Source organism: Dendropsophus ebraccatus, chromosome 1 (assembly GCF_027789765.1).
Source record: "Dendropsophus ebraccatus isolate aDenEbr1 chromosome 1, aDenEbr1.pat, whole genome shotgun sequence".
NCBI classification, from domain to species: domain Eukaryota; kingdom Metazoa; phylum Chordata; class Amphibia; order Anura; family Hylidae; genus Dendropsophus; species Dendropsophus ebraccatus.
Genome location: NC_091454.1, coordinates 35,419,304 through 35,491,392, shown reverse-complemented (window position 1 = coordinate 35,491,392; position 72,089 = coordinate 35,419,304). Strand labels below are relative to the sequence as shown.

The 72,089-nt window shown below is 39.0% G+C and overlaps 1 protein-coding gene across 1 annotated transcript; it reads left to right on the top strand.

The window, feature by feature from the left end:
• The first annotated feature begins 33,510 nt into the window (after positions 1-33,510).
• Positions 33,511-42,973, top strand: PITX1 (paired like homeodomain 1). Its single transcript, XM_069954097.1, has 3 exons — positions 33,511-33,882; positions 35,874-36,079; positions 41,260-42,973. Exons 1-3 carry the CDS (start codon positions 33,705-33,707, stop codon positions 41,806-41,808), a joined length of 933 nt encoding a protein of 310 aa, XP_069810198.1. The 5' UTR covers positions 33,511-33,704; the 3' UTR covers positions 41,809-42,973.
• Positions 42,974-72,089: the final 29,116 nt, after the last annotated feature.

Genomic DNA, 72,089 nt, shown 5'->3' with positions numbered 1-72,089 from the left:
TTACTGCATTATTTCAGGGCTTACCCTCTCACTACCTGATCACAATACACAGTACAGAAAGCTTGACAATTTTTTTTTTCTTTCTCTTCCAACAATTGACATTGTAAACATTCAGATAATATTTGAACCTATTTGCTTTCCAATCTTTACAGGTAAGAAATTAGTTGGTGTTTTCCTCTAGGTAGACAAACAGTAAGATGGAATTATAGAGTAGTGATGCTTTCTTATACAGAATGTCACTAGGAATATACTTTTTGTCCTGCTGCACAAGAGCCTCAATGAAGTTTTTTTTTACTAAGGTCTAACAGTCTGCTTTGTCAATGTTTATTAGAAGGCTCCCCCTATAAGTATCTTGTAGATTGGAGCTAAAGCTTTGGCTGTCCAAGTGCAGTGGGAGTTGTAGTATTGCACCAGCTGGAGAGCCAAGGTTTCCTACCCCTGCTATAGAACTTCATGTTGTAGAGGCCCCTAGAACTAGGCAGCAAGTTTTCACTTCCCCTGCAATACTACTGCAGAGGAAACCAGGCACTGTACCATAACCTGAAATCAATTCCTATTTATGTAATGTATGGATGTACTCTTTTGGATTTGAAATAATTAAGCCCCTATTACACGGGGCAATCTATGGGAGCAAGGGGGCACCTCATTCCTACTCGCTGCTGACGCTTTTACACGCACCGACAGCAAGCAGGTAAGTGCCGGGGGGGGGCGGGGAGCCCATAGGAGATATTCGGAGCGACGGCAGCAGATCATTGCTATACTAATCGTTTGTGTTTTAACATGTTGAAAGACAACAAATGTTGCCTTTTATTACACATTACACGTTTATCGGCCATTTTGGTCGTTAATCAGCCAATAATCGCTTCGTGTAATAGGGCCTTTACTTTCCTGCCCTAATCTGGTTGCCAAACATTTCCATCACCCTTCACTTCCCAACACAGATTTTGCCAATGCTGCCTCAAATTCATTTCTTTCAGTGATGTTCTGATTTTCTCACTTACATTCACACTTAAAACCTATAACTCTGCCCTTCACTTTCATAACCAAGCCTTTTTTCCCTCTTTTCATACTACCAGGGCAGTGACTCCTCTTTTCTGCCTTGTAATTGAACGCCGGAAGTCACGCGCTTCCATAGAGAATACATGGAAGCATGTGAGATCCAGCGTATAATCACAGGACAGAGAAGAGGGCTCACAACAGAGGCGGATATGAGCGCTCGCCTTATTTGAACGGGGCCGCGGGAGCGGAACGAAGCTGCGCTGCGGGACACCGATCAGCTGTGGTGAGTATATGTGCCAGTGGCTACCCAGGGGGGGGGGGGGGGGGCGAAAAAAGTTTTTTGTGAACTGCTTCTTTAAGTGCTGAGGCTTATCATGGACCTCTGTCCTGAAGACCTAACCACTTATTAAAATGTAAAAGAGGAAAAGATCCAGCATGTTATCTTTAGGCTTCTCTCTTCTTCTGACTCTGCCACTTGCATTAGTTATCCTATTACTTCCCACCTTGTCTAATCTCTTTTCCTGCTCTCCTGATTATAATATCTAACCAATCTCTTTCTTCTCTCAAAAAGTAAGTTTCCTGTGGTTCCACCACCTACCATCCAAGACTGAAACTTTCATTTTAATATGATACTACCATAACAGCATGTTCCCTGTTCCCCTTTTTTGTTTTTATACTTATGTTTGTTAGTTTTTTTTACTGTAAAACCCTATTAATCTCTTTTCCCCTTTCCAAATACTGCAATCTCTCCTGGATGCTTTGTAAGGTTCAACTTTCCATCCAACCCTACATGAGCATTTATTTAAATGTAAAGCGCACAGAAAATAGGGGCAGTCTGCGGCAGTCTTGCATGGGGCGACTGCAGCAGATCATTGCTATCATGGTCATTTGTCTTTAAACATGTTGAAGGACATTGAAAGACAACGATAAGTTAACATCGTGTAAACACAGCCGATAATTGCTTAGTGTAATAGGGCCTTAAGAGTAAGATCCCTTGCAGTGACCCTCATTCTGCATATCCCTGCAGAATTTGTGAATTAATTATCGGGCATTCGTCTCTATTGCCGACACATATTAATTGCATTTTATTATATTGCACTCAATATGCTGTTCATGTGTAATGCTGCGTTTACACGTACCGATAATTCGCCCAATTGAACGATTACCAATTTCAAATTAACAATGTGTTTTTTATAACAATCAGCGTTAAGAAGGAACGATATAACGTTTGGAAAAATTGTTATTACGATTGTTTTAAGATCGCTTAAGCCTATCTCACACATAGGGTGAATTGGTGAAAGACTGTTTACACGAAGCGATCTGAGAATTATTAGCGAACGACCAACGGCGATTTGAGAACATGTCGAAAGATCAAAAATGAACGATTTCTAGCTCGTCGCTTGATCATTTGCTGTGTTTACACAAGCCGATTATCGCTCAAATGCGATCATTATTGCGAAAATTCCAACGATAATCGTTTCGTGTAAACGCAGCATAAGTATGCTATTACTTGCACCTGGCACAAGCTGTGATTGAGGGACCCCATTCACATACTGTACTTTGACTTGTGGCCTAACAATGGGAACATTGTAGACAGCGAAGGCCAGAAATGGCCTACGATAACGCTTAAAGGAATAGCAACTTTACTTTGCAAGTTATTTTAGGCCATCTTTGACTGTAAAACAGTCCAAAACTGCCATATATTTAGTTTGCTCCTTGTTCCCCGCTTGCTGCTGCTTTTACACGAGGCGGCGGGTGAGAGCTGGGGGAGGGCAGAGAGGTGCGGTGATTGCTAGATCGTCCAGGCAGCCCATAGCAGAACATTTCCACATTTCCTTCTCTTTGTTTTAATGCATATTTATTTCTGGCCGGCCCCTGCTTCCTTTAGACAGCATCTTCTGGCGTGCATGCGTCGACTTCACCTGGAGAGGAGCATCGCAGCCATGCTGAGTGTATCAGCTGAGGGCTTTGACTTCAGGCCCTTAGCGCGCCTGCATCGCTCCTCCACACATAAAGAGTATGTGCGATTTCCGAGCCGGTAGCGCGCGAACCCGACTGATCCACGGCGCAGGCGCAAACTGTGAAGTCAGCGCCCTTGGCAGCAACGGCACATGCGCACCAGAAGATGATGTCAGAAGGAAGCAGAGGACTGGCCAGAAATAAATATGCACAAAAATAAGGAGGAGGAAGTAGAAGTGAAGCGTGCCAAAGTGAGGCACAAACGCCTCACCACGTCTCCTCGGCAAGATTGTGACGCATCTACAGCACTGTTGGCAAAAACAAAGGTAACAGACACAACAGGGGACACACACCAACACAACATTGCCAGAACCTCAGGGCCAGAGCAGGTGCTGACAGATTCCCTTTAAGGGTGGACTGGAAATAGAACACAAACATGAAAATCGATACACATTCATCCGCTGTTATTTAAAAAGTGACAAATAGTCTAGTGCTGAAAGGTCCACAAACTAATACGTTATGAAAAGGAAAAACAAATGTCAGATCACTATAAATTGCAGGAATGCAATATCTTCCAGTGACTATGTACTATAATTCCTATGCAATTGCTATTTTAGCCCCCTGGTCATCAATTGTTAGCCTTTTACTGATCTTTCCTTGCAACAGTTCTTGCAAGGGACAAACGTATCAATATGTTGTTGTTTTATTTTGCTAATACTAAGTTTTTGCGAACAGTAGTGGGAATCTATTTTTACCCATTTTTGCTATAAGTTCTATTTATGAACTAGTATTTCTGAGTTTTCACCCAAAAGTTCACATAATCCAGGATAAGCGCCCAATCTATCATTTGTTACTTTTTTAAAAAATAAAGTTGCACAAACAGGCTGGTCAGTACCAGGTGAAATTTCTGTTTTTTGCAACTTTTTACTTAGATGCATTCACTATAATAATACTCCTTTTATTTGTATAGTGCACACAGATTCCACAGCACTTCACATAGTTTTTTGCCACCTGTCCCCATTAGGGCTCACAATCTAAATTCACCTATCTGTATGTTTTTGGGTGTGGGAGGAAACTAGAGTACCCAGAGGAAACCCATGCAAACACAGAGCTCTTGGTGGGATTTGAACCCAGGACTCCAGCACCGCAAGGCTACAGTGCTAAGCACTGAGCCACCATGCTGTCCACTATGGCAGTGCTACATTTTAATAAATAAGTCACAAGATACTGGAACAAAATACACACCAATCCTCATTAGAAGAGTCACACACACCTTAGTAAATGTCTCCCGTGTTTTTTGTTTGTTTGTTGTTGTTTTTTGTGCAACATTTATCCAGGCCAATTAGGTAGATTTCTATAGTCTACTCTTTAGATACCAAGGCACAAGTGCAACTGCTGTCACTGCACTCACTATATCTATGCTCCTAATAGAATACAATGTTTGTTTTTGTTCTTTTTCTTTTCAAATGGAAAAAAATAAAGGAAAAAATCTGAAGCATACACAGGTATAATATGACTCCACTGCAAATTTGATTTGATTCCAAGAAATTAATTAAAAAATAACTTGCTTTAATCTACATTTCCCTCATTTTTTCTACTGTAGTAGCGCATAATGTGCTTTTACGTTTTTAAGTATACACTATAAAAATAAAAGAATGATGTATTTTATTTAACTCATAAATTCACACATTTGATCATTTGACTGGCAGTCAAATTGCTATAACATCCAGTTGTTTCTTCCAATATTTCTCAACCATGACAGAAGAACAAGGGGTCAAGCATTAGTCACAGCATGTGGTATTATTGTGTAATTATACCACTTACAGAGGGGAGACTGGAAGGCCAAGTGACTTCTGGCACAAGACATTTGGTTTAGACTTCTCTTTGGCTCTAATATACTTTTAGATTGGAGATTATTACTCATCAAAAATAAGTTCAATACAGCGAGCTAAGGTGTCATAAAATCTGACATGAGTATATACAAAAATCCACTTGTGGAAAGTTGTAACATCTAACACTTCACCAAGATGAACACAACACAATTGACCCTAGTTACAAAGGGTGAGCACTCTGCCCAGTTTCAGATGTCACTGGATTAAATGGACAGTTACTTTTTGCCACTCGATAGGGATGAAACTGGTTTCCAATTCTATATATGTGTTCGGAAGGCTTCGACAAACACCATTGCAACCACCCTTTTAAATCCCCCCCCCCCCCCAGTAGCCCACATGATGTTTCCAGGATTATTGGCATCATGTCATGGATACTGGGGGAGAACTGGGGGGTGTTGTGGTTTCCACTGTGCTTGGAACACATTCCGAATGTATATGCCCAGCCTGATATGTTAAGAGTTAAACCATATTAATTTTGCCCAGGATTTCACAAAAATTCAGCGTTGTCCAAATATATATATATTTTTTTCATTTCAGTCGAGTTTATTATATGATTTAAGAGAGGAGTCAAAGTTAGGAGTCCCGGCTTCTGTACAACATACAATACTCGAATTAGAGCTAGGTTTACACATGCTTTAGAAATTAGCACTGTTGTGTCAACCACCTTGGCAGCCGATACACTGCAGTGATACCCATAGATCAAGGAGTCTGTCACCACTGCTCACTTCTCAACAGTGTGACTACGCTCCTCATTAAGAAATGACCAGTTTTTACCTCCCAAATAACGGACTAGGACCTAGTCAGTAGATGGGCACCATAAATAACCAGCAGGATAATGAGATGGGGAGGGGCCTTTAAAAACAAATATGGACAGTGGAGCACTGACTTCAAGTGGATGCTGAAAGCTGGAATTTTTAGTGGAGGTTAGGGTTTTTTGTGTGTGTATGTTGTTGTTTTTTTTTTTTGGGGGGGGGGGGGGATTCATTATTCTGTCACTTATTCAAAGTCCGAAATAAAAAAAAAATAATACATTGAATGAGAATTTAGAAAGTGCTAGTCTGGCTTCAAAGAATCATATACGTAGAAAAATAAACCTAATATAACACGCACATACATATTATATATATAGTTCATTTTTCTATATATATTCTCATTTAATTATTATCCAATGAACTGCATATTAGCTGAAAATCTATAACATTGTAATATCTACCTTCTCTGCAAGGTTTTGAGGTACAATTTGTCTTTTGATTCCCCCTGGATTATGAAATATAATATTTATCTAGGCAGCTCTGTTATTCAGCATTAGAGATAAGCAATTTAGCATTTTGTCACTGACTCATCACATTAGATGGCTCATCTTTCTGCACATCTATATAGAAATCTGTAGCAACTGCTTTTGTAATCTGTAATGCTTAGTATCAGGCATAGCATTAATTACTGTTTCAGTACAGCACCTTTGTATTATTTTGGTATTATTTTAGACTTTAAATAAGTGACAGCTAATATAATTAAATGGGGCCAAGCTAAAATATTAAAAGTTTGTTCAGCCATGACATATCACAGCTAGAGAGCTCTATCTCTCCCTAACAAAAGGGGCCATCACTGACATTATCTGTTCGTTGGGAGAGCCTACACACCTTATACTGATAAATATTATATATATATATATATATCTGTATATTACAGGATAATTAGCTGATAAAAAGTGGCATCCCATGCCACTAATGACAGTAATGATACACATTTGATAAAGTCTGCTAGATATGTGCAGTACATCTACAGTAAATGGTTCATTTAGTACTATAAAGTCTAATGTAAAACAACTAACATTTAGTGGAACCCTGGTGTTTCTTGGAACTTTAGCACAAACTGATTTCAATTGGGTCATGATACTTCAGATAGGGTCGTGAAAGTCAACAACTCTTGTAATTACTGTTGACATGTCCTATTGAGGTTTAAGGACACATTTTGTAAGAGTAGTTCCCACTTTGGCAGATCATGGCTGTATGAAATTAGAAAAACAGATCTTTATTGATTAAAATTGTACCACTTTTGTCCATTGGCTATGTTAAGGTCCCCACCTTATGGCTTTGTCAGCCGTACCTACCTCCTGCCGTGGATACGGCTATCAGTATAAGGTGTGTGGGCTCTCCCAACCAACAGATGATGTCGATATAGATAGGGGGTCGGGCATGATGGAAAATCCCCACCTGGCCCCCTTGTTCTCCAAGAGATAGCTCTAGCTGCACCAGATAAGAGAGAGGGATAACTGATGGCTGAACAAACATTTAATATTGCACTTTAGTCCCATTCAATTAAGGCTGATGACGTCATTACTGAAGCTACAGCTCTGGAGAGAAGTACCAGATTGCAGGGACCTAGTGGTACATTTACTAAACATGCACTCCTGGTGTTACCATGGAGAATTCGCAGATTTTGGTGTTCTCCATGGTGTACGCCTGCTGTAACCACCACTCCCTTAAGGCCTGGGAAGGGGTGCAGCGGCAAGGCAGTGCCTCTTTTATCTAGGCAGAAATATACACGTGCCCCGTAGCAGGTGTAAATTTTTGTGCAATTCCTGCGCCAAGAAAAAATGACATCCATCATTTCACCGTTTGGCCGCCCGTCAATGCCGGCTGTTGGTACATTGTTCTAGTTTGGGTGGACTAATTGGCCTTTGGGTCTTTAATTAAAAAGTCCATTAAATTTAAGTAAAAACGGTGAAAGGGTGATGAAAAAAGAAAAACTGTGTGTGAACAACTAAAAATAACGTCCACAGTTTGCAAAGGCTGTCTAAAAAAAATTGTCATGATCATTATTTTGACGTCCACGCAGACGTCCCTAATTTTAAAACACTGTATTGCATTGAAGTCAATTAAATCGCTGCAATAACGGACGCCTTTTTAAAAATAACAAAAGCAGGCGCCTTTTCTGTTTCTTAAACGCGAGAAATAAGCGAGGAGACAGCACATCCAAAAGAAGTGGGTGGTTTAATATCACACTAGTGCGCAATGTTTCGGCATATGTCAGCCTCTTTCAAGCACTGTTTGAAAAAGGTTGACATATGCCGAAACGTTGCGCACTGGTGTGATATTAAACCACCCACTTCTTTTAGAAGTGCTGTCTCCTCGCTTATTTCTTGGATTGTACTGCCAACCTTGGGCTAGGTTTGGTGAGACAGGCACCCACCCTCATACTATACTCTTTGAAGTCTGTGCTGTTATATGTATACATTTTGAATTAAACGTAAAGTGAACGAAGCCCATGTTCACTAAGAGGCGTGTGTGAGTGGCGAATGGGGGCACAGGTACACCAGTTTGATAAATATCCCCCATAGTGTTTTGATTTGTGTATTATTAGATATAAAATCAGGAACATGACTAAAATTTATAGGGTCACAAAGCAAAATAAGACTACACCCTTTAATGAAAGGCAACTAAAAGAGAAGCATGCGTACCTTAATATAGATATATTGATTGATAGATAGATAGCACAGAAGAAAGCCGCACATCCAAAAACAAAGGAGTGGGTGCTAGCAAAGAAAGTCTCTTGGCTGGGGATCCCAAACACAGTCCGCAAAAATCCGCAGCACTCCAACATATGGTAAGAAGATTTATTCCATCAACACAGGTACAGAAAATTAGCAACGTTTCAACTCTCTCCCATTCTCATTCTCAAGCCTTGATACATAGATAGATAGATGGATAGATAGATAACCTACACGGTAGTAATATATAACATAATTCCACCATTTTATTACCTACAAAAAGGTACAAAGTTCTCGCATCTAAGTGTGCCCCCTCAACCTTTGGGCCTCATAGCAGCTGCCATGGATACTACAGCTATAGTAATGCCTAAGTGGCTTACATAATATGTGTCATTTACGAAAGAATACCAGCCCAGGAGACTGTAGTTCCTCTCTAAAGTAGTCCAAACAGTGTCACGTTGATTGAAAACACATTTATTCTCAATAAATTATATTTTTAACTATCTGCTTATAAATATGATCCATATTTGGGATTTATATCGGAAGTACTGAGTGGAGTTTAGGGCTTTGCCAAATTCCAGGCCATTTGGGTGTCCTAGTATTCCCATGTATTTAATTTCAAATTATAGTAGCCCTGCTCTTCTGGTACTTTGTGCCTTCAAAGTAAGTGTATGTAATAAGTTGATATGACCCTATTTAAACAGTTCTAAAGTTCCAATTAAGAAATGTCTTCCTGCGTGTTTACTTTACCTCCATTAGAATCAATGTACAATTTTCCAAAGCAGAAAGAAAAACAGCAAGCAGTATTTTCCTAGATAAATCTCTAGTTTAGTTTGGAAAATTTATAGCAGCTCATGCAGTAATTTCAGTCTGAAGAAGTTACTCTAAACACATAAAATACCCACCCTTGGCCTAAGTTCCTTATAGAAGTTAGAATTCATCACTCAAGAAAAAAAAAACACCTTCTTGGCTTTTCAGAGTCTAAATTTGTGAAATTCGACGTATACCGTTCAGAAGAATCAAAACCATTCAGCTTTCGTGCCTCAGTCTTCAATAGCATAGTATGTAAAATGAAGGCATTATAGCTAACCTTAAAAAAATGCCTAACTGCATAGTTAATTCAGAAATTGAGAACAAGTCCCTTTCAAGATATAAGTGTTTTTATCTGATTGCTACATAAATCAGCATTCATAGCTCCAAGCAGACATTGGCTGTAAAACGCGTTGCAGTTGCTGTGCTGTGTTAGCAAATTACTTTTCTTTCCCCCATTCCACTGGCGTGAGCTGCTTAATGGCTGCAGCTACATAGCACCTTTTTACTTGATCTCTCAGGTCTGCAACGCTAAACAGGAAATATCCTTCCCCAGGTTGTTATGTATTTGCTAAAGACATCAATATAGAGTGTTTCACCTGGATAAAATACATGTTTGGTTTGCATTTATGCATGATTCCTTATACACTGAGGATACATTTATGGCCACTTCAATCTAAAGAAATTATTTCAGGCATATTTAAATTACACCCAGAGTGGAATAAATGAGGTCACCTGGTGCCCACATTACAAAAAACGCTCTTTACTGCTGCAAATTCATAAAGAAAACCTTAGTCTGTTTTGATGGTGCATGTGTTTAAGTAAAAAATGTGCAAGGCAGGTTCCCTCATTATATTGGCATGTGCATCATATGTTTTCTACATTCACCAATCACTCACATTCTTCTGGAAATGATCACTTGTGAATGAATAGAGTTAGGAACGAGTCTGGGCTTGCTTCATGTTACGTAAGATAAAAATTATTCTCTATTCCTTTATTGAGTAGCAAACCATTTTATTCATCTAAATGTATCCATTTATAGTATTCTTTAGGAAGAATATGTATTATTTTTATTGTAATACTAAAAAGCGCTATGTTGTGCTAAAGTTACATTGACGACTACATTTTTATCTTATTACTAAAAGGGTCAAAGAGAGCCATCTAAAATTCTTTAGTTTATCTAATAGATTAAAAGTATATAACAGCTATAACCCTCTTTCATATTCAAATATTAGTTCTGCCCTATAGAATTGTATTGCATTGCTTGTTATACTTATCAGACATTACTGCCTAGCTGGGTAGACAAAAGGATGAGAAGGTGGATGTGATGTTACTATAGACAATTGCTAGCCGGACACTATCGGGCAACCGAATTATAAACATAAAATGTTATTCCCTAATATAAGTCCCTCTCTCCACGCAGCACATGATTACAAGTGAACCTATAAGCCGTGAAGGGACTGCATTTGGTTTTTTGTAAAACTTCCATGCCTGATGAAAAATCTACAGGGAAACGGTAGAGAACTGGTAATGTTTCGCAGACTTTAATGTTATACTTAGGATTCACATAGTAAGGAGCATATCTGACAATATTGTTATAGGTGGTATTTGTATTCATATATTTCCCCACATAATTGTTTGAAATAGATCTTAATTAACTCATTGATCTGGTTAAAAGAAAAAAAAAATGAAGAATGAATATGAGCTTACTTTGGTTAAAGAGAAATCTGTGCAAAACCAGAGAGATCAAGCCAAGGTCATTGTTTTAACTATTCAAATCCATGGTAGGAAAAAAAACTGATTCCTCTATAGACACCCAAAATGGTATCCTAACTAGGAGGTCCTCTGTGTGCCTCTGTAGAATGTCCAACAAAGGTCACATAGATTTAGTTATTGTACAGGTTGAGTATCAAAATTCTATGTTAAAATCTATCTAGGGTAGGCACACATTTAAAAAGGCAACAGGGGATGTGTTTGCAAGCAGTTTTGTAATCTACACTCTTTACTTTTTTGAAATATTTTCTGTTTAAATCAATGTTATACATACGGCCAAATTGTGGTCCATGCTCCCTCTGTGCCAGTCGTTTGCGCACTGAAGTCCCAGTCCTTTGCGCACTCACATAAGGAAAGACACCTGTTCATCATGCAGGCTGTATATCAACTGACGGCAATAAATTAAGATAATTATACAATTAACTTTTGCTAACTATATTATCAACTATGCATGCTTACCAGGAGACAATGCTCTTTGTTATATAACAATTCAGTCAGTATATAATCACCGTGTGGTTACAGAGGTTTTGGTGCTGTGGGACAGGAGAGCTGACCATACAATGCGAGTGCCCTCACAATTCTCTGCCACTGAAGGTGGAAGTGTTGCAGCTGTACACACGTGCAGTAAAGACTTGTACTAAGCCATGTCTGGAGGACTGGGACATCTTATGTTTGGTCTTTTTTTTTTTCAACAGAAAAAAAAACAAATATCGCCACAGAAGCAGCATGGACTGCAGTTTGACAGGAAGGGAGACACCTAGTGGCCATATGTATAATATCGGTTTGATAACTAGAATTATATTAATTAATAATTATAACTATAACTACAATTTAATTGTTGAATGCTTTCATGTAAAGTTTAAAAAATATCTCCCCTATGAAGAACTTAATATCTCCCCTATGAAGTACGGCATAGACAATAAAGGATTTGGAGTCCTTGTGGGTGTTGCTATGTATTCCAGATCTGTTTAAAGTACAGTATATCAGGTTAACGGGAGCAATATACCTAATCATCATATGGAAATCGATTATGTATGCTTCTGCATGTAATACTCAGCTGTATATGCATTTATAAACCTAACAGAGTGTTTTTTTTTTTTAATTTCAACTAGTTCTCAAACCATTTCGGACTACTTGACATTTTCATAGGATGTATCCATTTTTTTGTTTTATTTACTAAAACAGATTGAAATCTTCCAGTTCCAGGAGGCCCCCGAGATTATCCGGGATATAACCAATTCCAAATATTCACCCTTGGAAAGGATTTCAAGACGACAAGATGAAACATCCTCTATAATAACATTCATGAATCTATTGCTTTAATTAAAGGCTTTTTACATTTCATCGGCTCACCAGACAGAAAATAACCCAGCAAACACATAAACAGAGATGCTGTAAAATAAACAAGCTTCAAATATTGATGGCGTTATTTGTTTTGCCTGCAAGTCTTAGGCTTTACCAAAAGTGTGAAATAAAAGGCTGTTTCTAAGAGGCTCTAACTAATACGGTGACCAAGCTGAATCTGCATAGAACATTGAACAAAAAATGTGTATAACATGAAATGATATATTGGAGGAATTTGGATCATAGTCTTCACTTAAGCAACATTTTCATTAATACTAAAATCCTCTTGATCCTCTTTTTTGGCAGAGTACCTCCACTTATACATATATTATTTTCTCAGAAATTCAAAGTGCTTTGCCATACGAATACGTCATTAATACTACTGTTTTGTTTTATTTTTATGGAAACGGTTGCAAACCCTTTAATGCATTTAGTTCAGCTCAGCAAGGATTTCCCGTGGACTTTACATTGGAGGATCTCTTGTGCCCTGAGAGGGGAATAATAACACGAAAAAAAAGATTGGAAATGCAAGTTGATATATACAAAACATTTGACGGCGAGCGTCGTGTTGCAATAAGTAGCGTAAATGTTTAAGGCAGGGGTAGGGAACCTTGGCTCTTTGGCTGTTGCAAAACTATAACTCCTATCATGATGGGAGTTGTAGTTTTGCAACAGCCGGAGGGCCAAGGTTCCCTACCCCTGGTTTAAAGTACTTTGCCGAACTAAAAAAAAACTCTTAGATGAATGCAAAGTAATCTGCAAATGGCACAGAACATAAGAATTGACCACCTTCAACTGCTTTGTGGTCCTTGTCCCATGAGGATGATAAAATACAGCCTTTATTTTGAATGGATTTTGTCAAATTAGATTTAAAAAAAAAAACTTTTCCCAGATTCGGTTATAGACGGTTGGGTGTGTTGCACTGCTGCCGTATGGCACTGGGATCCCGGGTTAGGATCCAACCCATGTATGCATATATAGATATATGTGGATGTGGAAGTACTCTAGCACTAACACTGTATGTAAATTGATTTCCTATAAAACTCACCCTAGTGCAATTGCTTGAGATAGGAGACTTATTTTTTAGAAATGTTGTTATTGTTTTAGTTACTGTAGCTATTTTATGCCATTTTGATGAATCACAATTCCTTTCTGTACGGTCAGTATAGACCGTACAGTAGTATGTGTGCTTTAAGCCAGCTGCAATGAATGGAAATGAGATGAGAAAGGAATATCATAGACTAGCGCAGTCTCCAGGAAGTAATGGAGTACAGCCCTCTCCCCTAGAGAGTGAAAGCAGACCTTCACTTAGAGCCTTTGTCTAATTTCCCATCTGTGTTGGAGGTTCTATTCAGAGCCTCTGTTGCATTTTTCTCCAGAAATGTGTGCAGAGTGCTGTGCTAGTTTGTCTATTACAATGCCAGGCACCATGAAAGCAATCCGATGGACCCCATTAAAGTCTATGGGCTCCATTGGGCGCCACTGGTGTCTGGCATATAGTGGATCTGGCCACTCTAGATTTTTCAGTTGTTCTGTTCCTAAGACAAAGCAGAACAGTGGGAAAACATAAACAGCTTTATATATATGTACAGTGTAGTATTCTACCTTAGCTATACCTCCATGATTACAATACAGTACTCATTACATCCCTCACCTTCTGCACATCTTGTCTCAGTCTACACACCAGAATGAGAAACAAAGCTGCAGAGAACAGGACATGTCAGTTCATGTGCTGTAATGGTCTGTAAGAAAACTGGAATATTTCAAGACTTTTGTTTTCTATGGGTAGTTAAAGGTGTTGTCCGGCAAAGAGAGGATGGCTGAAGCCAGTGCTCACTTTCTGAAATTTCTTCTCTCGGAAGTTAGCCCTCCAAGATGTGGGGGAGGATAAGTCGCAATCATCGCATTCAGATGAAATACCCTGGATCAAGATGTTCAATAGCTGTACAGTGTCTCAGATTTTGAGGAGACTCTGTGTAGCTATTTGATATCGTCCGCATGTGATGATCACGACTTAGCCCCGATCCTTACATCTCAAAGGGGGGGGGGGGGGGGGTTCTCAGCGCCAGCAAGGTGTTAGCTGTTTTGTGTTCGCTGGACAACCTGTTTATAGATTGTACCAGAATTCTGGTGTAAGGTGTGTGACTCACATGGTTGGTTCCACGTTAATTATGACTTTTAGACATTTTGTAGACACTTTAAATGACACTGGAAGATTTCCCGGCTGATAATGTTGGTGAAACTAAAGGTCCAGCATAACGGATTTTTACTGCCCGATCCGACTGTTTTTGGACAGTTATTGAAGGTGTATAGGCACCTTAAGTTTACACAGTCTTAGGCTATGTTCCCACAACGTCTTTTAAGGATGCGTTCACAAGTACAGGATCCGCAGCAGATCTGACGGCTCAAATTTGCTTTGCTATATAATAATGCTTTTATTTGTATAGCGCACACAGATTCCGCAGCACTTTACATAGTTTCGGCAATTATTGGTCCCTGTCCCCATTAGGGCTCACAATATAAATTCACCTATCTGTATGTTTTGGGTGTGGGAGGAACCCAGAGTACTCGGAGGAAACATGGAGAGAACATACAAACACTCTGCAGATGTTGCCCTTGGTGGGATTTGAACCCAGGACCAAGCGCTGCAAGGCTACAGTACTAACCACTGAGCCACCATGCTTTGCTTTAAATCTGCAACTTCAAATATGCTCCACCAAATCTGCTGCAGATCTGCTGCGGATTCTGTATGTCTGAATGCGCCCTTAAGCGAAATAATGGCCGTTGTTTCTTAATTAGATGACCGTATAAAATGATCACAACCATTTTTTAAGGCCGGTATTTTACCTACAAAGATGTCGTGGGAACATAGCCTAGGAATTAGTCCGTTTTAGTTGATCTGACCTAATTCCTGTACAGCATTGCTGAATTTTTTAGTGCTATAAGCAAGGAGAAATAAATAGAATGTTTTATGATATATTTTGACATATCACATATCATCTGAGAATTTAGCCATTCACCTGAAAAAACTTGTGCAAGGAAATGTTATGCCGACATGGCAACATATAATATAAAAACCTATAATAAAATTGTAATTCATTAAGAGGCTAGAAATATTGAAATACTGTTCCATTCTGTTAATTGCACTACATATGGCGTAATAAAACATACCATATTACATAAACTTCCTCTACAGACCACTAATGTTAACAGGAAGGGCATATTTTTGTATTTCTATACATGGACGTACTGAGCTTTCCACTCACGTTAACAGTTTTTAGTTGCTTTTTTTCATTTTTGCTTCATGATGTGATCAGAGCAAGAATTGTCCTTTTTGTTACAATTGTCCTTTTAGCTGGTGGACACAAGAAATGTTGCTGCCCTCACTGTTTGCCATTTTGCAGCATTTTCTGGACTGTCAAATCCTGAAAGAGCCTTGTAAAAATACACATGGGTTAGGGTGCTATTAGACGAAGCGAGGTTTTGTTTCCAGGATGAACCATAAACTATTGCAAACGAGCACTTTTGGGAACAATCTGAAATCATAGTCGTTAGTTGCGATAGTCGTTAGTTGCGATGGCAATTACGATCTTTCATATACTCTAGTATATGAACGATTGTAATTATGAACAATTAATGATGATTTTATGGTCAGCTCTGAAGATCCAATTGTTGACATATGAACAAATTTTTGTTAGTTTTTGATGGCTGCCTGCATACACACAAAAGTATTATCGCTTAAATTCAAACCATATAACGATTTTTCACATGGTAATCGTTCTGTGTAATGGTGCATTTACACGTAACGATTATCGTGCGAATTTGCACGATAACGATCGAATTCGAACGATAATCGTACATGTAAACGCAGCGAACGATCAAACGGCGAACGAGAAATCGTTCATTTTGATCTTACAACATGTTCTCAAATCGTCGTTCGCAAAAAATTCGCAGATCGTGTCGGTCGTTTGCCAATTTAACCAATGTGTGAGATAGGCTTAAGCGATCGCAAAACGATTTTCCGTACGATATAATGTACCATCTAAACGCTGATCGTTATGAAAAAAAAATTGTTACTCCGACATCGTTAATTGTACGATCAGGCCAATTATCGTTTCATGTAAACGCAGCATAACAGGGCCCATATTCTCTTGCTGATCTGTTCCATCTTTGGCTAGGGGCCGACAGAAGTGATGGGGCTTAAACATGAAGGTTGGGTTTAACTACCTTTTTTTCCTACTGCAGAGTTGCCAGTTGTCTTGGAGCCAGATACAGGACAGTGAGGAGGAGGATGACGGGGGACATGGCTCATCTCCTGGGATACATAAAAGTAGTGTGATTCTTACTTTAAATGGTATAGGAAACAAAGTAGGATGAAAGTAAAGGAGGAAATGAAACAGAACCTGTGGCCAGCTTGATAAAAAAATCCACTTACCAACATCATTTTGTAGTCTCGGGTGTCCAGACTCCAATGGTCTTTTTATTTTTTTTTCCTACACCCACAGACACACAAACACACACACATTCCCGAAATAGTGAAGAGTATCAGGGTCTCCAGACATTTCCCCAACAGATGATGTTGGTGGAGAAAAGGATCAGGCATGGTGGAATTTCACTGCCTGACCCCTGCCTGACCCCTTGTTCTCGAAGAGATATGCCACTGCCAGACCTGTGTAAAGCATACCCATACTATAGAAAACACAGGAATGTTCGACGGTGCCAAATGTTGGTGTGTTTGGGCAGAATGGGAGAGATAACAATCGCTTGGCTGCCCTGATGCTAATGGTGCATAAATCTCAGAAGATTCTGAAAACAGAGAACTGGAAAAATTGTGTAAATAGATACAAGACGTTTCAAAAGGGTAAGGGGATTTTCCCTTTATCTCCATTTGAATGCAGGGGTGTGGAAAGGGGAGCTAGGGGGGTACAAGGGAAATAATTTTAAATGTAGATTTATTAAACAATAAATAGACTGGGTCCCACCAATCAAGGAGTACCACAACATTTTTTTCAATGTTTACAAGTGCTTGTACCTGCATCACCATACATTTTAGTTGTAGAGGTTCAAAGTACTGCCAACATTGAAGAGGCTTCAAACAGCTGATAGATGAGGGTGGCAGAGGATAAGGGATAAGACATCAATCTTAAAAGGGTTCTTCGGTGCACTTTTTTTTTTTTTTCTTACTTCTACTTAAAAAACTCAGTACTTATCAGATGCTGTATGGCCAGCAGGAAGTGGTGTATTCTGCCTGGTCTGACACAGTGCTCTCTGTGTCAGACCAGACAGTTCTTGTCACCTTTGTCCGTGACAAGAACTGTCCAGTAGCAAATCCCTGACAAGAACTGTCCAGTAGCAAAAAAAAAAAAACCTCTCCTGCTCTGGACAGTTCCTGTCACGGATAGAAGTAGCAGCAGAGAGCACTGTATCAGACTGGAAAGAATACACAACTTCCTGTAGGACATACGCTTAAAGTACTGAAAGACTTGAGATTTTTAAATAGAAATAAATAACAAATCTAACTTTCTGTGTGTGAACATAGCCTAAAGATATATGCAAACCATTGTCTAAAATCTTCTTAGTTTGTAGCATTGTAATATATATCAGAATATAGACCTACACACACACACAGAAATATTGAGGGAGGTTACGGCTAAGACCATTATTCCTCTTCAAACAAAAGTTATATAATGACACAGGAAGATACAGAATTCTCTTTTTCTGAACAGAAGGTGAAGTACTCTGACCCCAGAGAACATATTTGCTCATGATCTATTATGCTTTACATCAATGCTTTTGTAACTAATAGACCAAAGTGATGTCTCGAACCGAGAGACCAAGAGGTGCCTGGGCCTCACAATCTGTGGTTGCAAAAGTCAATGCAAAAATTAAAAATATTGCTCAGTCTACCACAGTCTTCATTTGTCTCCTCTAAAGGCTAGGCTCCCACTATATAAAAATGACGGCCTTCTTTCATGACAATGGCCGTCATTGTGCAAATAACGTCTTCTATTTTTAAATATTTGCACAATGACGACCATTGTTATGAAAGACGGACGTCATTTTTACATAGTGTGAACTTAGTCAACTCTGTATAACTGTCAGGAATGTGCAGTAGCCTGGTGTGAACTGGGCCTGTTTTTACTCTTGTGTGACACACTCGCTTGCTTTTCAGCTTCCGGCAATGCAGGAATTACACTGAACTCTGCTAGACTTGATTGCTACAGCTGAGCAAGTCTTTTGATTTACATATTACTCAGCCTGTCCGGAACCTTGAGGATCAGAGCACTGGTCCAATGGGAATCCGGACCGGGCTCTTTATCCTCATAAAAGAAAGCTGAGTCAGTCCTTATCTGCTGGCTATTAAGGTTTATGCCCTGATCCCAGCTACCCCTGTCTATTCCTGCGATCCCCGTTCTGAATTCCTCTGCTTGCTCGATCTGTTACCTGACTTCCCATCTGACCTTTGACTACCCGATTGCTTACTGATTCTGTACTGAGTTGCCCGTTTGGTTTTGACTTTGGCATGTTGACTCTCCTTTTTTGTTTGTTTGTCTGTCTCGTTCTGTGTTACACTTATACAAGAGCAGGGACCGCCTTCGTGGTTGTCCGCGGCTGCCTAGGGACGTTTGAGGCAAGTAGGTAGGGATAGTGTGCGGGTTCAGGCTTAGGGATCACTGTCGTGTTTCATCCCTACCTCCCCATCCTGACAATAACATTAAAATAAGCACAAAAAATTTAAAAAAGAGGTTAAACATGCAATCATTACAGCGGGGGAAAGAATTTTTTTGGCGAAGAAAAGAATGAGGTAGCTGCATTTCTACACCTGCAATCTTTTTGTTCTCAGGGGAGATCACCAGAGCTGTCTGGCAGTGGCTCGCCCCTTCTCAATAATTAAAGTCATGCATGCTCAGCTAAGTCGGGTGTGCAGGTGTGTGGGGGAATCAGGAGCGATAGCATTCACCCATCAGCTGTCTAATGTTTATGGCCAGCTTCTGATTACAATTAACATTAGTAGTACTTTTAGTTTATTACTATTACTATTACAAAAGTTGCCCTTCTATGTCATGTAAAATCACAGCACAGGGGGGGGGGGGGGTTCTCCTGCCCTGGTCACTGTAAGGGGCACTGTATGATTTCATGCAGGGCATACAGCAGCTGATGCACACTGTAAGGCTTGACTTTTCTTAAGTAGACTTTTTTGTGCCCCAAAAAATAAATCACTAAACATATTGTACACAATTTGCTGAAGATCATTGATGATCTAAGGGATTCAGTCGGCAGCTTCAGTAATTTTTTAATGCATTTGTATAATCCTTTGGCCATGATTGACATGCCGACTATATAGCTATCAGACAGTCAATGTAGCCACTGCTGTATATTGTACCTATATATTCTGTGTGTTTGTGTGTGTGTGTGTGTGTGTGTGTGTGTTAAACACAGCATATGCTGCATCATAAAATAATAATTTCAATGCAATTATGTTGTTGCTCTTGAGAATACACACTTTTAAGCCACCTGTCAGACACTCTCATTCTATGCAACCCAGACAGGAAACTTATACAGCTGTTAACATAAGAACAGTAGAATAGAATAAATGAGTCTTTGCTCTACCACCCGACCCTTTTGTGCATAAAAATAAGTTAACTCTTTCTCTTACAAACTATTACCGAAGATATATAATTTGATTTTAACAGAATTTTTGTTGAAACAAAAAAAAATTGATGTCCCCAAAATTTTTAATTAATAAAACTTTTCAAAATATTTACTTTAAAAAATCCACACTGAATTGTTTCTATCCTCTGATGCATCCCTGTTGGCATCTCTGGATGATGAAGGGACATGCTTTACACCGGTGAGCCAGTCAGTAACAGACACAGCAGTGATGTCACTAGTGATGTGACTGGGCTGGCCTAGGACTGACTGATCTTCTAACATGACAATCACACAGATCCATACAATGGCAGCAAGGGGCCAATGAGAAATCCTATTACTTATGGGAAAAGTTAAAAAAAAATGTATCCTAAGGAAAAACATATAACAATAGATCATCCTGGGGAAGAGTTAAATTCAGCCCAGAATCGATGGAGTAAATAGGGAGGAATTCCTTTTTCCTCTTTTCTTCTGTCATTGTGTTATCTGCTTGATATTTTCCATATTTTATTTGAGTTATGACAGGGGAAACTGGTGGTTTAGTTAAGTGCATTAAACTGTTGGGAATAATCTTTTGCAGATCACCATTAAATCCTTTGCTTGAGGTCTTCCATCTCTTTAAGTGTCTTTAAGGAAGAGTTTAGGAGACAAGTAGTAGCTCATGGATGCCAATAAACAGCCTTGTACCCTGGCTGCTTTCATCACAATCATCCTAAGCAGACGTGTGGGGAATCCACACTGCAGATGTGGAATCCTTCACCCTAGGCACACATGCTGCAGGATACTACTTGTAAAGGCCACAAGGATATTCTAATATTTTTTTTTACTTGTTAAGTGAACCAGTTGAGGGGGGAAATTAGAAAAACAGCAAACAAGGATCAATGATTCATAGGTGGGGCAGGGTGGTGAGGGAGGGATAACAGATAGATAGTGGAGGATTTATTAATTGATTGATTGATTGATTGCAAAATGATTGGTAGGTAGATAGATACATATCGATTGTAGATAGACGATAGATACATAGATTGTAGATAGACGATAGATTATTATAAATGTAGACAGACGATAGATAGATAGATAGATAGATAGATAGATAGAGATAGATAGACATATTATTACATAGAATGTAAATAGACAATATATATATATAGTAGATAGAGATAGATAGATAGATAGACAGACAGATCCGATATCTAGATAGATAACTAGATAGATTACTACAAAGAATGTAGATAGACAGACAGATACATAGATCTAATAGATAGCCCACAGCACTCACAATCAGTATAAAAGTAATGCAGTGTTTATTCCATTATAATATGAAACAAGCATGCAGCACAGCCATCTACCATGATGCAACGTTTCTGCAATATCTCACCACCATTTTCAATCATTGAAAATTTCATGTGGTGTGACACCGCAGAAATGTTGCACACCGGTAGACTGCTATGCTGGATGCTTTTCTGATTTTTTGATGGAATAAACACTGTGTTACTTTTCCACATCTTGTGAGTGTGTGTGTGGGTTATCTACTGGATTTATATACATTGGTCTATGGTCAAGACTGCACCTGCTGACGCCACGACTTAGTACTAGAGATGAGCGTACCGGGTTCGGGTTCGAGTCCATCCGAACCGGAACAATCGGCATCTGATTAGCGGGGACTGCTGATCTTGGATAAAGCTCTAAGGTTGTCTGGAAAACATGGATACAGCCAATGACTATATCCATGTTTTCCACATAGCCTTAGGGCTTTATCCAACTTCAGCAGCCCCCGCTTATCAAATGCCGAACGTTCGGGTTCGGATCGACTCGTTTTGCTCATCTCTACTTAGTACTCATTGTTCTGCTGCTTGTTTTCAACGATAAATAGAAGATAGATAAATAATAGATAGATAGATAGATAGAAGATCTTGAAGAACATTATAGTAGACTAGCTAGAACATATATATATATCTCATAAAGAGCTTTGTAGACATTATCCCCATTGACTTTTGGCCCCATTATGTCCCACATAGACTTGATAGTGATGACCTCCCTGTTGCCCTCCTATAGGATTTCCAGGTCCACATAAATTCCTTCAATGCCGGCTAACTCCTCTAAATATTCCATGCCTATTAGACCTTAATTTGCAGTCTCTCCCTGTATCCTGCTATTTAGTGATTTAATAAAAGGTATGGCTAGCTTTACAAACATGGATATTAAGCCAGAGAACACAAAGAAATCCCCCAGGTAAGACCTTGTTATTGGCTTCCAACATCACATTATCTATCCCCCCCCCCCCCCCCAGAAAAATGCCATGTGTCTATTATTAAGATCACTTTCCTACTGAGAACAATACAGATAGATTAAGTTATGTGTGTCCCAAAGGCTCGGTCATTAGTCGTGGTAGTGACCATGAGGAACCTTAACAGGATGGCCTTTCAGGGACGCATTTAGAATAATTTTTTAATAGAAACTGCAATATTATTGCTTCAAATATAATTACATATGGCACTAATATAATGATAAAACTTGTCACTTGTGTAAAAGGGAGAAAATATACTTGCAAATTAAGGTATCTGTATAAAATCTCCAAAGCAAGCTTAAATACAATAAAAATAGATATAACAGATTTTACAAATATTGGCGTACTATACAATGCAGTATATTTGGAAACATGACAAAAAGGGAAAGTGACTCGTCTACAACAGAGATATATGAGATATATGCAGATGTTGGATTTCCCTAGTTATTCCCCAGTTATTTATTAAACAGGAAATGTGTTTTCCTCCATTAGTCAGACATTATGTTCTAGTCTAGGATGTGTCAGCTGTACATATTGTATATATATCTGACTACACAAGATGGTGATGTGATCCAGTACCTGCTTATAACTGCAAAGGAAACAATGAAATTACCTACAAGTGTGGCAAGTTTCATCAGACTGCTGGGATTACTCTCTTGTCTCTCTGTTCTCACACACACACATACATACACACAGCCTTTTTCTCTTCAGTGCACACAGACACACACAACTGCAGTGACGTCATCCAGATCTTTACAGATCTCCTTGAGAGGACCCAAAAGAGCTGGAAGTGTCTCCCAGATCTGCTCACTCCACTCACTGCTAGGAATCACTAGGGATCTAGCAGGGAGAATATTGCACTATCCCAGCTGCAGAGATCACTTTACTGGTAAGTCACCCTGGCTTTCCTCCTCTCCTCTTTCTCTATATTGAAGAAGTTTGTTTTCTTTTAAGAATATGTATTCAGTGCTAAGCTTAAATCCTTTGACTACAATGCTGAATAAGACTAAAAATAATTAATTCAACTTCATCATCTACCCTTAGGTTACACTGTGCAAGAAGTATAAATACAGCAGAGTCATTTCTATAGTAAAATTATTTGCTAGGAGTTATTTTAAAATTGGAGCCATGTTTTTTATTATACTTATTAGTATTGTTCTTTGATATTTACATATGTTTCAATAATATGTATTACTATTATTGTTGCTATTATTTTTTTTTTAATTATTATTATTATTATTATCATCATCATCAATGTCTTGTTTACTGTTTTGCTTTGTGTTTTTCTTTCATTAGAAAACATTGTATTTTGTATAATTATTTTTGTCACCATAAATTATTTTTATTAGATCTTCCCCTGCAAACATCTGTTGGCACATTACTGTTTCCTGGTTGCTTCCCCCCTTTCTACCCTCTGATTAGCCCCCAATTTACAGAGGCCCCTTTGCTTCCAACCTTCTCCTCTTGTGCACAGTTGACAGCTAAAATTGCTCAGGTTATCCTTAACCACTTAAAATGTGTGTCATTATTTGGATAGTCATCCGGATTAAATGTGACCTCCTAATACAGATGCCCATTTCAATATGCTCAATTCCTATTCTATATTTATACCGTCAAGCCTCTAATAATATCTTGATTTGTTCATTACATTTCTTAAAGCTTCCTAAAATAAGGGGGTTAAAAGAAGCAGACATTTCTTAATGAAGGCAGGAAAATTGGTCCATGGGATAGATAAACAGATATCTATGAATATTGATCATGGAGCAGCAAACCTCTATAAGTACACATTTTCTAGACAAGGTCTTCTCTTTTTTTTTTTTTTTTTGAGGGCTGATTTCTTAGCACAGCCTTGAAGTCAAGTCCTTGACATCTTTATACCTTGTATAAATTCTTTAGTGCCCCTGCACTTCGTCAAACCTGACAAATATGTTAGAAAATATAATTCCAATGGGGCTTTAGCTCACTTCACAAATTTAAGGATTTAAGCAAAAAAACAGTTTGTTCTTCGACTGGATCTCACCATATAGGTAGCCTTGCAGTATTTATGGATGTTATTATTATTATACAATATCAAGACTTCCTCACAAAATTCAATGCCATGCAAAACACGAGTGATCTGACAAGACACACATTTTATAATGCCTAATAAATGTAATACTTACAAGGGGCAAAAAAGATTTTTCCTCATAAGACGCCTTATGTTTAGTTTAATAATGTTCCCCTATTACTATGGCAGTCAAAAAAAAGCTGACGGTTTGGTAAGGAAAATCTCAGCACTTAGACCATCCTAATAAAGAAGGAAACTTAGTTTCTACTAATAGGGATTGTTTAGAGGCGATGGAGAGGCTAGATTAGAACAGATCAGTATCTCTTAGAGGGGGAAACCACAAAATAACTATACCAGCTCCTTCATTATTTTCTGCTGATAATTATAAATAGGGGTGAAGCAAATGTTATGATCTGTCAGTATTATGTATCCAAATTAGAGAATTAGCCATAAAGAATTATACTGCCCACCCTCCCCCATCTTCCTCCTTAACACTCCCCTAAAAAAAAAAAAAAAAAAAAAGGGAAATCTATGGAACAATGTTATGTATGCACAGGAACTTCATGCAAATGAATCCAGGCTACTGTACAATTAGTGCCCGATTAAAGCCTCATCTGTGTAACTCTAGAGGTTAGGTAGAATTATGGTTTTACAATGTGTTACTATTTTCCCCCGTTTTTATTGTTTTAATTAAGAAAAAATAAGTGTACTCTTATACTGCCCAATTATTACATGAATACAGGGAGGGAGACCGCATGTTATATTACACTTTATGAAATTAAAAATAAATGAAGGACAAGTTGGTGGTTGGATTGTGGATTAAATCGAATAGCATCTAAAACTATTAGAAGAAGGGCAAGAATTAATACACAATGCTTTAAATCCACGTTTGTTACATTGACGTTTCAGGGGTAAAAGACCATAACGAAAAATACTAACATTTGTCATGTATTTTATTGACAGAGATACAGCTATGGAGCTTAGCCTTTCTAAGAATGCCCCCTCCTATGTTGACTTAGGTAAGTAGTGCTCATTGTTTATTTTTCATTTAAGTTTCACCCATTCGCTAACACTTAAAAACAAAACAACCACAAAATATTAATAGTTACTGATAATAACCATAAATAATAACAATAATTGACTATTATATTAGTATAACAAACAATAAATATAAATACATAAAATATAAATGCCCTAAAATAGTTTTAATATCAATTTAGTTTTGAAAAAAAATTATTTACTTTGTGCACTAAAACATATAGGTCCTTAGATAGATAGATAGATAGATAGATAGATAGATAGATAGATAGATAGATAGATAGATAATAGATAGGAGATAGATAGATAGATAGATAGATAGATAGATAGATAGATAGATAGATAGATAGATAATGGATTGTATATGTAAAATGTGCATTTAGATCCCCTGATCACTTTGGTTTTTTTTATTATTATTTTGTTTTACTAACTAATATACAGATTCCGAAATTGGAGCATATAGTGGTTGGGATTATACAAAATAGGAGTCCCCTGCAAACAGGTGCAAACTGATGATACACATGTATTTTTTGTACCAGTATGCATCAACTCCACAAATAAAAATAATGTAGGAACTTTGTAAAATAAAAAATATATGTAGAAACACAATTTTATATGTGTGTATATAGACAGATGTATAGATAGATAGATAGATAGAACTTTTAGTGCAAACCCATTCAATACTAGTTGCTTTTGTAAAAGAAAAAAAAAAATACAAAATACTGTATAGCACTAACAGGAAAATATTTATGTCGTAACAAGTGAAATGTATGCAATATCAGAAAACTCAATGCGCAATGAATACAAGTTCTTTGAGAACTTGATATAATTCCCATATAGAGGTTACAGCGTCCTTTCTGCAGTGATATAGGAGCTTTAGCCAGACACAAAGACCTTCTATAATGCAAGCTTTAGGCTCAGCCTAGGATTATTGTTCATTTTGGTTATTAGGGATTGGTCATGTCATCAATTGGTTATTTTATGGGTTTGGTAGGTCATGGAAATGTCCTTATTGTATATCTTGTGTATGTTTGGCAGCAAAATCAGTTGATGATATCATTAACCCAGTACATGAAATTAACACAGATGAGGGTGACTACTGGCCAAGCAGCAGCAAAATGTCAGCAGCTTATTAGAGATAGATGATACATAAATAGCTACAGGAGAGATAGATGCATAATATGGATATTAGATATATAAGGGAGAGAGATTCTTGCCATCTATTGCCCTAATAGCATATTATTTAATAGACTAGTAATACTCTGTTTGAAATCTGTTTTAGAAATCTACTTGTGACTCAATGCTTTCATCAACTAACATCAATTGGGTTGTTTAGTCTACAAGTTCCCTTTATTGAATATTGTAAAGTAGGAGCTACAGCTGAAATTTAATGCAAAGCACCCATGGGTTTTACTCAAATCTGAGACATTCCTGTTTTTATTTCGCCCTACTCCTTTCTATATAGCACATATGGACACATGGATGATAGATAGATAGATAGATAGATAGATAGATAGATAGATAGATAGATAGATAATAGATGGATATCAATAGATAGATGCATAGATAGAATGATGTAGATACATAGATATAATAGATAGATAGATAGATAGATAGATAGATAGATAGATAATAGATGGATATCAATAGATAGATGCATAGATAGAATGATATAGATAGATAGATAGATAGATAGATAGATAGATAGATAGATAGATAGAGTTAGAACATCTATAAATAGGCATCAGTTCTGCATGTCTGGAAGCTAGTGTTTACTTTGTTATGTACTTAAGTTATTGTACTGTATCTACCAAATAGATTCTATTGGTTATAATAACAGCGCTCCAGAGCTTCTTCTCCATGTATACACACTTTGTGTTGTTATTAATATCATCAACATTGTCTGAGAATAGAACAACTACCATTACAATTGAACCAGATGTAAACTACAGCAAACATTAAGATTTAAAGGAGATCAAATAGAATTTAGCACCATCATCTATTTTTAAAATATGTAATCTAAAAATACCTGTGTGTGTATGTGTGTGTGTGTGTGTGTGTGTGTGTATGTATGTATATATATATATATATATATATATATATATATATATATATATAGTATCTTTGTAAAAAAATATATATATAGAAAAAGGGTACATTTTAATGGAGAATTATTATAATTTCACAGATTTATATTTTTAGTAATCTTAGCATTACTACCTTTACTTTGATTCTTATTAGTCTTAGTCTATTAGTCTATTTAATTGCTAAACAGCAATAATCTTATAATAATATATATACACAACACACACATTACCTTTGTATATTTGATTCTACCTATATCTTTCTACATATTCATTTACAGATAAACACAATCTATCTATCTATTGTGAACATTGAGATATATATATATAGATATATAGATATATATATATATATATATTCCATTATTTTAGTTACAACCACTAGTATAGTCAGATTTTTTGTATTTTCAGTACAATCGGATTTTTTGTTGAAGGGGTTGTAAAGGAAAGCATTGTTGTAGATAAAACCCTTCAATCTAATTCTGATTGTTTCCAGAACATCCACGCCAATCTATGAGTTATAAAGCTGCCATGTTTATTTTATATATTTATGTCTTTTAACATTTTTAAGAAGTTGGTGTGTTTCATATAATAAATATAATAATAAAAATATTTTATAAATACATAAATTAGACATATGATTGTTTAAATGTTTACATGTCCATATATAATATTTAATTGTTATATTAGATCATTTATTTCAAACTAGTTAGTCAAACAACAATTACAATAAAATCAGCAAATTACTTCAAATAAATACAAAATAAAGGATTAAACATATGTATATAAATGTTTAATTCTTATTTACCATGAGCAATTATTCCATCAATCTCAAAATTAACATTAACATGTTATCTATATATAATATTTTTTTCTTTTAGGATCAAGAAAATAAACTATACATAAAAAGATAGACAATAATTTTTATTATTAGTTATCAAATCAATGTCCTAGATTAGTTTACAGTGTATACACATATTAATACATAGAATAAATATTTGAATCTTTGCATATACATTGGCAAAGTGCTTGAAATTTTAGAAAAACTGGTGTTTTTTTGCTATATCCTTTTTTATTTTTAGTTAAAATGTAGCTTTTTTAAATGTTTAAGAAGGTGACACTATATATTTATGTATACTATTTTAGAGAAAGATATTTATTAGTGGGGCTGGTGAGGCAGAGTTTAAACATTTGAACTATAATTTACAAGAAATGTATTTATTTGATTTACAAAGTTTAGCATCTTCTCATATACATTTTAAGGGAATATACTATCTATCTAAGGACAATAATTTCTAAATTATTTTTACACATGATTAATACATCTTTTTCAGTTATAAAATTGTATGTATAGTATTAGATATAAAGTAACAACAAAAGCAGATATTAGTATTATGTAGTCCTTAATTTCCTAACAACATATCTTTATTGACAGCATAAAAAAATCAAGATAGATAGATATATAGATAGATAGAAAGAAAGAAAGAAAGACAGAAATTTAGAACAATAGGATATAGATAGATATATAGTAGATAGATAGGTAGATAGGAGATAGATAGATAGATAGATAGATAGATAGATAGATAGATAGATGATAGATAGATGATAGATAGATAGATAGATAGATAGATAGATAGATAGATAGATAGATAGATAGATAGATAGGAGATAGGAGATAGATAGGAGATAGATAGATAGATAGATAGATAGATAGATAGATAGATAGATAGATAGATAGGAGATAGATAGAAATATAGATAGATAGATAGATTGCTCTCAGTGAATAATGTCATAATTGTTAGCAAACAGATCTAGAGCTCTATTTCCCCCCCTAGTGGTCTTGCACTTTATGCTCTTCTATACATTACACATCCCAATTATTAACTGATAGACTATGTTCACACAACATTTTTTTCGTTGTGTTTACGTCCATGATTTTGAGTCTAAAATAACGGACGTTTTTCGAAGCCTGGCATCCCCTTAGTGCAATGACGGGTGTTTGCACATTATCTTAGTTTGGGGTTACTAATTGCCCTTTGGTTGTGGCTTAATTGAAAAATCCATTAAATTTATTAGTAAAAACGGAGAAAGAACGGCGACAATAGAAGAACTGTGTGTGAACAACTAATACAAAACGTCCGCTATTTGCAAAAAACGTCCAAAAATAATGTTCATGTTCATTATTTTGATGTCTGCAGCAAAAACGTCAGTTTTTCAATGCATTGTGTGCATAGGACGTCCGTCTTCCCATTGACTTTAAGGCAATTGCATTGAAGTCAGTTAAATTGCTACAAAAATGGACGTTTTTTTCAATAGCGAAATCAGATGTTTTTTCCCCATTTTTGACGTAGGGTGAACATAGCCATACAGTACTCTGATTCAAGACAGCATATTAACATGTTTTAGTCATTCACTGTGTGCCAGTACTTATATTGTTTTGTTTCATACACACAAACACACACATATATATATATATATACATATATATATATATATATATATATATATATATATATATACACATATGTAAGTGAATAATCAAACAAAACATAATACATTTCAATGTCATATATTTGTCTAATGTAAACAATTTTGAATACCCCGCTAATCTGAGTTGGTCACTCCATTTTATCTTTCTCTGTTCTAACCTTTGTTTTAGCTGTTGTAATTATCAGATGCAGTAGACATATAGTGAAGATTTACCCCATCCCCATGCAACATATCTGATTTTTCCCTATAGCATTAAGAGGATTTGCCTAATTGATTTGAGTCTATACACAAATTTCATATAGCTCCAGGGAGCAGCTTGCAGCAGACAGAGCAGCATTTAGAAAGATTACCTGTTGGCTAAACAGTGTTGTTCTAGGTGGGTCTTACTACAACAACCCTAGTTAAACAGGTCCCTCCAGTACTTTACTAGTTAATTGATTGTGATTGCTTTAGAAAAACATAGTCATTCATTGGTATTTAATATAGTTGTAGTAGTTTGTGATCATAGGTATCATAATCCTATATAGCACAGATTGATAGATAGATAGATAGATAGATAGATAGATAGATAGATAGATAGATAGATAAAGATTGATAGATAGATAGATAGATAGATAGATAGATAGATAGATAGAAGATAGATAGATAGATAGATAGATAGATAGATGATAGATAGATAGATAGATAGATAGATAGATAGATAGATAGATAGAAGATAGATAGATAGATAGATAGATAGATAGATAGGAGACAGATAGATAGATAGATAATGGATAGATAGATAGATAATAGATAGATAATATATGATAGATAGATAGATAGATAGATAGATAGATAGATAGATAGATAGATAGGAGATAGATAGATGGATAGATAATAGATAGATAATATATGATAGATAGATAGATAGATAGATAGATAGATAGATAGATAGATAGATAGATAGATAGATAGACAAATATTTGTTATAGATGGAACTCTAAATGGATAATGGATGTACATATATATTTACTATAGTAATTTTAACAATATTATAGTAAGATAAAGTTGATAATCTAGCTCAATAGATGTTTATTCACTAGTCTAATAAAGATTAAAGAATTTATTTCTCTCTCTATATATATATATATATTTTTTTTTCTTCAGATAAACATAAACTATGTTGTTGTTGTTGTTTGTTGCTGTAGTAATACTAATGCATTTGTTACCTTAATATTTTGAGGTATGTGTTAGATACAATTGTGGATTGTGATAGCTGGCTGCAGTTGCTTCTTGCTTTAGTAATAAACTCATTGTTGTCATAGCTGTACTGATCCTATAAAATTTCTCATTGGAGTTGTTCATATGAAACAGATGTCTTTCAAATTTTTATTTTGTCTATGTATAGAAAAAGAGATGAACAAGTTTTTTGTGTGTGTGTGTGTGTGTCTCAAGGTCTCTGCAGAATAGATAACCTAGACAGCGTCTAGGCAAACACTTGTAATCTTATCAGGTTCCCTTATCAAGCCTGGTCCACAGACTGCAGGTCCTTACCACTCACTCTACATGTGTTTATCTTACCATTCAATAGCCCTAACCTGCTGTGCTTTGTCTTGTATGAAGTGGCAAGCTACACAATATTGACTGTGAGTGTGTGTGTTCTGTGTGTCCAACATTATGTAGGTGTAAACTACACAGCCTTGAAGAAGCCCATGCAATGAGCAATTTTGTCCTGCGGCCGCTTTTTGTTAAATATTAAAAAAAAGAGTCCCATATCAGCTGTTTTGTATGTTATATTCCTATACAAATACTGATACCATCAAAACAAAAACAAATATTTGTGAAACATGCTAAATTTTTATATTTTTTTTAAACCTGAAAAGTTGCCTTTAACATACCTACAATGACTGGAGTCAATATTTTAATATACATTGTGGTCTTGAGAAATTTATTGAGCCCCAAGTATTGAGTATTGAGTTGCTTAAGTATTTGACCTACAAGGGGATTAAATAAAAGATATACTAAGTTATGCTAAAACATACTTAATATTATACTAGCCTTTATTATATATAGACAGAAAGCAATTTTATAAATAGGCACTAGTATAGCATTTTTGATATGCAATAAAGAAAGACATTTTATCCGTGGAGTGCCGGGACCTCTCCTTATATCCACTATTATAGTATGTATGACTTTGTTGTGTACTCATTGTTATATGTTACTGTATTGTATCTATCCATTGATTCTACTGGTTATTTCCATTGTGCCAAAATGCTATAATAAAATATATTGTCTTAAAGGAAGTGAAACCACAAGTCACAGCAGGGCTAAAACATACTGGTATCCTTATTCTCCCTAATCTTCTATACCGTAGTGTAGTAGTATATCTCCTAGAAAACTCCTTTAGAAAATATAAAATGAATGATAATAGCATAAAATATCTATAATATAAACAATACACCAATATAGTCTTACATCAATAGAATTTACTGCCTTTTGGAACATTGTTCATTTTATAGAATAACAGAATCCTAGTCTAAATTATTCTATAGCAGGTTTGACAAAATAGTAAACTAGGCAAATCCCTGGTCAAAGTTTGGATGTTTACTGACTATATAATATACCCTATTGTTAAATAGGTACACCTTAGTAAACCCACAGAACCTGCATTGCATTAAAAAAGTAATGTAGCCTTTCAGTTATAATGAGAAGGCAAAGAGAAACGATGAATGGCTATATTGTATATAGTTTGGGCCAGTGCATATTTGTTTGTACAATCCATAAATAGTAAGCAACGTAATATATCACTCCAAAAACCTGTATAATAAAATACATTATTTTACTCTCCTGCAACTGCATGTATTTTATTATTGTAGATTGCCCTGCTATATAAGAGATAGATCGATCTTAGGGGGCAATCTAAAAATAAATATAAATAAATATATATATATATATATATATATATATATATATATATATATATCCATATCATTTAATAATGCATTATAGGACTCGCCCTGGTATACAAAGGATGCTGAGTCTAATACCTCCCCCCATTCCCCCATCTCATATATGAACAACTTTATGCCTTCCTCACCCCAATCTACAGTCTGGTTAAGACTCAGCCCCAAAGATCCTTGGAGCTGCTCTTCAAGGTGTCTAGCTTTTACTGGCGAAGCCTGCCATGAATAGTTGAATGGTATGCTGAATGGTATGAAAGTATATATTGACTTAAGAGTCTATCAATATTTGAAGTAAGGCAAGGTATTCAGAGCTATACAAAACCATATAAATCACCAAAGTTGTAAAGTTCAAGGGACATCATAGCCATAAAAAGGAGCAGGTCTGAACTAATGAAAAACAAAGCTAATTATTCTTTGCACATTTATTCTCAGCGTTATCCTCTGACAGTGGGAAGTAAGGTTATTTAAAGGGATTCCTGTCTCTTTAAGAAAGGCCTTGCCAGTAAAGCTTAGATACCTTAGAGAGCAGATCCAAAGATCTATGGGGAGTTTGCAGGCTGCTCCTTAGCTAGACTGTAGGTTGGGCTGAAGACTGCACATAGTAATTTATTAGTAAGACAGGGAGGTATTAAGCTCAGTTGGGCGGTGCTCCAGTATACTACAGCCACTTCTCCTAGGGCAGGTCCTTTAATCTCTTTAGCTAAAAACTATCAAGCCAGCAGCTTGTACTTCCTAACACTCTAATGTATCTTTGCTTGGGAAACTATATACAATCTACTGCCTAAAAAGAAGGAGAAGGAACCGCTTTCCAAGTCAGTTTTTATGGGTCTCCAACCTTTACAAGGACAGAACCTGGATGTGACTTGGTTTGTATAGGATCTTGTGGAATACCAGTTTTCATGAGCAGTATTGTCATGGATTCTTTTAAAGGGGGTATGAATCTGGAGAGGTTGCCTGAAAGTTTAAGACCCCAGCCGTCTCATGACATGGCCTCCAACTTCCATTTGCAAAGATCAACTGAAACTAGAGATCCAATCGAGAATTCAGCCAGTGAATCATCCGATACAGAACTTACAGGTAATAATATTAATTGACAACGTACGTACCATCTGAAATCCAGTCCACACGCCTTGTGCCTTATAAGTGACAACCGCATGCCTTATTCTATATAGTTACCTATTACCATTCTATATTAAAATAGGATTAATAGTCATCATCATCATCATACATTGCTATACTAACATATCGAAATTGAAGAAAGGCAAACTGATGTCAGTTATTAAATAGCAAAAGTAACGCTTATTTCTACGTATTCGAGTTGTTGTTTTTTTCATGTACTTTTGAGTTGTTGTTATTATAGTTTAGTATCTTTTATGGCTATACTATTTAGAATGTAAATTCCCAGTATAGTTGTTGTTTGGACTGGTTATTTTCAGGGATGGCAACTTTATGAGCTTGTATAGCAAAAGAAAATAAATATTATGTCGTCTCCTTGCAATAAATTACGTTTGGGAGAAATCTGTGGACATCTGTTGGTGTAGATTATTTAAGGACAGGCCTTATACTGCTACCCAGTGGAAGAAGACACACACTGTGCTAAAAAGAATTATTATCTTGCTAAGAGGACGGACGTAAGCTTACCCTAAATGTATTTTTGACCTGGAAAGAAATGATAGATGAGAGATAGATAGATAGATAGATAGATAGATAGATAGATAGATAGAAAGATAGATTGATTGATTACAGATAGATAGATAGATAGATAGAAAGATAGATTGATTGATTACAGATAGATAGATAGATAGATAGATAGATGAACTGGTTTATTGCCTGACTATATAAAGTACTTATTTGCTGCTTGCATTTTGACAGAGCTTTATGGTATTGTATCAGCTCTATGCAATAATAATAACTTGTGTGCTTTGTGTCCCTCCTGACAGGCATTTTCCCTCTTCAGACACGTAAAAATTAGACAGGTCAGTTTAGGTAACCTCACAGAAATATCACAAACTCCCAGAGGGTTTTTCGCTCTGTGGCCTATTGAAAACAGCTACTGAAAGGCCCTTGTAATCTAAGGAACATCAATATTTGTTCCTTTATTATAGATAAGGTAAACGTATTATTCCAAAAGAATAACCGTTTGCAGAGGAATTATTATTATTATTATTATTATTATTATTATTATTATTATTATCATCATCCCTGTAACTATTCATATCACTGATGTCTTGTCAAGGCCTTTTTAATGTATTATCACTAATAAGAAGATGATATATATATATATATATATATATATATATATATATATATCCAGATTGACATCATATTCCTTTTTATACTTACAATATCATTATATTAATTTGTTAGTTTTTTTGTATCATATAAATGTTGGCATTTTATAAAACGAATATTATAGCGGTTGCCGTAATAGTAGTGGCTATATTAATATAAAAGTTTTTTTTTTAAGCATTATTATTTATCACAATTATTATTGTCACTAACATAGTTGTAGCAGACATAAAAGAATTTCAGTATTAATCCTTTTTCCTTAATTTTATATTACATTTAAAGAAAATGCCGATGTAGACATTTATATTATACTAAAATGATTTTTTTTGCCTATTAAGTATAGTTATATAAAGTGTGCATGTAAATAAAATGTTTTCTTGAATTTATGAAATGCCAGCAATTATGTGTAAATACTTTCATTTCTTAGTTTCAGTTTGTGCTTGTTCTATATTGAATAATATGAATACATGATTATTATTAGAGAACAAAGAGAACAAAGAATTTGAACACTAGGTAAAAGTAAATAATAATAATAATAATAATAATAATAATAATATTATTTACTTTTACCTAGTGTTCAAATTCTTTGTTCTCATTTTTAAGGCCTAAATAATATATAATTACATTGAGTTATATGGCATGTTATCTACAAAATAGAGAATAAATTGCTGGCTATGCATGTATTTAATTTGACTGGTATAGGACGATAAAGGGGCATTTGCCTGTGGATTCCCCTAATTTTGCCATGTTACCAATCTGTAACTCTAAACTCTCCACAGAAAAAGACAGGAGTGGGGAGCCAAAGAGTGAAGATGGAAATGTAGATGACCCATCCAAGAAGAAGAAGCAGCGGAGACAGAGAACACACTTCACCAGCCAACAACTGCAGGAGTTAGAGGCTACCTTCCAAAGGAACCGCTACCCTGACATGAGTATGAGAGAGGAGATAGCAGTGTGGACAAACCTGACAGAAGCCAGAGTCAGGGTAAGAGCGACACATTGTGTGCCTGTCTGTATATCTGTGCCCTCCTCCAGATAGATAAATGCATGGATAGATGGATTAACTACAATTCAACAAAATTTGAGGAGCAAAGAGGAAAGTGGAGACCCGCAATGGAAAATCCATAACTGTGGAATCTGATGTTTCCTATACTCACTGTATGCTGCTGACTTTCGAAGCTCAGTTACGTTGTACAAATGTTCCATTTTTCATCCTGATTTTTTTAAACATTTTGACAAGTTAGAAGAGTCATACATGATAGTAAACCTAATAGCTGGGCAAGTACAGGCACCGATAAAAAAAAACTGCATTAAGGAAATTAATGTGGCAGAGTAGCTGACCTAGTATGGCGCATAGGATTTCAGTTTTAGAAGCAAATTAAATAAGCATTGCTGGTATTAGATACAGATGCATCCCTCCATCTCCACTGATATAAGAGGGTGTCATCTAATCTCACAATTCAGGGATGCAAATGTAGGACAGCTGAAAGGCTCATCATCTGCATCTAACTCTACTCTGATTACCTATTATGATTATTATTTTTATTTTATAATAACATAAAAAAAATCATTTTATTTATCTACAGACTCACTTAAATAGTTTCCTCATTACTTTTACAGTCAGTTTCATAGAATACATAAAACTGTAGATAAGGGAAATATTTGATATGAAGTGTAGATTAGCTTACTGGATTGTTTGCTATAAAAAAAAATTATTTGGTAACATTTGTTATTTGTACAGACAAATTTAGATAAAATAGCAGGTTTTATCTATTTAGTTTTATGTTATGCATCTATATTGCATTATATTATTATATAGTGTAGAGTATAAAATAACATTATGAAAAATAATACTAACAATAATAATAACAATAACTATAATAATTCCATGAGCAAATGATTACTTGCTGACCCCCAATGCCTTTGTGTCTCTAATACCCTCATAATATTACTATGCCACACTACTATTTTCTCATTTTCTTTAACCCAATATAATTTTGCACAGAGACACATTAAAAACGTACTGGCCCCAAACAAAGACGAGATGGAAAACTAAAACACATGACTAAACCTCAAGGCAAAGTTAGATTGAAAGGTTCATTTCATATGGTCACCAATAAAAGAATGAAGAAACGGAAATGATTTTCATGTAAAAAATTACAGTTAAATCTAGCTGCATAGGTCTATCAGTTGTTATTGTACACAGATCAGTAGGCTATTTTACACGAGAGACAGAATATATGTAGGTGACGTCTACGAGGGTGCAAAGAAATGTGATAGTTTACTATGTTATGTGTGTTGGATTCACTTGGTGCTCTTTGGGAATCCCTATGAACATGCAAAGCTTCAGGTTATGCAGTGAAAACTTCAATAAGCTGCCACTGTGTTAGGGTACTTGAGTCCTACTTATTTATGCTGACTACTGAGATGGTGCATCAACAAACTAGTATAAAAGATTAACTGTAGATGGACAGATAGATATATAGATAGATAGATAGATAGATAGATAGATAGATAGATAGATACTTTCTATATGGGGACATTGAGGTGATTCTATTAAATGTTGATTTTTACTCCTTAGAACAAAGATAGTGGCACTTTGTGAGCGTTTGTGTGTATGATGAAGAGTGTTAACAACAGATAGATAGATAATAGATAGATAGATAGAGTTACTCTGTAGATCATGTTGTATATCCAGGATGCTTTATTCTTTAATACTGCCCTAAGTGAACTCACGCACACTATACTAATATATGTTAACATCAATTGGCTTCCCAAGAAAATTTATGGGATCTGTCAAAAAATATGAACGCAAAATATAAAAATAAGTAGGCATAGTTTCCCTTATTTACAATAGAAATACTACAGAGAAGGAGCTTACAACTAACCCTAACCCTATTATGTTCCTTATGGAAATCAACCAGTTTTATTACTGGTCACTATGGTTTTGTGTTAGACTGAACAGCTTTCTGATCTTCATAAATGTACTGACTTTTTGTGTTATTTCTATAACAACTGTGCGTAGCTTATGCAAAGAAGCTTCCGCTAGTATGTAAATTCATATTGAAGCTGCAAGATGAGCTTTGTGCTTTACATAATATACGTTGTTTTTTGTACAAAAATCCTATTTTAACTACAAATAATGTATTTTATTATATTGAAAAAAACGTCATATAAAAATTTATATTAAAAAAGACAAATATTGGCTATGATTTTACATTCAATATATTATTTTAATTCTGTGGGTTTGAAGCTTTATAGAATAACTGTTATCATATTTCAATAGCATAATGATCACTGAAAAGATAAGACAATAAGAGCGGCAATAAATATAGTAAGACAATATAAACAATATAGCACTGAGCTGAAAAAATGGTGTTATATTTAGGATAGATAGATAGATAAATAGATAAATAGATAGATAGATAGATAGATAGATAGATAGGAGATAGATAGATAGATAGATAGATAGATAGATAGATAGATAGGATATAGATGAATAGATAGATAGATAGATAGATAGATAGATAGGAGATAGATAGATAGATAGATAGATAGATAGATAGATAGATAGGAGATAGATAGATAGATAGAACCCTGAACATTCCTTTATGAACATAAAGACCCTCAGTGCCATCTATATACATAGGGTGGTTATTTAGAGAAATATAACTAAAAGCCTGTGAGTCTCTATGAAGCAGCCATTCTGTTGAACCATCTAATACAGAGTTGCATTCTCAACGTTTTATATATATATATATATATATATATATATATATATATATATATATATATATATATATCTGTGTGTGTGTGTGTGTGTGTGTGTGTATAAAATATGCAAGTCTGACAGACTTGCAGATAGATATAACAAAATAAAGAAATGTATACTATTATTTAATAACATCCAGTCTAATCCTATAAATATATAAAATAGACTATCTATGATACACACAAACATTAGAATACAATAAGTGTAATGAATTAATTACAAAACAATATGTAATTATATGATTTGGAAAAAAAAAATTTCTTTACTAAGTCTATAGTTATTTTAAGCTAATACTCTTTGTCTAGCTGTCTATGAGCAATATAAGCAGATTTATGCTATGTTAAGCTTTATCTTTTGATAAAGACGGACGTTTTCAATGATCAGGATTATTTAAAATGTCCGTCTTTATGAAAAGATCAACGTTTTTCACGTAAAAAGATATTGTGGAAACATAGCCTTAATGTAGACAGAATAAATACCCTTTTAAAATAGTCTTTACATTACAGACAGTGAATACTAAGATAACATATATATTATAATAACTAAAGAAAAAGAAAAAAAGTAATTATGTGACGCAATCCAGACCTATGTGTAAAGCTATTTATTAAAAGACTTGGTCTTGTTCACACAGATTCATTTTTTTTTGCGTTTTTGAAAGTGCTTTGTGAAAATAATTGACTATGAATGCATTTTTTTGTTATGTGTGTAATGTGCATATTTTCTAGGAATTTTTGAAGTCCTCTAGAGTGCCTAAAAAACAGAGAACAGAGAAAACTGCCAGAAGGGACACTATACCACAGCATGCTGTGTTAAAAAAAAAAAAAATTACAGCATAACACTACAAATTTAATGCTGTGTATGCTAACTTGTCAATATTTTCCTATAGATATTAAAGGACCATAATAATGTTGCAAAATACTCTGTGTGGATCAAGCTTTATTGAAATCTTTTTTTTCCCCTTGTAAAGGGTCTTTTTCTTTTACTTACGGAAACTCCATATGATGAATGGTTCTGTCTGCTGTGTTTCTGCTGCAAATACCCTTTTAATTAGGAATGCTTTTTGTAAAGTCGTTATTTGTTCCCCGAGTGTTTTCTGTAAAAGTAAAGCAAAGCTCAGGCAATGTGAACAGATGCAACTGCAACTGGTCAGGGCAGTAAATCCTAATGAGTTCTACCTGTATACACAGCATATCCAAAGGGCAGTGGGAAGATTGGGCTGCAACATTACTAATCCAATCCTTGCTTTTATGATCTGTAAGCAGGGATTTTTATTATGCACACTATATTACTAGAGAGAAACCCTTGATAAAACATTTACCATGGCCAATTAATATAGTATGGAACCTAGGGGCTGCTACAACAGGGGGAAATTAAAAGTAGGGACAGAAGGCTCTTGCAATCCAGAACAGAGGTGGAAGCAGCTGTACACAGAATCAAATTGTTAAAATGGGAAATCCTTATTATCTGATTAGTTGTAGCAACCTAATGTATTGAAGGCGACATGTTTATAGTTACCTACATTCCATTAAATGAATGCTATATGGGCAAGTTTTCAGGAACTACAAATCCTAGCATAGCTAAGACTTAATAGAGAAAAAGAATCTAGTGAGATACTTAGGCTTGTAGTTCTACAAGCCATAGACATATCCCATCCACTCAGCAAACTAGTCAATCAAGTATCATTATATTGGACTTATGGTAGATGCCATCGTTATGGGCTTGTTATATGGTCCTTTTTGGCATAGATAAATATCCTATATTGTTTATGCTGACCTAAACTTGATGCCACTATTTTGTTGGATCCAAGTTGTTCTTAGTATTTTATGTCTATTCTCATATAACGTGATGGGGGGGGGGGGGGGGGGGGGGGGTCACGAAAAGAAAGCAAAAACATGCACTTCATGGCTCCATGTGAAAGGAGAGCCTTCAAATTGCTGTTAAAACATTAGATTTGGTTTAATTACATTTAATCCAGGCCTATTAGATGATAAAGTAAAGGTAGATATACTCATTTCCTTTACCAAGAATGCCCTCCTCGAGGAGCTCACAAACATAGCTCGGAGGAGCCTATTAATTCCCTTTATAAGCTACAATGTGATTTACTGATTAATATTTTCCCCTATAGATCTAAGACGTCCTAGGCACCAGACATCATCTATAAGCCTGCTTCATTATACTCCCAGCACAAATGGTTGTAAGGAAATTACTAAATGCTTCCCATTTGGGTTTGAAATGTTTGTCTTCTTTGGTTGCTTGACCCTCAGTTGTTCTTGTATTATTACTGAGGTCAGCCAAGTCTAGGTGTTGTCAGAGGTCTACTCTAGATGATTGCGGGTGACCTTTGTATGGTGAGGCCACACTTATGGTTGAACTGGTTGTTTTTTTCTTTACAGGTCTGGTTCAAAAACCGCAGAGCCAAGTGGAGGAAAAGAGAGCGCAACCAGCAAATGGACCTATGTAAGAATGGCTACGTTCCTCAGTTCAGCGGCCTCATGCAGCCCTATGATGACATGTATGCAGGATACCCATACAACAACTGGGCTACTAAAAGCCTCACCCCTGCTCCACTGTCTACCAAAAGCTTCACTTTCTTCAACTCAATGAGTCCTTTGTCTTCTCAGTCCATGTTCTCTGGCCCAAGTTCTATCTCTTCAATGAGCATGCCATCCAGTATGGGGCACTCTGCTGTACCTGGCATGCCAAATTCAAGCCTAAATAATATCAATAATCTAAATAATATCAGTGGGTCCTCACTCAACTCAGCTATGTCTTCAACAGCATGTCCATATGGACCTCCTGGTTCCCCATACACCGTTTATAGGGACACCTGTAACTCCAGTTTGGCTAGCCTTAGACTTAAATCCAAACAACATTCAACTTTTGGATATAGCAGCTTACAAAGTCCGGGATCTAGTTTGAATGCTTGTCAATACAACAGCTGATGGACCGAGCACTAAACCAATGTGCCCTGTGGACTTTTGACTTTGATAAAGGACCAGAAACGTTTTGCAAGAGACACAAAAAAAAAAAAAAAACCTAATACACATGGATGAGTTGCAATCTTCTCTCTGGATTATGCGGGTTGTATGTACTTGAACTTGCACAGGATTTTCCAGTGTCCACTTTATAGAGAGATTTAGCGGAGGTAACGTTTTCATCAAAATTTTTGGTAGTCATCAAAGACGTGGGGAGATTTATTGTGGTCTACACTGAGATTGGTAATCATTTGCCACTGCAAAACAGGTATTTGCAGAGGAAGAGTCTAGGGGGAGAGGCGGGAGAGAGGAAATATTAAACTATTAGGTATTAAAATAATAAGGGTTAACCACTTAAAAAGGTTATATGTAAATATATAAATATATATCTGCCGCTACATTGTGTCAAATGATTGTGTGCCACAGTTTAATAAACTGGTTCACGTGCATGGATTTCAATGGTTGTCCAGATAAAAGAATCATTTATCGGCTTATTTGTTCCTCCTGTAGAATTAAAACACCCAATATCCCCCCTAAACCATCCCAGTGATCAAACAAACACACAGCATTGCCTCCATCAGTGACTTTTCCCGACCCAGCTGTATTTATCGTATGCTTTGATCAGTCGATCAGTCTTATTTATCTGCAATCTCTTTTAGCAACCCATGTATCTTTTCAATATGCTATGTAAAATAAATGGATTAACCCCAGGTACCTAATAGTGTGAGAATGCAACAATTCAGTCTTTGAAGTCAGTTTGCTCACCAGTCACAAAAAGTATTCTGTCAAAGTGTGCGACAAAAGAAAAATATTCTGGTGTAGCATTAATAGTGGTTTGTTGTTCGAATTCTAATTCTAATTTTTTTAATCATACGGCAAAATAATCAACATTTTCGCCGGATATTTGTCAATGTTCTTTCTCTAAGGAAAATCCATATAAAAATGCACAAAGTGTCCCTCATTCTCTCCCCTGCTCCCCTCCTTCTCTTCAGTGTATTGTACACCTGTGGTAACCGTAATGTGGATGTGTGGATGTTTAATAATGATGTTGTGCAGGATAAGAGAATGCAGTGTCATTTTTTTTATAACTTATGTTTTTGATTTTTTTTTTTTTTGTGAATACTTTTTTTTTTTTTTTGAAAAATTAAGAGCATGGGAATAAAACAGATTTAAGCAAAAGCTTTTTGGTGTTTTTTGCTAGTTAAATTCTGTTATTTATTATAATGTAATTACAACTTTTACAAAATGAAATAAATGTATCATCAGCCATATTGCTTCTATTCTTTATAACCTAGACTATAGAAAGTATGCAATATTTAATAGAGTTAATACTGCAGGATAGACTGAAATATATTGTAGTTATTTATATATATATGTACACACACACACACTTCTATATATAAATATATGTAAGTGTGCGTGTGCGTGTGTGTGTCTCTCTCTCTCTCTCTATATATATATATATATACACACACACACACACACACACATATTTATTACCATGTATGCATTTTTTAAGTATGTATACCTAATTTTCTTTGCCCAATTCAAGTTGTGCTAGATCCCCCAAACTAGCTGTTAAATATTTAGCATTCTTCTATAAATCATTTTTCCTGGAAAAATTTTAAAGAATTGCCTTTCAAAACACACACTCATTTATTTAAGGACATCTTATAGCTATATCTGAATTTATTATACTTTCATTCTATAATTGGAATATTATTTATTTCTTTACTTTCTCATCATGTGGCTAGGTAATACAGTATACAGAAAAACCCCCATGGCTTCTGTGCTTATTTTATTCTAGTTTCAAAAATTTATTTTATAGCATTATTTTGGCTAAAGGTATCATATTTTAGATTTAGGTTTATATCTCATTTAGACTTCTAATAGAGCAGACAATAGTGCAGTATGTAATTGCCTTTTAGATGAACAAATTCACAAAATACATAAGCACTTGATAAGCACTTATATAGGGATAAGGATTGCATTTTACTTATTTTTTTATTCCACATTTCCCTAAAAGCCAATAGATGACGCTATAACCTTATAGTAGTAGAGTAGCAAAGTATGAATCCTGCTAAAGTACACAGTGCTCATTGGTACAGGCAGCTGTAACTTCACTACTATTACTACTAAGAATTATACATTTTGTTAAGTTACACAAAAGATTAAATTTGTAGAAGCTAATAAGCTGTTGTTTTTATATTTTTATTTAATATGAGAAGTCAGACAAGCTGGTATGGATAGGAAGCTATTATCATGACTATAGACTCTCTTAATTCATGATAACAGTGAAATAATGAATATTTTCTAAATGAAAACTCCCATTGTAACCTCTTGTACGACTAATATGTGAGCTACTCCCCATAAATGAAGGAGCATGTGGCTCTACTGGGACAGAAGCAGCAGTTGTATTTCCCGTAGCTCTAAAAAGGTCTGCCGTCAGGACTGATCAGGGATTGACACAAAGCACACGCTGGGGCACGTCTAACAGATATGGCTTTGTCAGGAAAGAGGAATCTCTCCATATAATAATACTATACTAATCTGAAGCATAGTGGCATATATCTGTATTTTAGGCTAAGATGTGATGAAGTAATCAGTACAAAAGGTGGAGGAAAGAGTAAACAGGAAAAAAATAGGCTATGTTCCCACAATGTCTTTTATACGTGAATTAATAATGCCTGTCCTTATTAAAAGACTGATGTTTTTCACGTAAAAAAGGCAATGAGGGAACAAAGCCATAAAGTGAATTAGAGGAAAAAAAGAAAAGGAAAGAAAGATAAATATTCATGACACAATCTAACACAAAGGAAAGATGATAGATAGATAGATAGATAGATAGATAGATAGATAGATAGATAGATAGATAGATTTCATGTGTGCTAGATGGGAATTTGCATGTAGTTTCCTCTATTAAATGGCTGTAGAGTTTCATTAAATTATGAGGATAGGAGCCCCCTCCTCCCTTCCTCCACAGCAATGCATGCCACACATGAGGAAGAAATACCAGTTATCCAGGTTTGCTCTGTGAGTTCACACACAATAAAAGGTTTGTCAAAATGAAATGGTTAAGTGATTTTAAAAGCAATTGTTTAGTCCTCTGTGTTTGACTTTGTCTGTATTCAATATAGTGTTTATAGAGAGGCCCGAAATCCCTGCGAATCCCTATAAAAACGTAGCTGAAATGCAGGCTAAACTTTGAAGAATTACCAGTCTGTTTCAGTTACAACCACCGACAGGGCACAAATGCAACAGCCCACTCCACGTTCACTATTTCTTATTGGAGCTTAGGCCGTCAGCTTCTAACGTGCTTTAATATTTTGCTAATACTTTTTAAGGCTGTTTCCAAAATTATTCCTAAATAATAAGTTATTCATAATATTCATATATATATATATATATATATATATATATATATATATATATATATTAAAAACTTCCCCTACAAATGACTATGGTTATGTTCATATGCTGCAGAAAATTTGCAGCCTTTCTTTACCAGAATATATCAATAGATAAATTGAACCCACAGCAGATCCACAACGTAAACGTACCCTTGAGTGTTCACAAGTTCAGGTTTTTAATTTCAACTGCTGAAAGAGATTCAAAAAGAGGTGGTCTGAGTCTTTTCTTTATTCATGTCCTCCATTTATGATCTGTTCATGGCTTTGTATTAAATAACTGCAATTAAAAACCTGACTGTCTGAATGCACCCTCAGGATGGTGTCTACTAATAGAGCTATTAATTAGCACTAATGTGATGTAGCGGGAAAAATCAGTACATATATAGCCAACTTACAGCCTCACAGAATTGTACTATACATAGCATCAAAGGGTTAATAGAATAATCTGAAAAAAAAAGACTTGGTTGGGCAGGGTTCTGTTTCAGGGGCAGTGACATAACTTGAAGCTCCTGGGGCCTAATGCAAAATCTGTAACAGGGCCTCCACCTACTATGTACCATACTGGTATCTTTTTATGTGAAAGAGGGGCCTGTGGACCTTCGCAGGCAACAGAGCCTGGGTGCGACTACAGCTAGAACTGCCCACGTAAATATCCCTGTAGTTCAGGGTGGAGAAAACAGAGAAGAAAAAGACAGAAATGATTTCTTGCCTTTTGGTGACGGCAACTGCAGTAGCCCATGCTGACATTATCCACCTGGCTGGACCAAACAAGTCAGACAAAAGCACCCTTTTTAAGAACAATAAGCCCTTTTAGTCAGCTGAATCGAAAAATGCATTCAGTATAATAAAGTATTGTACACTGTGATGTCGCTTATAAAAAAAAAAAAAAAAAAAAAACTGATTCAAGAAAACAAACAAAAATAAATAAAAACATTTCATCATTTGTCATGATGATATACTTATTTTCTAACAAATACAGTGTTATTAATAGAGCGAAAACTCTTGGGGAAGACCACCAAAAATTGCATTTAAAAGTGGTCGTCTATGGGGTGGTCCTCTTAACTGTGCATAATGTATGCTGAAAACCTGCCACATGATATCTGATTGGTCTGGGTAAGAGGAAGGTCTCCTTATATATATTATGTGGGACAATACAAAGCTAGTAAATAATTTGAGGATTTTATAGCCAAAATGTATTTAAAGTGTGGGTCACAGTTATTTTATGATGCTCATCATGTGTTTAACTCCTTGCAAAAATGATGAAATCTCTACACTTGTTTGGTTAACAGCTGAACATTCTGGCTTGGTGAAAGGTAAAAAAAAAAAAAATTAATTTAGAAATGTTTTGCATGTACAGTGGGAAAATAAGTACTTGATACACTGCTGATTTTGCAAGTTGCCTAAAAAGAATGAAGAGGTCTGTAATGTTTATTGTAGGTACACATCAACTAAATCTATTAATAAAAAAATCCAGAAAATCACATTGTGAGTTTTAAATAATTAATTTGTATTTTATTCCATGAAATAAGTATCTGATACAATAGTAAAACAGAACGTAATATTCAGTACAGAAACCTGTATTTGCTATTATAGAGGTCACACGTTTCCTGCAGTTCTTGACCAAGTGTGCACACACTGCAGCAGGGATTTTGAGCTTTTGCTCCCTCCAAAGATTTTCTTATTGGGTTCAGGTCTGGAGACTGGCTAGGCCACTCCAGGAGCTTGAAATGCTTCTTATGGAGTCACTCATTAGTTGCCCTGGCTCTGTACTTCAGGTCATTGTGATGCTGAACGACCCAGCCACGGTCTATCTTCAATTCTCTTACTGAAGGAAGGAGATTGCTGGCCAAAATCTTGCAATACAAATTCCCATCCATCCTCTCTTCAATACAGAGCAGTCAACGTATGCTTCACGTTAGGACTGTGCTCTTGGGGTTGTACTTACCCTTCTTACTCTCTCTAAGCAAGGAGTGGAGTTGATTCCATAAAGTTCTAATTTGGTCTCATCTGACCACATAACCTTCTCCCATACCTTCTCTGGATCATCCAGATGGTCATTTGTGAACTTCAAACGGCCTGGACATGTGCTGGCTTGAGCAGGGGGACCTTGGAGGCCCTGCAGGATTTTAATTCATGATGGCATAATGTGTTAGTAATGGTAATATTTGAGCCTGTGCTCCGAGCTATTTTCAGGTCATTAAACAGGTACTCCCATGCAGCTCTGGGCTGATTTCTGACCTTTTTTGGAATCATCATTACCCCACAAGATCTTGCATGTAGCCCCATACGATGGAAGATGGTCATTTTGTGTTTCCTCCATTTTCTAATATTTGTGCTAACAGTTGTTGCATTCTAACCAATCTGCTGTCCTATTATCCTGTAGCCCATTCCAGCCTTGTGCACATCTACAATTTTGTCCCTGGTGTCCTCAGACAGCTCTTGATCTTGGCCATGGTGGAGAGGTTGGCGTGTGATTGAGTGTGTGGACAAGTATTTTTTTTTTTTTATTCAGGTAACAAGTTCAAACAGGTGCAATTAATACAGGTAATAAGTGCAGAGTAGGAGGAGCTTCTTAAGCAAAAACTAACAGGTCAGTGAGAGCAAGAATTATTGCTGGTTGACTAGTGATCAAATACTTATTTCATGCAATGAAATGAAAATTAATTATTTAAAAATTATACAATGTGATTGTTTTTATGATTATAAAATACTTATTTTCCCTACTGTATTCATAACCCAAATTCACATCAAACTTCAAAACTTTGAAAGTTCATGGTATAAAGGTAAAGGTAAGATGAGTACTTAACCTCAGGCTGCAGCTTTCATTGACTGCAGAGGCTGCATCTTGGTAGATTTGGCACCCATTCCTGCAATAAGCCCAGCACTTTCTCAGTAATATGAATCAGTAATACGGCACTCCTGTTACATGACATCTTTCTCATGTGCTGACATCTAAGGGCAGATAGGATGACACATAGGGTGCTCAGATGTACTGTAACTTCCTGGAGGGAACAGCATAGGAGCTTAGTAAAGGTAAGTGTGTTTTACATTACGATGGTGTTAGTTAAATGGGCACTACAATGAATCTCACACTTAAGAGACATCTTTGTACTTGACACTATGGGGGAGATTTATCTAACTGGTGTAAAGTAGAATTGTCTTAGTTGCCCATGCACATCGGTATAAGGGGCTCTCCCGCATGGACCACCGTCTGAGGTGTAGGAGTAAGTGTAGGTATACACTCCGGCCTGGATTCCATAGAAGTCATTGTATTTATTCAATTAATAACGGCCTGTCTTGCAATGTCCAAAATTACCGTTATTAATTGAATAAATACGTTGTGTGAACATAGCCTAAACATGTACAAAAACGCACAAACCTACAGGATCAATTTAAATACACAAATGCATAATATAAACAGATTGCACATATGAACACAATGACAGACCTATTACTTGATATACACTGTAGGCAGATACAGGTGGCTCTATTAACGTGTACCAATGTCAGTAAGTTTCTATAGTAAGAAAGAAAACGGCCACTGTTCTGCACAGATTGGAAAAAAATATTCAGCAAAAATTACGTGCTAACAGGTTGTTTTTCAACTTACATCTTAAATTTTTCTTTTCTGTCAGCATATCAAGTCTTACTCGCAGTCCTCAATGGAAGTGTTGACAGACCGAGAAGCGTCAGTGGGAATGGCGCTTGCATAATAGCACTTAATTATATCCTAAATAAAACACGTTGGGATGCTTGCAATATTAAATAACTGTCAGAATAAAGCTTTTGCTTGTGTTGTTTCATGTAAATCATTCCCTTTCTATGTTGCCTGGTTTCTGGTACATTTGTTAAAAATGAAGCCAAAAATCCCCCTAAGAATCGTGCAGAAATACTTAAAAGTTCCATTCAACATCCAAGCACAGATTTATAATTATTAATTTTTATAATTTCTTTATAATTTTAATGGCATCAGTTCATCTTGCTAACTAGTGTGTCATAGTCCATAATTATTTGTTTAAAGGGGTTATCCAGCGCTACAAAAACATGGCCACTTTTCCCCCTACTGTTGTCTCCAGTTCAGGTGCGGTTTGCAAAACCCTGCCCAAACTGGAAACAACAGTAGGGGGAAAGTGGCCATGTTTTTGTAGCGCTGGATAACCCCTTTAATGTTGATATTTTATTTAATAGAATTCTAAAGAATTCTGCTTTTGTGTTTTCAAAACGTAAATGACTTAGCACCAGAATATTCTGGACCTTTAGGATCAGAGAAAAAGTCAAAATTGTTGGTACATTGGTTACTAAGGACAGAGGGAAAGAGCACCATACCCTGTAATAAAGATTTTCATACTTACCCTCTTGGTCCCAGTGACACTTTGTATGTATGAGAATATAGCATAATAAACTGTTGTTAGCTTCCCTTTAAAGGACAAAAATAAAACTAAGAAAAAGTAAGTTATGTATTAATATTATTTATTATTATATTATCTTTTAAAGTGTCACTGTCTTTTTAAAAAACTTTTAACATGTCACAGAGACATGTCAAAAGTTTTTAAAGGAGAAGTCCGGCCAAAATTATTTTTTTATATGTTATTACTTATGAAAAGTTATACAATTTTCTAATGTACATTAATTATGGGAAATGCTCATATACTGCTATTTCCCTTAATTTAGTGTATCAGGAAGTGTTAGAATTATCTCAGAAGCAGTGACGTCACGACGAAAGGTGTAATTCCTATGGAGTGTCCAGCAGCGGCCGCTCTTTATATAGACGTCAATGAGTACCATTGACTTCTATAGATAGTGCGCCCCTGCTGGACACTCCATAGGAATTACAGTGTATGTAATGTTATGTTATGCACTGTACTTTTGGGGACTTCATGAATACATTCATAGAATACTTTGGGGAGCAAGTGTCCCATAAATGTATTCAATGAATAGATTTGCAGGGCATCGAGCAGGGAGGGAGAGGAGTGCCATCTACCTCCCCCCTCCCTGCTCGGTGCTGGGAACATATACAAAGTACTACTCCACCATTATCTGCAGATAATGGGGGAGTAGTACCTGTGCTATCCCTATCACCGCCGCCGCCGCCGCCACTCACACAGGGGCTGCCTCTGACTGCCGCTCACTCCCACCCGCCCGCGCCGCTCCTCACTATGCGGCCGGCCGCGCCGCTCCTCACTATCCCTGACTCCCGCCCGCACGCCCCGTTCCTCACCGCTCCTCACACTATCTGGCCGCCGCTCTCTGCTCATGCATGACGGCCGCGTCAGCCCGCCCCCACCCCGGCCGGGAGCACGGGGCTTCCTGGTGTCCCCGGCCGGGGTGGGGGCGGGCTGACGCGGCCGTCATGCATGAGCAGAGAGCGGCGGCCAGATAGTGTGAGGAGCGGTGAGGAACGGGGCGTGCGGGCGGGAGTCAGGGATAGTGAGGAGCGGCGCGGCCAGCCGGATAGTGAGTAGCAGCGCGGGGGGGTGGGTGGGAGTCAGAGGCAGCCCCTGTGTGAGCGGCGGCGGCGGTGATAGGCATAACACAGGTACTACTCCCCCATTATCTGCAGATAATGGGGGAGTAGTACTTTGTATATGTTCCCAGCACCGAGCAGGGAGGGGGGAGGTAGATGGCACTCCTCTCCCTCCCTGCTCTGTGCCCTGCAAATCTATTCATTGAATACATTTATGGGATACTTTGGGGAGCAAGGACACTTGCTCCCCAAAGTATTCTATAAATGTATTCATGAAGTCCCCAAAAGTACAGTGCATAACATAACATTACATACACTGTAATTCCTATGGCGTGTCCAGCAGGGGCGCACTATATATAGAAGTCAATGGTACTCATTGACTTCTATATAAAGAGCGCCCCCTGCTGGACACTTCATAGGAATTACACCTTTCGTCGTGACGTCACTGCTTCTGAGATAATTCTAACACTTCCTGATACACTAAATTAAGGGAAATAGCAGTATATGAGCATTTCCCATAATTAATGTACATTAGAAAATTGTATAACTTTTCATAAGTAATAACATATAAAAAAATAATTTTGGCCGGACTTCTCCTTTAATCGGAGTTTTCAGACCCGTACCGATTATGACAACAAGCAGTGAGAGGTGCACGCTTTAGTATGGTCCGCTCCCCGCTCTGTGTCACTGAAAAAGATGGACTCCACAGACTTACATTAGGAGCCCAACTCTTTATATGAATCAGAGCCAGGAGAGGACCCCACTTAGCAGGCCTTTATCAGCAGGTTAGACATGTCACAGCAAGCAGCCATAAGCAGTGAGGACCGGGTGCGGTCGGAACTGCAGCTATGGGTGGCCAGGTCAAGGGGATAGGTTTACTTTTTTACACTAAACCACCCCACTACTTTCAAAAATGGAGTAGCCTTTTAACATAACTTTTGAATTGTTTTAACCATGCTTTTTTTTTCATAAAACCTGTATGTGTCCAATCTCTTACCTATTGTACAGTCATAAACACTCATACTGGATTTGTAACGCTATGTAAACTGATATATACGTGTATAGTTTTTATCCTGTTTGTGGCCTACTATTCTAAAGAAAAACATTTATGTAAAAGAGAGATTACAAGTTTTATAAAATGTCTGTAAACGTATATTCGTTTTTACAAAAGGGTTCTAGTTGTTACAATGTAACAATTAGGCTACATTCACACACCCGTAGTGCAGCCCGTGACCACGGACCCACAGCCATGGCCCGCACTATGAATGTGCATCTGTAGTGCTCGGTGCTTCACGGAGCAAAACATTCCCTCTTTTTTACCAGTGCAATCCAGGCCGCAAAATGCAGTCCGCAGTACAACATGTCCCTTTTTTTGCGGCACGGATCACGGCACCATACGCACGTACAGACGTGTAAACAGGGCCATTAAATACAATTGGTCCTGTGTTCTGTAGCTCAGTAAAAGCAGAATTTTATAGCCACTAATATAAGTGATATATTTATGCCTTCTGTCCATCACACAGGATAACACAGGGTTGTTGAATAATCCAAAGTCATTGTGGCATTAACAAGTGAGAAGATCTCAGCATGCTCCTGGGCCATGTAACAATGGCTTTGTTACAGTGACAGGAACTTTACAAGCAGGGGGGCCAACAGAAATTGTCAGGAGGTGGGGCAGGAGTGAAACACAAATTAGATGGGCAGGGTGAAGATAATAGCTGGACAGGTGCTCTCTCAGGAGGTAAAGCAGAGAGGCGAGGTAGCAAGGTTCTGTAGTGGAAGACTACAAGGGCAATGAAAAGAGGCAGGGGCTGGAGAAGGATAAGAATTAAGGCACACAAGAGAATATGTGGAGGTTCAGGGGGAGAAATTAGGTTCGCATGGGGTATGGAGTGACATTCTTGGGCCACCCACAATCGTGGACTGTGTACTTGTGAAGGAGGCAAAAGTCTATGTAGCGGAGACTGCAATATGGTCTGTATAAGTGCAGGACTTGGCAAATGTACGGACCGTAGCACCCACAGTCATGTACACAGGCCATATAATGGGGCTCATACTGTAATTGAAGACAGTATACAGACCCTGAATTACATTGTGTGCAAGGCGTCTAAGGTGTGAGCCAGGAGAAGTAAGAAAAATTTAAAGGAGAACTCCGGATAACACATTACAAAATTACATAACTTTGTAATGTGTGTTTATTATCTGATCCCCGATCCCCCCTCACCTGGAAGTGTAATAATAACTTGCTTAAAGGACAACTCCCACAAAAACATTTTTTAGCTTATTTAACACACATTACAAAGTTATATAACTTTGTAATGTGGTTAAATACCCGGTCTGGCCCCCTTCCCCCACTTTCCGACCCCCGACCCCCCCGCCCGGAAGTTAAAGAATATATACATTACCTATTACGATCGTCACAGTCCTCTTCTCCTGGGCGGCATCTGGTGACGACGACGTCAGAGCCGGGGGGCGGTCCGGGTCTTCTTCCTCCTCGACGTCTTCATAGAGAGTGAATGGGATGGAAAAGGCTGCTGGTGCACATGCAATAATACATATGAAAAGGTCACAAACATTAGCCTGGTTAGCTGCTCAATGTATCAACCCACATATACCACTGGGTTAGGGCCCTATTCCACCAGACAATTATCGTTCAGATTATCGTTAAATCGTTCAAATCTAAACGATAATCGTTCGGTAGAAAAATGGAGTTAACGATTAACAACCGAACGAGAAATCGTTGATCGCTTTATAAGACCTGGACCTATATTTATCTTTGCTCGTTCGCAAAACGTTCGCAAATCGTTCGGGCGTTCGGGCGTTCACAATAGATACGAATGCAATAGCGAATAAATAGCGAAGAAAAACGATCGCAATTACGATCATAAGTAACGATTATCGTTCCATGGAAATGAGTGAACGTTTTCAGGTCTTTCGCAATAGCGGTCGTTTGAGATCATTAATCGTTAACGATTATACAAACGATAATCGTCCGGTGGAATAGGGCCCTTACACAGAATGCCAATAAACACCAATAGCTAAGTTAAGCACCTATTACACGGGGCGATATGGAGAGCAAGGTCAGCGCTCACTTGTTCCACCTCCGCCTGCTGCGGGCGCTATTACATGTGTAGACAGCGAGCAGGAGCGGGTAAGAGCCAGGGGGCTGCAGGAGGGTGCTATTGCTATTGCACAAAGCGACGGCAGCAGATCATTGCCAGGCTCGTTGCGGTTTCAGCCTGTTGAAAGACAATGATCTCCGGCAGATTGTTATCTTCTATTCACTAAGCGATTATCAACTGTAACGGCCAATACAGCTGATAATCGCTTCGTGTAGTAGGGCCTTTAAAGTAAAGAATGACCTATTTTACATATAATACATTGCAGGACCCCCATTTCGTTGTCCAAATTAACTTCTGCTCCCAATCTAAAATGTTAGTGGCAGGTGGCATAAAAAACCCTTTATTTCATCTTAGAAGCCACCACAAATTAGGAGGGCAAAATCTGAATTTTTTTTTACTTGTAAAATTTTGAAAACATGAATTATAAACATGAACACAAAGCTACAGTATAAATATAATAAAATATAAATCTATAATAAAAATAAAATAAAGGACCAAGAGGGATGGAGAACCTATAGCCCTCTAGCTGTCACAAAACTACAGTTCCCATCATGCCTGGACAGCTTTGTCTTTAGGCTATGTTCCCACTACGTATAGAGACCGGCCTGGTCACGGAACGGCCGGTCTCTGCCCGGATCATCCCGGCCAGTACTTGAGTACCGGCCGGATGATTTTTCTGGCCGTAGTGTTCTGATGCGTGCGCCCGCATTAGAACCTTCTATAGCACACAGTGAGACATGTCAGTTATTTGTGGCCCCGTGCAGGATCCCGGCCGGAGCGTATATGATGTTTATACGCTCCGGCCGGAATCCCATAGAACAATAGGCAACGGCCGTACTTTTACGTAGTGTGAACATAGCCTAAAAGTGCAAATGTTTTTGTATATAAAAACATTATTTTTTTCCCCTTTGCTAACTTCCTTTTTGTGAACAAGTTACCATGAAAGATTTCTAGGCTACTTTTATATGGCAGTATTTCTATCAGAGTTTCATTATGTTTTGGACGTACTCCTACAAATACTGAGGCAAAATACTTACTGAAATATCGCTGTGTAAAAGCGAACATGAGTTGAGTCAGTTTTCCAGCATAAATGCATTAAGGGGGGGAGGGGGAGCAGAACATGATGCACACATTCATCCACACGCTGCACTAAGGACAGGAGGGGTGGGAACTGTGCAAGGTCTTCACTGCTCCTGCCTTTTTGTTGAGAAACATGAAGAAACATGCTGAGCATCATGCTGTGGACTCTGCTGCCTGAGCAATGCCTGCATTGTACAAATCCCGCCATGGTCCCTGGCTCGCTCTCCCATCTGGTGGTGAAGCAGGCAGCACAGTGCAGTAACACTGAACAATAATCGTACAGTAACTAATAGAGAGCTCCTGCAATGACTGTAAAACATGGCAGCACTAGTGCATAAAGCACAATGAATTTGAAAGTATTTTCAGTATAATCATTGTGTCCACGAGTATGTAGGGACGTTTGGGCTGTGTGACCAGTGTTTAGTGGGTGTGGTAAGGGCGGGACCATTATGTGGAAACTCTGCCATATCCCTTTCCCATTTTTATATGCTGGCTCATGTCTTCAGTTCTTCTCTGTTTCACAGTAATTTTCTGCCCGACATCCCTCCTCCTCCTCCTCTTCTTCCTCCTTCCTGCTTGTAGCTTTCTGCTGCCGGCTCACATCCACCTAATCCGGTCACAACTCCTCGTCTTCTGTCAGAACCCATAACCAGGCAGCTCTTTAAAGGGCTCCACCTTTTAAAACCTCTCCTCACCTGTCCAGCTGTTCATTGGGCACAACTACATGTCACTGTCATGGCTGCACCCCTATAGGAAGCAGATAGAATGGTAATGCACAATCCTTTCACCACCAATCCAATCCTATCTATGTACCACCGATCATCATCTTGGAAACAGTCACGTAAAGCAGCGGCATAAGTTTATCACATATAAAGCGTCCTCCAGGTATAAAAAATAATGCTGTTGTCTATTTTGATTCCATTACACATGTTTAACCCCTTAAGGTCAAAGCCAATTTTCATTTTTGCACTTTAGCTTTTTCCACTTTATGTTTAAAAGGCCATAGCGCTTGCATTTTTTCACCTAGAGAGCCATATGAGCCCTTATTTTTTTGCGAAACCAATTGTACTTTGCAATGACAGGCATTATTTTTCCATGAAATATGCTGCGAAACCGGAAAAAAATCATTTGCGCTGTTAAATTGAAATAAAAAATGAATTTGTTTTGATTTCGGGGAGTTTTGCATTTACGCCGTTCACCCTGGGGTAAAAATGACTTGTTATATATGTTCCTCATGTCGTTACAATTACAACAATATGTAACATGTATAACTTTTATATTATGTGATGGCTTCTTAAAAATTCAAACCATTGTTAATAAATATATGTTCCTTAAAATCGCTCTCTTCCCAGGCTTATAGCGCTTTTATCCTTTGGTCTATGGGGCTGATTGAGGTGTCAGTTTTTTGCGCCATGATGTGATCTTACTTATTTTTTTGCGCTGACGCCGTTTACTGTGCGAGATCAGGAATGTGATTAATTAATAGTTCGGGCAATTACGCACGCAGCAATACCAAATATGTTTATTTGTTTATTTATTTATATTTATAAAATGGGAAAAGGGGGGTGATTTGGACTTTTAATAGGGGAGGGGATTTTTTATTAATAAAAAAACATTTTTACTTTTATTTTTACATGAACTAGAAGTCCCCCTGGGGGGCTTGTATATACACAGCACTGATCTCTCATAGAGATGAATGCTGTGTATATACACAGCAATGATCCATCAGATCAGTGATCCATTGCTATGGCCTGCTGCAGGCCATAGCAATGTATTGCCGAGCCGGGATCAGCATCATTGCAACGCTAAGGCCCGGCACGGGCAGAAGAACGGATCTCCCTCCCTAGATCGCATCGCGGGGGGGAGATCCGTCCCGCTAGACACCAAGGACAGGGAGAGCAAAGCCTCTAAATGCAGCTGTCAGGTTTGACAGCTGCATTTAGAGGCTTAATTAGCCGGCTAATAGAAGCACTGCCCGGCTGTACATATCAGCCGGGAGCGGTGCCGTTCAGAGCGGGGTCCCGGCCGGACCCCTCTCTAAACACCCCCCGCGGCACCATGACGTATCAGATACGTCATGGGTCGCAAAGGGGTTAATCTGGTGTGGGTCCCACTGGTGTGGGTATAATGTGCAGATATGATGCTGTGGATTTATTCTTATAACTAAACAGCTGAAATCTGCAGCATTGAATTCCCAACATCAAATCCATAGTGTCAAATTTACAACGATTAACCCCTAGACGACCCTGGACGTAGGGTTACGTCATGGAAGTCTGTCCCCAGACGACCCATGACGTAACCTTACGTCCTGGGTGTTTTTTCCCGCTATGAAGCGCGCTCCGGAGCGGAGCGCGCTTCATAGCAGGTTGGGCGCCGGCTGCAATCAGCAGCCGGGACCTCACCGGTAATGACACGCTGCAGCGATCGCGCTGCCGCGTGTCATTAACCCCTTAAACGCCGCAATCGCGGCGCGACCGCGGCGTTTAAGTGTAAGTGACAGGGGGAGTCCCCTGTCACTTACCGATCAGGACCCCCGCAGTGTGACTGCGGGGGTCCCGATCGTTGAAACGGACTGACGGAGGTCTCTTACCTGCCTCCGTGCGGTCTGATCGGCGATCTGCTACACTGAGCCTGCACAGGCAGGCTCAATGAGCAGATCGCCGATAACACTGATCAATGCTATGCCTATGGCATAGCATTCATCAGTGTAGAAATCAAAGTAGTGTATGTACAAGTCCCCCAAAGGGACTTCAAAAGTGTAAAAAAAAAAAAGTTCAAAACACCAACACACTACCCCAAAACCCCTCCCCCAATAAAAGTCAAAATCACCCCCCTTTCCCATTATATAAATAATACATATAAAAATGAATAAATAGATAAACATATAATATACCGTAGCGTGCGTAATTGTCCGATCTATTAAAATTTAACAAGCGTCATTGCGAACGGCGAACGGCGTACACGAAAAGAGGGGAAAAAGTGCGCAGATTACCGATTTTATGTTACATTATATATTAAAAAAATCTATAAAAAGTGATCAAAACGTCCGATCTTCACAAATATGGTATTAATAAAAACTAGAGATCATGGCGGAAAAAATGACACCCCATACAGCCCCGTAGGTGAAAAAATAAAACCGTTATAAGTGTCACAATAGGCCCATTTTATTAATATTTAATTGCCAAAAAAAAGGATTTCATAAAAAAAATACATATATAACATTAGAGAATCTGTGTAACCTGCATATGGCTGTGTTCGGGCTGACCTATAGAATAATAGTATCATGTCGCTGTTACCATATAGTGTATTACGTAGACACAGGAACCTCCCAAACGTTACCATATTGCATTCTTTCTTACGATTTCACCTATTTATATCTTCATAAATAATATATTTGGAATTCCATCATACATGTTATGGTAAAATGAATGACGCCATTACAAAGTACAACTATTCGTGTAAAAAACAAGCACTTACATGGCTTGTAGATAGAAAACTGAGAGTGCTAGAGCTCTTAGAAGGGGAGGAGGGAAAAACGAAAGCACTAAGATCAAAATTTGCGCGGTCCACTGGGTCATTTTGGGCCTGGTCCTTAAAGGGTTAAAGGGGAAGTCCAGGCAAAAAATTTTTAACATATGTTATTGCCCAACAAAAGTTATGAAAATTACTAATAGACACTTATTATGGAAAACGCACCTATAGTGCATTTTCCCTGCACTTACTACAGCATGCACTATAAGTGCGTTTCCCATCATAAGTGTCTATTAGTAATTTTCATAAATTTTGTTGGGCAATAACATATCTTAAAATTATTTTGCCCGGACTTCCCCTTTAAGTAATAGAAACATAGAAGATTGTCGGCAGAAAAAGGCCACTTGGTCCATCTAGTCTGCCCTTTTAGCAGGGTCGGCGTCAGCACCCGGCTTATTCAGGCAAGTGCAGGGGCCCACAGCACCTCAATGGGGCCCCCGGCACTTGCTTCCCCGGGGATCCACTGGACACCCCTGGAGTGATACCAGTCACTGCCTCCTCCCCCCCACCTCACCCCTTGAAAAATGAATGCACTGCGTATGTCCGGTAAGCCCCGCCGCCATCGCAGCTAGCCCTGTCCCCGGCACTTGTTACTGTGGCAGAGGCTGAGGGGCAATGTTACTGTGGCAGAGGCTGAGGGGCAATGTTACTGTGGCAGAGGCTGAGGGGCAATGTTACTGTGGCAGAGGCTGAGGGGCAATGTTACTGGGGCAGAGGCTGAGAGGCAATGTTACTGTGGCAGAGGCTGAGGGGCAATGTTACTGGGGCAGAGGCTGAGGGGCAATGTTACTGTGGCAGAGGCTGAGGGGCATTGTTACTGTGGCAGAGGGTGAAGGGGCAATGTTACTGTGGCAGAGGCTGAGGGGCAATGTTACTGTGGCAGAGGCTGAGGGGCAATGTTACTGGGGCAGAGGCTGATGGGCAATGTTACTGGGGCAGAGGCTGAGGGGCAATGTTACTGTGGCAATGTTACTGTGGCAGAGGCTGAGGGGCAATGTTACTGTGGCAGAGGCTGAGGGGCAATGTTACTGTGGCAGAGGCTGAGGGGCAATGTTACTGTGGCAGAGGCTGAGGGGCATTGTTACTGTGGCAGAGGGTGAAGGGGCAATTTTACTGTGGCAGAGGCTGAGGGCAGGGGCGTAGCTACCGCGGTCGCCGCTGCGACCGGGCTGCTACCGAGGGGGGCCCGCGAGGCCCTTGCCACAGAACTGCCCCCCTCCCACTTCCTCTTGTGACCGCAAGCAATGTTTTGCTTGCAATCACAAGAGACAGGCTGGGACGTGCCCCCTGCTGATTTGTGGCTCCCCGGCTCTATCCGGTCCCGGCAGCACACACACCAGGAAGCCCCCCGCCGCGGGAAGCCACGCCAGCGCATGTGGCTAGGGGACTAGAGAAATCATATAGGTGAGTATGGATTATTTTGTTTTAAAGGGCATGATGAGAGGTGTAGTGGTATGATGATGGAACAAGAGGATGATGACGGGTGTAATGGTATGATGATGGAACAAGAGGATGATGAGGGGTGTAATGGTATGATGATGGAACAAGAGGATGATGAGGGGTGTAATGGTATGATGATGAAGGAACAAGAGGATGATGGGGGTGTAGTGGTATGATGATGAAGGAACAAGAGGATGATGGGGGTGTAGTGGTATGATGATGGAACAAGAGGATGATGAGAGGTGTAGTGGTATGATGATGGAACAAGAGGATGATGGGGGTGTAGTGGTATGATGATGGAACAAGAGGATGATGGGGGTGTAGTGGTATGATGATGGAACAAGAGGATGATGGGGGTGTAGTGGTATGATGATGGAACAAGAGGATGATGGGGGTGTAGTGGTATGATGATGAAGAACAAGAGGATGGGGTGTAGTGGTATGATGATGAAGGAACAAGAGGATGGGGGTGTAGTGGTATGATGATGAAGGAACAAGAGGATGATGAGGAGTGTAATGGGATGATGAAGGAACAAGAGGATGGGGGTGTAGTGGTATGATGATGGAACAAGAGGATGATGAGGGATGTAATGGTATGATGATGAAGGAACAAGAGAATGATGAGAGGTGTAATGGTATAATGATGAAGGAACAAGAGGATGATGAGGGGTGTAATGGGATGATGATGATGATGATGATGATGATGAAGGAACAAGAGGATGGGGGTGTAGTGGTATAATGATGAAGGAACAAGAGGATGATGGGGGTGTAATGGTATGATGATGAAGGAACAAGAGGATGATGAGGGGTCTAGTGGTATGATGATGAACAACAAGAGGATGAGGAAGGGTGTAATGGTATGATGAAGGAACAAGAGGATGATAGGGGGTGTAGTGGTATAATGATGAAGGAAAAAGAGGATGATGAAGGGTGTAGCGGTATGATGATGAAGGAACAAGAGGATGATGAAGGGTGAAGTGGTATGATGATGAAGGAACAAGAGGATGATGAAGGGTGTAGTTGTATGATGATGAAAGGGCAGGAGGATGAAGGGGGTGGTAGTATTATGATGGAGGTGGTTGTAGTATGATGATGGAGGGGCAAGAGGATGAAAGGGGTAGTAGTATGATGGTGGAAGGGCAGGAGGATGAAAGGGGTAGTAGTATGGTGATGGGGGACAACATGGGGGGCATCTATATGGGGGATAACACGGAGGGGCATCTATAAGGGGGAAACATTGGGGGGCCATTATTAGGTGGATTACACGAAGGGTGTATACAATAGAGCATGCACAGAGGGGGCACATAGTGTCAGGGCTACCTATTAAATAAGGGTGTAAAGGGGCCAATACAGATGTGCAGTTTGTAGAGAGAGGAGGATGGTGCCAGAGTGAGGAGCCTAATATGTTTCTCTGGCAGATTCTGTGGGTTCATGGCTCAGAGAAGTTCTCATAATGGCCCAGGGCAGGTGGAGAAGATGAAAAGGGAAGAACTCAGATCAGAGAAGACATCCCCTGTGAGTCACTTGATATAACTGCACTGTAATGTATATGGAGTATAGTGCCTTTGTACAGTGCGTCCACCTCTATATGACTGTATGAAGTGATATTGGTCTATGTACAGAAGATTTTATTCAGTAGCAGAGGTGGTGTTAGTATGTGGTGGTGTTAATCAGTAGCAGTGGTGGTTTTAGTCAGTATGTGGTGGTAATATTTCCCCCTTGTATACTGGTATTATTGGCAATATTGGTCTCAGTAAACAGGATTTGGTTAGTAACAGTATGGCGGTAATATGTATGGTGATAATATTTCCTATATACTGGGATTATTGGTAACATCGGTCTTGAGATATATATATATATATATATATAATATGAGTTTAGTAAGAGCAGCACAACTTGTTGTAGGAGGGTGCCCGCAGGTAGTCTTGACCAAGACCTCCACAATATATCAAAAAGGATCGCCCACAGCACTCCAGGTAAGTTGAAAAATCAAGTGTTTTTTATTCCATAGTGGTGCAGCACAGCATACAAGTCAAAGTGCGACGTTTCAACGACCTTCCGTCCGCTTGAAAAAGATGACGGAAGGTCGTTGAAACGTCGCACTTTGACTTGTATGCTGTGCTGCACCACTATGGAATAAAAAACACTTGATTTTTCAACTTACCTGGAGTGCTGTGGGCGATCCTTTTTGATATATATATATATATATATATATATATATATATATATATATATATATATATATATACCAATAGCATAGAGAAAGGGAGGCCCAAGTTGACCTCTTGCACCAGCCTCTGGCCTAGGGGCAATGTTACTGTTGCAGAGGCTGAGGGGCATTGTTACTGTGGCAGAGGCTGAGGGGCAATGTTACTGTGGCAGAGGCTGAGGGGCAATGTTACTGTGGCAGAGGCTGAGGGGCAATGTTACTGTGGCAGAGGCTGAGGGGCAATGTTACTGTGGCAGAGGCTGAGGGGCAATGTTACTGTGGCAGAGGCTGAGGGGCAATGTTACTGTGGCAGAGGCTGAGGGGCAATGTTACTGTGGCAGAGGCTGAGGGGCAATGTTACTGTGGCAGAGGCAGTACAGCCTGTGCTGAGGCAACAAATACTGCACTGACCCTCACAGTTATATCTGCCACTTACACTTTATATGGATGAGCTGAGTATTGTTTAACCTGGAGTTCATGAATTATCTGTATCAAGCCACATTGCAGATTCATTGGCTTAAAGATAATCATAAAAATGAATTGATTTATTATTATCTTTTGGGCACTAATTTGTCAAAGGTTTTAGGTTGGGATTGACCCCTTGACGGTTATTATTTAAGGAAGAGATCCTAATCATTGGTATTTGTATCCTTCATAATGGCGGTCACCCAGCTTTCCTAGCATCTTGTATAGTAGTCAGTATAATGGTGCTCACCCAGCTTTCCTAGCATCTTGTATAGTAGTCAGTATATTGGTGGTCACCCAGCTTTCCTAGCATCTTGTATAATGGCTGCCACCTAGCTTTCCCAACATCTTGTATAATGGCTGCCACCTAGCTTTCCCAACATCTTGTATAGTAGTCAATATAATGGCGGTCACCCAGCTTTCCTAGCATCTTGTATAGTAGTCAGTATAATGGAGCTCACCCAGCTTTCCCAGCATCTTGTATAGTAGTTAGTATAATGGCGGTCACCCAGCTTTCCTAGCATCCTGTATAATAGTCAGTATATGGAGGTCACCCATCTTTCCTAGCATCTTGTATAGTAGTCAGTATAATTTAGGTTAACAGCTTTCCCAGCATCTTGTATAGTAGTCAGTATATGGAGGTCATCCAGCTTTCCCAGCATCTTATATAGTAGTCAGTATATGGAGGTCACCCAGCTTTCCTAGCATCTTGTATAGTAGTCAGTATAATGGAGGTCACCCAACTTTCCAGCATCTTGTATAATGGAGGTCACCCAGCTTTCCTAGCATCTTTTATAGTAGTCAGTATAATGGAGGTCACCAGCTTTCCCAACATCTTGTATAGTAGTCAGTATATAGAGATCATCCAGCTTTCCCAGCATCTTGTATAGTAGTCAATATATTGAGGGCCACCCAGCTTTCCTAGCATCTTATATAGTAGTCAGTATAATGGAGGTCACCCAGCTTTCCATCATCTTGTATAGTAGTCAGTATAATGGTGGTCACCCAGCTTTCCTAGCATCTTGTAGTCAGTATAATGGCGGTCACCCAGCTTTCCTAGCATCTTGTAGTCAGTATATAAAAAAGTAATAATCTTATTTCTGAAGTAGTCCAGTCTTAACAGTGATGCCACATGATTTGCTAAACAAAGCGGCCCACTGAGGCTCTGTCGCCCAGGGGCCCACAAAAACCTAGAGCCGGCCCTGCCTTTTAGTATTTCCCTTCTTATTATCTTAGGATAGATATATGTTTATCCCAGGCAGGTTTACATTCTGTTATTTTAGATTTTTCTCCCCTTTCTGGGCAGCTGGCACTCCCCTTTAAAAGATCCATGTGACCTAAGTCAGCAGAGCATATACCTGTGCTCACACGACAGTACCTCCATGTTTTTCCCATTCTGTCTGCAGCAGTTTTTGGTGAGTGTAATACCATATCCATACTTGTGTTGCTTGGGGGCAGCCTTCCTTGCCGGTGGTGCTGGCTGGGAATTTTTTGGGGGGCACTTTGGGTCTGGTCCTGTGACATGGGGGTTGCAGGGCCATTCCTTCCCTGCATGTGCACACTTTGCGGGGGTGGCGGTCACTGACCGACACGGTGTGGAGTTAGCATAGGGACCCGTGTGAACCAGGAGACTTGCACGTTGGTACACGGGGCGATATGGCTTGATCAATTCATATTCCAACATCCTGAAGCGATGTGCAGTCGCTGTTCTGTCTCTATGTCGGATATTATAGATTTACCAACTACATCTGCTGGAAGTTTGTTCCAAGCATCTACTACTCTTTTTTCAATATTACAATATTTTCTCACATTGCTTCTGATCTTTTCCCCAACTAACCTATCACTGTGTCCTCTTATAGAAACAAAGAAGATGCAAAGCATTAAAGGGGTACTCCAGCAAAATCTTTTTCTATCAAATCAGCTGGTTTCAGAAAGTTACATAGATAGAAACCAAGAACCAAAATTGCACCCGGGTAGTAAGTATAACGGATTAGTATATGGGGGAACAGCAGGGGATCTTACATACAGGGGGCAACCCACATACAAACTCGCTTTACTGCAGAGAACACCAAATAGCACAATTACTACAGTTTGGGACCCTATAGGAGGCAGAAAGGGAAAAAAGTTGCTAGAAAAATGCGGAGCCTAAGATGTTTGCCTGGCAGGTTCTGAAGAGATGAATTGTAGCTGAAAGAAATCATCATGGTGGTCTGGCCAGACAGAGGAGAAAGTGAACACCTCAGATAAAGGACATCACCTGTGAGTCACTGAATGGCGGCTGGGAGGGGATGAGTTGAGGGGGATGAGCAGGAAGAGGAGAGAAGCAGCCTGTACACTGTGTAGACTTTGTGGATTTACATGTTAGATTGGGTTCACACTGCGTCTTTGCAATCGGTATCTGTTTTATGCAAAAATGGATGAAAAAATGGTTGCATTAGTGTTCCTACATTTTAATCTGTTTTTCATTGACTTCAATTATGAAAAAAGGATTTTAAAAAACAGATCAAAACGCATACTTTTTTTTACCGTACACAAATATGGTCGAGCACATTTTTGTGTTCACTAGAAAAAAAACATTTGATTTGTTTTCTGATCCTTTCTTAGACACACAGTATATTACAGTCAGTATTTTGGTCGTCATATAGCCAAAACCAGGAGTGGATTAAAAACACAGAAAGGCTCTGTTCACACAGTGTTGAAATTGAGTGGATGATCGTCATTTAATGGCAAATATTTGCTGTTATTTTAAAACAAAATAATTGAAATATTGAAATAATGGCAGTTATTTACCGTTATATGGCGGTGCTGAGGTTGCAAAATACTGACCAAATACTGACTGAAATATACTGTGTGTGAACCCAGCTTATAATGGAAATTAATTGAAAAAATAATCAAAACGGAGGCACATAAATGCATCAGTTTTTATGCATAAAATGGATGAAAAAAAAAAACCGCTGTGTGAACCTAACCTTAGACTGCTCAGTGATGGTCTGTAAACTTCTGAAGGTTTGCTACAGTGAGGTAGGATTGCAGGATCATGTTTTGATCCATCTTTAATGCTTGGCTTGTAGTCACGCTGCCTCCGCCCTCTTCCTTTCCAGTTACGCTTGATTGCTCAATTCCAGTCCTCAGGCCTCACCAACAGGTCATGTTTTGAGGATTTCCTTAGTATTTCACAGGTGATATAATTATACTCAGTGCATCAGGTATTTTCATAGCTGTTCTCTGTATGGGATAGCCTTAAAACATGACCTGTTGGTGGGCCATGAAGACTGGAATTGAAAAGCACAATAGTCAATCTTTACTCAGCCCCCTTCTCCTGTGAAATGAGCCCACTGAGCATGCTCATAAACATGTCCCATACAAAGAACACGTTCTGAAGATGTTCTATGTATCTATGCCCATGAGGCTTGCCGTAAAGAATATCAATATATGCTGCTAAAATGGAAAGGCTGGTAATCGGCCAAGTATGGCTAGCCGATAATTGTTTTGAGTAATAGGGCCCTTGCTGTCAAAAATCTACCGTACTTGTAATGTAATTATAGCCTTTCTAATAGAAACCTGCTTGTAAAGTCATAGTAAGATTCCTGACAGACAAAAACACCTGGTGTACTCAAAACCCAATAATGATGTCACAGCAGCATTTATGATGTCACAGCAGCTTGTGCAGCTTACCTCATTGAAATCTATCAGTGATGTCACTTACCTCCCTGATTGCCACAACTGATGCTTTTCTGAATAAAAATACACCACTCATAAAATGAAAGAAACATTGTTGCAATGGTCACAGGACCTTATCAGTGTGAAATCTGTTCAGGGCCGGCCTTAGGGTAAATGGCGCCTTGTGCGAAACCTTTTTTCGGAGCCCCCCCCCCCTCTTAATGTAACATAAAGCTCCTTCAGCCTCCCCCACCCCCGCCATTCACACAACTACCACCCCCAGCCCCCCCAAACAACTAACATAACGGTAACGATAATTGAACAATAATTATGACACGCCCCTGTTTGCAAGCCACACCCTTTTTTGCAAGCCACATCCACTTGGCCATGCCAAAAAGGAACTCACTGAGCATCAACACAAGGCCGTGCCATTTAGTCTATAGCCATTATTATTATTTGTTATTATTAAGGGGTCTCAGCAGAAACCTAAATGAATATATACACAGGTATACAGCAATGCTCACACTACAGGAGTGTATATACAGGTATACATCCACTACAGGACATGTATGTAGAGGTATACAGCTATGTACTGCATAACTGTATCACGTCCTGTAGTGGCTGTATACTTGTATATACAAGTCCTGTATTGTGTACATAGCTGTATACGTATATGTACACTGGAAACCGGCTGGATACCTGTATATACACGCCTGTATATACACGTTCTGTAGTGTGTACATAGTATGTACACACTACAAGACGAGTATTTACATGTATACACCCATGTACACACTACAAGACGAGTATTTACAGGTATACAGCCATGTACACACTACAGCTGTAGGAGCAGTGCAGACTAGGAAAGCTGCATGACTACCTCTGTAGGAGCAGGGCAGACTAGGAAAGCTGCGTGACTACCTCTGTAGGAGCAGTGCAGACTAGGAAAGCTGGGTGACAACCCCTGTAGGAGCAGTGCAGACTAGGAAAGCTGCGTGACTACCTCTGTAAGAGCAGTGCAGACTAGGAAAGCTGCGTGACTACCTCTGTAGGAGCAGTGCAGACTAGGAAAGCTGGGTGACAACCCCTGTAGGAGCAGTGCAGACTAGGAAAGCTGCGTGACTACCTCTGTAAGAGCAGTGCAGACTAGGAAAGCTGCGTGACTACCTCTGTAGGAGCAGTGCAGACTAGGAAAGCTGGGTGACTACCTCTGTAGGAGCAGTGCAGACTAGGAGCAGTGCAGTGCAGCTGGTACAGCGGTTTCATTTAATATATCAGCTCATCTATCCCAGTGTGTGTGTGTGTGTGTGTGTATATATAGAGAGAGAGAGAGAGAGACGCTCATCTCAACAAAGCTAAGTGCTTCGCTTGCTCAGCACTCTGCTCATCATGCCGTTTGCCTGTCAGCGCTGCTCTGCTCCCTGCCACCCCTCCCAGGAAAAGCTGGATCCAATCCTGGGAAAATTCTCTTAGTTTTTCAGGATTGGATCCAGCTTTACCCTGGCACCCAGGGTGAAGCAATGGGGAGTGGAGCAGCGCTGAAAGGCAATTGGCTTGATGAACAGAGCGCTGCGCCAGCGATTCGCTCATCTCTAATAAATATATACACACATACACACAGTATATACACATACATACAGTATATACATGATGTGTGTAGAGGTCAGGCTTGTATATAAGGCCCCAGGCCTCCCCATACCCCTGTTGCTGGGCCTCTCCCCTCCAGCCAGCCAGGCACTGCTCTGCCTCCTTTATGAGAGGAAGCTCACACCACGCACATCATGGCCGCTGGAGGCTGGGAAAGCTGGGTGACAGGTAATGATCAGCCAATATCCTCCTATATACACTCTGTCTGGCTGGTTGTTTAGTAAGAAAGGAACAACAGAATGGCCGTACAGAACACTAGGAAAGCTGCGTGACCGGCAGTAGTGGTCAGCAGAGCCAAGAGAAAACACAGTATAGTAATTACTAGATGGATTTCATATTTCCTACTCTTGTCTCAGCATTCCTGCAGCAGCCTGTATCTCAGCTTCCTCATGCCTGCAGCAGCCTGTATCTCAGCCTCCTCATGCCTGCAGCAGCCTGTATCTCAGCCTCCTCATGCCTGCAGCAGCCTGTATCTCAGCTTCCTCATGCCTGCAGCAGCCTGTATCTCAGTTTCCTCATGCTGCAGCCCCACCAGGGTGAGCTCCATCTCTTCCCTCCAGAACATGACTGTAGAGCCCCCTGCCGGCCTGAGGCTCCTCCCCCACTGCGGACGGTGTACCTGGTGCTGAGCTGTGCAGTGCTGGACACAGTGGTCCGTTGTTAGGAGCCCAGGCTGTGTGTATGGAGCGCTGATCCCCTCCTCCTGCCTCCTCACAGGAGGATGAGAGAGACATGGTGCCGGGAGCTGTGCGGAGTGACATGTCACCTGCTGTAATGTGTAGCGGCCAATAGGGAGGAGGTGATGGCGGGAATACGAGGTCTCATCCACGCAGCAGCATCTCTGTAGTGTCCTCTAGCAGAAACACAGCACATCTAACTTCTATTTGTAGTTAGATGTGCAGTGCATCTCTCTGCCAGAGCGCCCCCTAGCTGGCCGGGAGTGAGGCGCCCTGTGCAAACACACAGCTCGCACACCCCAAAGGCCGGCCCTGAATCTGTTGCTTACCTGACTGTAATGATGTAACAGCAGCCATGGCAGGCCTTAGCTATGTGTGACCAGTGTGCATGCACAGGGTGCCACCTGACAGACCGATGGCAGGGGGAGGGGGACACTAAGATGAGTGATGGCTGCTCCCTTCATGAGACAGGTTGGCTTTCTTACCTAGAACTGTATGGAGCAGCAATGCAGTCTTCTCTAATAGTCCTGCACACACTTATGCCATAACTTCCATGTGCAAGAATTCCTATAGAATCATTGGGGGAGATTTATCAAACGTGGTGTAAAGTGAAACTGGCCCAGTTGCCCCTGGCAACCAGTCAGATTCCACCTTTCATTCCTCACAGACTGTTTGGAAAATGAAAGGTGGAATCTGATAGGTTGCTAGGGGCAACTGAGCCAGTTTCACTTTACACCATGTTTGATAAATCTCCTTTTATGTACTGTATTTTCCGGCGTATAAGGCGACTGGGCGTGTAAGACGACCCCTGACTTTTAAGCAAATTGTCAGGGGTTCACCTTATACGCCGGAAAATGCTGCAGAATCTGTTGCAGAACATCTAGGCCAGCGGTTCCCAACCGTCGTGCCGGGAGAACCCACCAGGGGTGCCGCGGGATCCCGGTGGGAAATGCGACACTGTTCCTTTAATATCCCTAGAAGCTGCGGCCGTGCAGCTTCTAGGGATATACCGATCGGTTTGATGTTCCACCCGCTCACACAGTGAACAGGCGGAGCATTCAACCTGTCAGCGTCCTGCTCCGACATTCACTCAATGGGTCACACTACCGGGATTCATAGCGGATTTTGCTGCAAACTCGCTGTGTGAAATCCGCTGCGAAACCCATAGAGAGATTTATCAAACTTTGTGCTAAGGGACAATGGTGGAGTTGCCCAATGCAACCAGATTCCAGCTGGATCCTGACTGGTTGATATGGGCAACTAAACTTTTTGCACAAAGTTTGATAAATCTCCCCCATAGGGTCATACAGAAATGATGGCATCTCACCTAAATTCTGGTGAGGCCAGGAGATAGCAGCAGTCTGGGGTGAGGGATAAAGAGAGCGGAGACTGCTGCTTGTCATCATGGAGGCGTCGAACTTCTGGAGCGCGGATAGTGGATTAGATGATGGCATCGTGGGTAGTGGACTGGACAGGATGATGGCATCGTGGGTAGTGGACTGGACAGGATGATGGCATCGTGGGTAGTGGACTGGACAGGATGATGGCATCATGGGTAGTGGACTGGATAAGCTCATGGCAGTGTTCTCATAAATTATAATATTATGCAGTACACAGGTGGAAGGAGACTACTTTTTTCAAGGCATGTCCTTTTCATTTATAATTTACTTATATAACTGTAAATGTGTTATTGGTCACATAATTGTGATCTCCATTTGTTCTGGGGTTTGTTTTGTTTTTTTGCTGATATCATGTAAACTATGTCCACCCTGCAGTGCTGTGCAATGTACCAATATACTCCAGCCTTGATCCATCCATCTGAGGTGGCATACTGGTACATTACACAGCACTGCTGCACATAGTTTACATGACATCAGCAACAAAACAGAACAAATGGTGATCACAATCATGTGACTTATAGGACATGTACAGAAATGTTTAGAAATTGGACGTATACAGAAGTCTATTACAATGGGACTAAGGGTACTATTACACGGAACGATACTCGGCCGAATCGGCCGATTATCGTTCCGTGTACTAAAGAAAACGATCAGCCGATGATCGTTGTCATCAGCTGATCGTTGATATAAGTTCAGACCTATAATCGTCGGGTGCCGACCGTGCACCGCTACGTGTAATAGCAGTTCGCGGCCGACGCTGCCGATTAGCAAAGAAGAATACATACCTAATCCATGGTCCAGGGTTCCTCTTCCTCAGAGCTTCTTACCGGGTCCCGTGCGCTCCGGCTTCTCAGCGGCCTGTGTCAGCTGACAGGCCCCTCGGCCAATCACAGGCCGAACCGCCGCAGCCAGTGATTGGCCGAGCGGCCTGTCAGCAGAGACAAGCCGCTGTGAAGCTGAAGTGCGTGGACCCGGGGAGAAGTTAAGAAGAGGAACCCTGGACCATGGATTAGGTATGTATACAGTTTAAACAAAGGCTGCAAGGACATCGGTAACGATGTCCCTGCAGCCCTTGTTTAACGATTATCGGGCCGTGTAATAGGCCAAGTAAATCGCTGCTCGTTTACAGGTATTATCGGGCCCCTTATCGGCCCGTGTAATACCACCCTTATACTGCGTATAGTGGAGTGAATAGTAAATGTAGGAGCAGACAATACAAGTAGTCTCCCTCCACCTGTGCACACAGCAGTCCAGGCACTTATGGGTTAATCCCCCTTCCCCTTCCCCTCCCCCGCATTCAGGCTCCATCTCTTCTTCATATGAACCTTCTGCTGTAACACCATGCAGTCGGGACTCAGAGGAGGAGGAAGGGAGCCTGTAGACAGTGCTGGGAAAAGGCTGCCATGTCTCCACACTCCTGTCAGTGCCTCCTGTGCTCCCAGTACATTACAGCAGCAGGTTCAGATGAACAAGAAAAGGAGCACTGAGTGCAGGGGAAGGTGATAAGCGTCCTGTATTGCTGAGAAAAACTTGACAGCCGCTCCCCCAGCCTCCCTGCAGCACTCACCACACACTCTGCTCTCTCCTGATCCATGGCTGTGTGCCCCGCCCCCTCCCTGGACTCCAGCAGTGCTCCTCCCCCTCCCTGGACTCCAGCAGTGCTCCTCGCCCCCTCCCTGGACTCCGGCAGTGCTCCTCCTCTTCCAGCACCACCTCTTTCTTTGCCATGTGCTGATGCTGTCTACAGAGAGCCCACTACAGATGTGTTAATGCCGTCTGCAAAAGTAATGGCTTTTGCAGACTGCATTAACCTGCTGACACTTCAGTGGGCCCCTGACTGAGTGGGCCCAGGAGCGTCCGCCCCCCAAATTTCGCTACTGGTCAGACCACATATGGAATACTGTGTAGTTTTGGGCACCAAAAGAAGAACATGGCTGAACTGGAGAGGATGCAGTGTAGGGCGATCAAGGTAATTTAAAGGGGTACTCCGCTTAACATTTACCCACATTTCTAGACCTTTTCCCAACATATACATTACCCACATAGGGATGTTTAATTTGTTCTGCCATTTACAGCCACTTTTCTGCTATCAGCTGCTGCCCAGGAAGTTCTGTAGTTTCTATTTTTTTCTATTACTGTTGACT

What these genes read in the sequence shown, in the direction of transcription:
- PITX1 (XM_069954097.1), top strand. Translation starts at nt 33,705, where the DNA reads ATGAGCAGTATTGTCATGGATTCTTTTAAAGGGGGTATGAATCTGGAG. An exon ending in ATCCGATACAGAACTTACAG is followed by an intron (nt 33,883 to 35,873) that starts GTAATAATATTA and finishes AACTCTCCACAG; the next exon opens with AAAAAGACAGGAGTGGGGAG. An exon ending in TGACAGAAGCCAGAGTCAGG is followed by an intron (nt 36,080 to 41,259) that starts GTAAGAGCGACA and finishes TTTTCTTTACAG; the next exon opens with GTCTGGTTCAAAAACCGCAG.